This window comes from Schistocerca nitens, chromosome 2 (assembly GCF_023898315.1).
Source record: "Schistocerca nitens isolate TAMUIC-IGC-003100 chromosome 2, iqSchNite1.1, whole genome shotgun sequence".
Lineage (NCBI taxonomy): Eukaryota > Metazoa > Arthropoda > Insecta > Orthoptera > Acrididae > Schistocerca > Schistocerca nitens.
This window is the reverse complement of record NC_064615.1, coordinates 15,248,228-15,320,316: the sequence shown is the minus strand read 5'-3', so window position 1 is coordinate 15,320,316 and position 72,089 is coordinate 15,248,228.

The following is a 72,089-nucleotide window of genomic DNA, read 5'->3' as shown; positions in this document are numbered from 1 at the left end:
AGTTGCAAGTACTCCAGAGGAAGATGTAAAAGATACTTCGTCGGTAACGCACTGCCGTCGATGACTGCTACTGACAATACCCAACAAAAACGCCCATTTACTGCTTTAGTGGGCAAAGTAGTTAGTCAATGTTTCTCTCGCGTATACACTCCTGGAAATTGAAATAAGAACACCGTGAATTCATTGTCCCAGGAAGGGGAAACTTTATTGACACATGCCTGGGGTCAGATACATCACATGATCACACTGACAGAACCACAGGCACATAGACACAGGCAACAGAGCATGCACAATGTCGGCACTAGTACAGTGTATATCCACCTTTCGCAGCAATGCAGGCTGCTATTCTCCCATGGAGACGATCGTAAAGATGCTGGATGTAGTCCTGTGGAACGGCTTGCCATGCCATTTCCACCTGGCGCCTCAGTTGGACCAGCGTTCGTGCTGGACGTGCAGACCGCGTGAGACGACGCTTCATCCAGTCCCAAACATGCTCAATGGGGGACAGATCCGGAGATCTTGCTGGCCAGGGTAGTTGACTTACACCTTCTAGAGCACGTTGGGTGGCACGGGATACATGCGGACGTGCATTGTCCTGTTGGAACAGCAAGTTCCCCTGCCGGTCTAGGAATGGTAGAACGATGGGTTCGATGACGGTTTGGATGTACCGTGCACTATTCAGTGTCCCCTCGACGATCACCAGTGGTGTACGGCCAGTGTAGGAGATCGCTCCCCACACCATGATGCCGGGTGTTGGCCCTGTGTGCCTCGGTCGTATGCAGTCCTGATTGTGGCGCTCACCTGCACGGCGCCAAACACGCACACGACCATCATTGGCACCAAGGCAGAAGCGATTCTCATCGCTGAAGACGACACGTCTCCATTCGTCCCTCCATTCACGCCTGTCGCGACACCACTGGAGGCGGGCTGCACGATGTTGGGGCGTGAGCGGAAGACGGCCTAACGGTGTGCGGGACCGTAGCCCAGCTTCATGGAGACGGTTGCGAATGGTCCTCGCCGATACCCCAGGAGCAACAGTGTCCCTAATTTGCTGGGAAGTGGCGGTGCGGTCCCCTACGGCACTGCGTAGGATCCTACGGTCTTGGCGTGCATCCGTGCGTCGCTCCGGTCCGGTCCCAGGTCGACGGGCACGTGCACCTTCCGCCGACCACTGGCGACAACATCGATGTACTGTGGAGACCTCACGCCCCACGTGTTGAGCAATTCGGCGGTACGTCCACCCGGCCTCCCGCATGCCCACTATACGCCCTCGCTCAAAGTCCGTCAACTGCACATACGGTTCACGTCCACGCTGTCGCGGCATGCTACCAGTGTTAAAGACTGCGATGGAGCTCCGTATGCCACGGCAAACTGGCTGACACTGACGGCGGCGGTGCACAAATGCTGCGCAGCTAGCGCCATTCGACGGCCAACACCGCGGTTCCTGGTGTGTCCGCTGTGCCGTGCGTGTGATCATTGCTTGTACAGCCCTCTCGCAGTGTCCGGAGCAAGTATGGTGGGTCTGACACACCGGTGCCAATGTGTTCTTTTTTCCATTTCCAGGAGTGTAGATGTGAAAGAGTGCTACCATAAACTGTTCCCCGGGAAGACTACTGAAACAGCCATGCCTCTACGTAACAACACTGCAGGATACGAAACGACTCAGAGATGGAGATAACGTTTTCTTGCATAACTTCACAACAGCATCTCACTCAAACAAGGAGAAACTGCAAATGGAAAACAAAGAGCAATGCACACACACACACACACACACACACAGCCAGAGAGAGAGAAAGAGATGTTCAAATGTGTGTGAATTCCTAAGGGACCAAACTGCTTAGATCATAGGTCCCTAGACTTACACATCATGTAAATTAACTTAAACTAACTTACGCTAAGAGCAACACATACACCAATGCCCGAGGGAGGACTCGAACCCCTCCCACCTACACACACACACACACACACACACACATACACACACAGATCCAGGTTGTATCAGCGTTGATTGCATGCCAGACTGTCTTGAACGCTGCCTCTCACAAAGGAATCAAACTACCTAGTCCAAGAGTCGTGTCCTGTCGATGGGCTGAATGAGCCAGCAGTGTACCTACGTAGTGAGAGTGACTATGTACATCGCTTAATGTTGTGTGGTATTGCTAAGGCTGGTTATGGAAACGGAAAGAAAAGAAAGGATGACACTCGGCGCTGACACATGAACCACTGTGCACCAAATGAGTCACAGAGATTAATCTTCCAGGACCACTTTCACTCCACGAGAAACGGCGGAGAGACGTAACGTTGAAGGAAGATAATTGACCCGCAGTCTGTTGATCAATAGTTGTATGCTTTAATCCCCCTGCCACATATGGGTCAAGAAATTGTGCTTAAAATTTCTTTCACATCCGGCAGTTGAATAAACTTCAGTGATGTTCAAGACCACCCATATTAGTGTGCATTGGAAACACCAGTGGCCGGCCGATGTGACCGAGCGGTTCTAGGCGCTTCAGTCTGGAACCGCGCTGCTGCTACGGTCGTGGGTTCGAATCCTGCCTCGGGTATGGATGTGTGTGATGTCCTTAGGTTAGTTAGGTTTAGGTAGTTCTGAGTGAGTCTAGGAGACTGATGACCTCAGATGTTAAGTCCGCTAGTGATTATAGCCATTTCTTGGAAACACCGGGAACAAGGGTGAACGACGAAATACGTATATGTAACATTTGTAGCATGACTCTTAATTGTTTCCGAGAAATATATCACGAAGAGGTCACAGATTTTCATCAATATCAGGCAAGTAATACTTTTTTTATCACGTTTTCTAATTTCGTCTTCTCGCTCCTTATTTTTATTATGGAATTTAGCAATACGTTGCCTGGTCCATCCAGTACCTATTCGCCTGGGTACGTACCCCCCCCCCCCCTCCACACGTTTTTCTCTACATCATTTGAATTTATTCGTAATTACGTCTTCCACTTCAGTTATTACCCTCCACCATTCGTTTGTTTCTCTGCCTGTCTAAGTAATCCGTTGCTCGTAGAGTAACTATTAGTTCTTATACAATTTTCGCATTAAAAGTCCATATCCCACTGCCACGTCGGGACTAGAAATACACACTGGTACTAACAGTTAGCCTACTAAATAGTCAATCGGAGGCCTGTTTCAATATCTACTTGCGACGTTGCAGCCGCTGGTTCAGATGTATAAGTATGGAAGAAATTCAGTTTTCTGCTGATCAGGCTTTGACTGTTTACGAATTTCTGTTACCCAGGATGTAAGTCACAGCTAGATTTTTTGAAGTTTTCTGATAAGTAATTTGTTTCGAACGACGAAAGATTCTATTTTGAGGAAAAAATTTTTCAACTGTCTAGGTAATAATGTTACCTACACAGAAAATTTTCACTGTTAAAACCTATCTCTGGAGTGGGCAGCGCCAGAACCAATCTCTGGTTAAACTCGTAGAATATATATATATCTATGAAGTGGTCATAGCCTAATGCGCATGTTCTCAATGTCGAAACGAGCTATCACGTGATTATCGGACGACGCTACTTGTCTTCAATTTGTGGTAATAGCAAAACTTGACTTTTACACTATTCGTCTTGTTTTATATGTGTTTCTTCATGTTTCACTTTCAATAACAGCTATGGTACACTACTGTCGTTGCTACAGATGTAAAGAGAAGTATATGAAAGGAGGACCACTTACTTTTTATTGGTTTGTAGACCAAATGTGTTAACTGTAAATGTCATATTGATGTGAGGCAAATTGTATGTTGAAAAACACACAGTACAATAAAGTCTCGTATTGTAGATACAATTACTGGATTTTATGGCCGTGTGTTTATGAAACAAGTGTTACATAAATTTGCAAGTGTGTCCAAGTAAACTGCCAGTCAGTGTCTACATATTGATGCTACGTTCATACTCAAATAAAATTTATACATGACAGTCTGATTAACTTCTGCCAAAATAAAAGAGTTCTCAATCTCATGTGCGTATCTAAGTATTTCTGCATGAGATAGCTTCCTGCGTAATGTCACTGTATCGTAATTAACTAGAACAAATTCGACAAAGTGAATCAGTGCAGTAGAAAACTTAAAAGGTATATTGTTAGCTGCCACTGCTATTATGACTTCAAAATTCGAGCATTGATCTCGAATTTTTTTTTTTTTGTTTTTTCGTGCATAGTTTGCGGTTTTACTTTCCTGATGAGATGACAAATAAACGTTACAGAAACTATGTTTTACTTTTTTTTACTATTAAAAACAGTCTTGATCACGATTTATTTATCAAGGTGACCGGTTTCGACCACTACTGTGGTCTTCTTCAGACCATTGAGTAGGAACCTCTTTCTTCAACAGAAGAAAGAGGTTCCTACTCAATGGTCTGAAGAAGACCACAGTAGTGGTCGAAACCGGTCACCTTGATAAATAAATCGTGATCAAGACTGTTTTTAATAGTAAATATTTGTAAGACATTGATCACTCCTTTTCCCGTAATGCATTCAAAAGTATATTTTACTTGTATATGAAAATCAGAAGGGTGAATAAAGAAAAACTGAAAATAACAGCGGACAAGCAGGTTGTGTAAATTTCTTATCGTGTTTACTGCAATAATTTCATAGTTCCAATTGCGTTTTTTTTTTTTTTTTTCGTGGCACTTCGACGCCGTTTACTGTGCCATTCTAACATAATTTTAGAACATGCATTCCAAAAATATCAATAAGTGCAGTAGAAATCGTAAAGATATATTGTTGGCTGTCACTTCTTATACCGTAACGTAAATAAAGTGGAATCTGAACCTCAGTACTGTAGCGGAAAAGCTGAAAACCATTTCTCTTCACATCCTGACGCCAACTTCATTTCCTGATTTCAAATTATTAAGATGTCTGTAAAACAGGTGTACAGAATTTGACGGTACTTCTGAAGATGATTTATCTGTAAGAGTGAAGTGATGTTCAAAATACGCCAAGCACTACAGGGACTAAAATGCACCATTCCAAAATCACGTGACTTGAGCTGCACTAGATGTTGCGGACAGAGTTTTCGTTCTGTGCATCCGAATGCCCACTCCACAGTCATTAATACCCTGTGACTGAGCTGTCATATTCCCGTCAACCATAAATCTCAAGCTGTTTTCAATTCTCCTCAGTACTTTTCAGTCAACACAGAATAACTTTGTCTGATATTGCAAATAATCAATCACTGTATACTTTTTTAATGATAATTCGAACAGCAAATTTTAAATTCTTGCGTACTTTATTACAAAAAAATGAATAACAGTTCTAGGTTCAAATGGTTCAAATGGCTCTGAGCACTATGGGACTTAACATCTTAGATCATCAGTCCCCTAGAACTTAGAACTACTTAAACCTAACTAACCTAAGGACATCACACACATCCATGCCCGACGCAGGATTCGAACCTGCGACCGCAGCAGCCCCGCGGTTCCGGACTGCAGCGCTAGAACCGCACGGCCACCGCGGCCGGCAACAGTTCTAGGCAGCAAGACGTTAACAAGCTTACTGACCCATAATGTCGTTACAAAATTAATTAATTAGCAAAACGGTATTCATATTTTTTTTTTTTTTTTTTTTTTTGTTACAATATTTTTCGTAAGAATCCAGTTAAGGGCAGAGATCTTGAGAGTTGTGATAGAGGTCGACGTTTTATCTCTGGTGGCACCGACGAAGAAGATACCATTGGCACATTGCGGCACTCTTCCTCACGAAATGAAACAGACAGAAACAAACTTTTGTGCACAAAAATTATCAGAACGATACATTCAAATAAGAAAAATTTTGAACCACTTAAGTCATTAGTTACCATATACGTTACCTTCTCTTCTCACCTGCACACGAGTGAGCAGTAAGAATCCTGATGTAACTAACACTTTTTTCCGTTACACGGCATACTTCAGGACATTTTACTTGTTTTATCTCTTTTCCTGGCCATCTAGCCGTTGTCTTGAACTGCTTCAACTAGAAAACCTCGTCCTTTATATATACGAGTTCATTGTTCATTTGTATGATATACTCTTGGTGTGTTGATTATGAATTATTTCAAGCTTATTAAACTGATTTTCAGGCCGACTTTCGAGCGTTTATTAAGTTCTGAACTCGTTTAGTGAACTTTATTTGCAGTAGAGACAAACTGTAGAATGTCTTAAGCCAAAACATCCTAGTTCAAGGATGTTTCATTGACATAAATCTCTTCTTCGTTTTCGAAGTTTGCGGATGAAAAAACTTCTCCAAATTTTCGTGATAATAATGGTCCTTGCCTAACTCATGTTGCTAATTACTAACCCTCCTGGGGAAGTCTAATTGAAGCTGCTGACGTAAATGCTCTTCAGTATACTGGCCAAGGTTGACTCAGTATCCTGTTTTTAAAGTGTTATTTTATGTATTTAGTTGAGATATATATATTTATGGTACTCAAACTGTTTCTTGCTCTAACGGCACTGATACCCCAGATTCATTCAAATCGAAAATAAAATTTCTATCCTCCAGCAAATGCATTAATGAGTATTAAAGCATGTTCTGTTAAATATAATTCAGTAACAACGTCCTCCATTTTTTGCTGAAGGACTGCCTGCCGAGCCCCTGAGGCAACTGTGGGAAACTACGTGCTGTTCCGTTCATATTAAACTGCTGATCCAGCTGCAGATACATCAATAACATGCTAAATGAAATTTCAGCAAATAAATTTAAATGCTTTCCTGAAATGCGACTGGTGGGCCGTTTCGGATAAAATTTTTGTACCGTGCAGGAATTTTGCCGCACCAGTTAACTCCCCCTGGCAACTAGTTTCACGACCAGAAAAAACGTTCTGTGCGTTCTGGCAGCGCTCGCGTGATATTTTCCGTCTGCTTTCTCGCTCGTTCCATACAGCACAATTCCCACCGAACAATTTTCCGCAATGTAAACCTGGATGCCTTCTGGAATGTTGCTGGAGTTCGCCACAATAAAGTTTGCCCTAGCCACAAATGACTGGTTCTAGAACGTTGAGAAAACCAATAGTAGGTCATGAGATGTCTCTCTATCATTTCATAAGACGGAACATAAAATACATGCGTTCACAGTATTATGTACACTTGACAGCAAAAAAGTGGGTCGCCGGCCGAGGTGGTCTCGCGGTTCTAGGCGCGCAGTCGGGAACCGCGCGACTGCTACGGTCGCAGGTTCGAATCCTGCCTCGGGCATGGATGTGTGTGATGTCCTTAGGTTAGTTAGGTTTAACTAGTTCTAAGTTCTAGGGGACTGATAACCTAAGATGTTAAGTCCCATAGTGCTCAGAGCCATTTGAACCATTTTAGCCAAAAAAGTGGGTCACTGCCGAATACAACCAACATAACGTAGCTGTGTTGCAGGTCCTCTAAACACCAAAACCCCGTAGCGTACAGTCGTTTGACTACACACAGTGGGTACTCCAAGAGACTACTAGAGACCAAAGGTCTTTGTGGCAGTCAGTCTAAGCGTCAACTAATATCGTCATACAAAATATATTAGAAAACACGCTCTTAGCGATGAGACACCCCATAACACTCGTGAACTAACCTTAATTACAACAAGTGACATTCCAAAAGTTCTGAGAAAACGGATTATTTTACCTATATCGTACAGTAATCCTTAGTCAAAATTAAATACTTGAGACAATATATGGAGTTACAAAGCTGTACGGCAATTGGAAAAAAGTTTTTCGCTCTCAAAAAGGTTTTCCATCCACGTGCTGAACGTCGCTCAATGGCGAGTGGCTCTGGAAACTGGATATTAGACGAACCAGTAAAAAAATGCGATTAATGGCAACAAGCACTCTACAGAAATCTCGACATTAACAGTGCATCACCAATAATATCATTGTTCTCGTAACACGTCAACAGCTACGTGTACACAAATTTGAACTTTAAATGGCATGACCAACGTCGTCGTTTTGGACCTGGATTCAAACCCAGCACCTATAGCCATTGCTAACTAAGCTAAGCTTTGTTTGTGCCTTGTTGAGACCCGATCACTAGGCATAAGGAGACGTGAAGTATAGACGTTTGCGCATCAGTTATCAATTCAGATCCTGAAAATAAATGACGAAAATGTTTGTACTGAACTGGGAATCCTGTCATAACAGTTACCTTCCTGGGAACTATCACCAACGACGTTTAATATGGTGTCATTTACAAGGAACAAGGTATGCTCACGTTTAAAATTGAAATGCCATCATGTAAAGCTTGTGACAGGGATGTGAACCCAGTACCTAATCGGATTGTTAACGAAGTACGTAAAATCAGAAGTTAAATATCAAATGTTTTCACCATTAGCGAGATGTTGGAACCTTAAATGACGATAGAACTTTTTTTTTGCCTGACTGGAATTCGAACCCAGCATCTAGCGCCGTCGTTTTCTAGCCAGGAACAGACGATAAATAGCTATTTTTGGTTCACCAGTAGCGAGATGTGCGCATGTTTAGCTAGACATCTGGCGACGAAAAGTTCTGTGCTAAATGGAATCCAACGTGGTCATGAAGACACTTTAACTATCAAATTCTTTTCCGATAATAGCTAGGAGTAGCATGTTTGTACTTTCAATGAAGTGACGGAAAATACTCTGCTGGCTAGAAGTTGAATCCACAACATATCGTCGTTGGTGATCACAACGAACACAACGTCAAACCCAAATCCGTTTTCGCCAGTAGGATGGAGAGGAATGTTTGAACTTGAAAAGACATAAGGAAACGTTTGATCTTGTAATGTTGTGATAGAAAGCTCATCATGTGGCTGCGAGTTGAAACGAACACTTTACAGCTGACAACGCACGAAGAGACGCTGAAAATGCAATTGTTATTCACTAGTAGTTCGGAGTGCACATGCTAGGGCTTCAAATGAAATAGTGAATATTTTGTGCTGACCAGGATTCGAAACCAGATAGGTGCCTTTCGAGGAGGCCTAGAAGAGTTTGCAATCTTGGGGAACACAGTGAAATCGAATTCGAATCCCAGTCCAGCACCACAATTTTCAACGTCTGTTTCAAATAAAGGAAGAGCCTTGTAAACTTACATGGCCATTGGTTCATTAAATTAAATACGTTTTCTGGTTTACGACGGCTTGCTGGTGACAGAGTCTCTGCCTTCCGGGGTTTCTCCATCTGTCACAGCTCAAACGAATGCCGCTGTGCCCCAGTCGGCAGCGAAGGGATGTTATCTTTACTGCAGATATTGAACTACGGAGCTTACTGGCGTTCTGAACTTGGCGTTACTAGGGGTGCACGAGAATTACTTGTGTGTGTTAAAAATCTACGCCTGACGTGAGATGTGAACATACACGTTTTACACATCAATACAAGATTAATCCACCGGACAACAGAACCCCCTGCCAAGCACATAATTATGAATTGCAGAGTATTCATTTAGAGGTAGATGCAGATGTCAAGGGACGGGTAACAGGAAGGAGGGCGGGATCTGGGAATGGATAGAAGTACAGAAGTACGAAACATAAGCGTGAAATGCTTGCAAAGTATTGCTTACTTAGATGTGTGCCACAGTTCGTTTTATCTTAGGACCGAGAGATAAGGAAGGACTGTTTTCAGAACGAAGAATGGGTTATAGGGAAGGGGAGGTCAAAGAATACGGTTTCATAGGTTTTGAAAGGAATAATAGAGAGTAACGACAGCAGCAATTAAAAGAGAAAGTGTAGCATCAATGGAAACCGCTAGATTTGTTTATAAAGTTTTGGGAGTATGGAATAGAAGAGCACTTGCGGCGATAGTGTCAGAGAGAGAGAGTGTGTGTGTGAGAGAGAATAGAGGAGATATTAACAACGAGTTAACATCCACTCCTGGAAATTGAAATAAGAACACCGTGAATTCATTGTCCCAGGAAGGGGAAACTTTATTGACACATTCCTGGGGTCAGATACATCACATGATCACACTGACAGAACCACAGGCACATAGACACAGGCAACAGAGCATGCACAATGTCGGCTCTAGTACAGTGTATATCCACCTTTCGCAGCAATGCAGGCTGCTATTCTCCCATGGAGACGATCGTAGAGATGCTGGATGTAGTCCTGTGGAATGGCTTGCCATGCCATTTCCACCTGGCGCCTCAGTTGGACCAGCGTTCGTGCTGGACGTGCAGACCGCGTGAGACGACGCTTCATCCAGTCCCAAACATGCTCAATGGGGGACAGATCCGGAGATCTTGCTGGCCAGGGTAGTTGACTTACACCTTCTAGAGCACGTTGGGTGGCACGGGATACATGCGGACGTGCATTGTCCTGTTGGAACAGCAAGTTCCCTTGCCGGTCTAGGAATGGTAGAACGATGGGTTCGATGACGGTTTGGATGTACCGTGCACTATTCAGTGTCCCCTCGACGATCACCAGTGGTGTACGGCCAGTGTAGGAGATCGCTCCCCACACCATGATGCCGGGTGTTGGCCCTGTGTGCCTCGGTCGTATGCAGTCCTGATTGTGGCGCTCACCTGCACGGCGCCAAACACGCATACGACCATCATTGGCACCAAGGCAGAAGCGACTCTCATCGCTGAAGACGACACGTCTCCATTCGTCCCTCCATTCACGCCTGTCGCGACACCACTGGAGGCGGGCTGCACGATGTTGGGGCGTGAGCGGAAGACGGCCTAACGGTGTGCGGGACCGCAGCCCAGCTTCATGGAGACGGTTGCGAATGGTCCTCGCCGATACAGGAGCAACAGTGTCCCTAATTTGCTGGGAAGTGGCGGTGCGGTCCCCTACGGCACTGCGTAGGATCCTACGGTCTTGGCGTGCATCCGTGCGTTGCTCCGGTCCGGTCCCAGGTCGACGGGCACGTGCACCTTCCGCCGACCACTGGCGACAACATCGATGTACTGTGGAGACCTCACGCCCCACGTGTTGAGCAATTCGGCGGTACGTCCACCCGGCCTCCCGCATGCCCACTATACGCCCTCGCTCAAAGTCCGTCAACTGCACATACGGTTCACGTCCACGCTGTCGCGGCATGCTACCAGTGTTAAAGACTGCGATGGAGCTCCGTATGCCACGGCAAACTGGCTGACACTGACGGCGGCGGTGCACAAATGCTGCGCAGCTAGCGCCATTCGACGGCCAACACCGCGGTTCCTGGTGTGTCCGCTGTGCCGTGCGTGTGATCATTGCTTGTACAGCCCTCTCGCAGTGTCCGGAGCAAGTATGGTGGTTCTGACACACCGGTGTCAATTTGTTCTTTTTTCCATTTCCAGGAGTGTAATATGAAATCGTTTGCGTATTGTGCGGAAGACAACATAAACTACTGTGACAGAGTCCATCTACGCTGATTAATTTGTAAGTATCTAGACAGGGTATAAATGAAATCAAAATAGAGTATTGAACAAACTGTATATTCAAATGAAACCCACTTGAATTAAAAAGGCAACTCAAAGGAATACTAACACATATTGTATCTTTTCTGTTGCCTCGCGATCTTCCACTAGCTCCCAATGAGGAAAAATGACGAAAAAGAAGACATAACAAAACATTCTAAGGACTCTAATATTTTATCCCGAATCCTTCATTACTTTGTACTTCTATCATGCGTCTTGGCATAGAACGTATAAGCCGTCGGACGTAACAGCCTGAAGAAGCAACTTCCTCCCAGGTTCCAGGACGCAGTCCCAAAGAGCGTCCGCTATAGTTGGTTGGTTTCGAGGCCAGTTCTCTGTTAAACGTTCTGGCGATTTCAGCCCACATGTTTTCCATGGAGTTCATATTAGCCGACCGTGGCGGCCAGTCCATGACGTTGACGCCAATCGTGGAGAGCCGCTGCTGAACAAATGCAGACTTGTGAATGGGAGAATGGTCCTCTTCCAATGTGACGTCCCCTTCTGCGTACAGCATTCGCACTGACGGAAGCATCACATTTTCCAGTATGTGGGCATACTGCGCGCTGTCCAGAGTTCCTTCTATCCTGTGGAGAATTCCCGCCCCTCTAGCAGAAATCCAACCCCATCAGGTAACAGATAGCCGGCCACTTCTTCTCGTCGTGGTTACATATTCGCGTCGATGGCGAGTCCCTTGCGGCCAGTAACAGATTCTTGGACCGTCGTTATTGGTGGAAAACACTTTCTCATCAGTGAAAATGACGTTGTCCCACGACGCCCTCAGATGGAGCTCCGCAAATGCTAGCCGGTATAAAACGTTGTCTCGCTGAGCTCTTGTTTCACGGCGGATCGTCGTGCATGCAGTCCAGCGTACCTCAGCCTTCGGCGAATCGTGTCACTGGAACCGGGGAAGTTGGTCTCCAACCGCAATTGCTTCGCGTTCAGAAATGGATTTTCTCTGCTCCTAGACACTAGGTCACTGTCTTCCTCCTGTGAGTTCACCCTCTTCCTGCCTGAGCCAGGTGCCATGTTGGTGGTGCCTCTTTCTAGGTAGATCCTCCACCATCTCGTTGCAGTGGTATGTTGTACGCCATACCGTCTGCCAGCTTCTCTGATGGAACATCCTCCCTCTTCAATGAGAGCGACGACTCTATGTCGAATAGACCTGTCCCAGTGAGCCATCACGGCAGACAGCCTGATGTGTATGTCTGCTTGCCGCTCTAATACTGATTCCAGGAGAGGAGGTAAACATATTTAAGTCAAACGGAGCGGCAGAGGCAGAGGCATGCGGCGCAGCCGTGCTGGCTCGTCCCGGGCTGTTGGCCCACCAACGCCACCGCCAGCTCGCTCACTTGCGTCTCGCCTCGGCCAGCCTAGCTGGCCCGTAGCTCGCGAGCCGCGGCTAGTACAGACCCGGGCCCCTTGAAGGATCAAAAGTTACACATAACCTACCCAAGTCTGTAGTATAAACTAATGCAGCTACAGCTATTATGCTATAACACGTGCAGGCACACCTACAGTTGACGATTCATTCAAATATTTGACGAACAACACGTTCAAAAATACATTCATTTTAAACATAGCTACCACAAAATATTTCACCTAGTTAGCAATAGCATGACGCAGGAAACTGTCTTGTAAGCGCTCTGCATTAGATGTAGCCTTAAGAAAACGTGTATTCAACCAGGGCAACTAAGCGGAATGTAAAAGTAAACAGGTTTGGCGGCAGCTTCTCCAAGTAATAGTATATACGTAGTATATAATACACGTTTTGTGCACTTATAACATGTACTCAGTGTCTCTGAAACAATACGTGCTGCACGACGGAAATTACTTTCCGCTGAGGCACTTCATTTACATCTCAATGATACACGACTACTAGAGAACATTACTCTTTAAGGCAGTCAAAATGGCTCAAATGGCTCTGAGCACTATGGGACTCAACTGCTGAGGTCATTAGTCCCCTAGAACTTAGAACTAGTTAAACCTAACTAACCTAAGGACATCACAAACATCCATGCCCGAGGCAGGATTCGAACCTGCGACCGTAGCGGTCTTGCGGTTCCAGACTGCAGCGCCTTTAACCGCACGGCCACTTCGGCCGGCAAGGCAGTCAATCCACTTGTAAATTAATACCATGATATCGCAGATATTACGCAACACGTTACTAGGGATGAGAAAGGCCTTAAGGTTTGCAACTAAACATGCTACTCCTAGCTACTACTGAATAAGAATTTGATTATTAACGTGTCTTCATAACCATGCGTGCGGCGTTCGACTCTGTCAGCATAGACGTCTTCGTCGCCTTATTTCTGGTTAAAAGTGCGCACATCTCGCTAATGGTGGACCAACATTGGACATTTCTCGTCTGTTCCTGATAAGACAACCACGACGAAGGCGCCGGGTTCGAATCCCGCTCAGGCAATACAACTTCAGTCGTCATTTAAGGTTCCAACCTCACTACTGGCGACAAACTGTAATATCTACATTCTGATTTTACGTACTTATTGAATAATCCTATTAGGTGCAGGGTCCGCTTCCGTGTCACCAGCATTACATTATGGCATTTCAATGTTAAACATGTGTATCCTTGTTCCTTGACAATGCAACAATATACAATGTCTTTCGAGGTTAATTACCAAGAAAGTAATTGTCATGTTAGGGTTCCTGGTTTCGTACAAACATTATCGACATTTACGTCAAGTTGAGAATTGATAACAAAATGGTTCAAATGGCTCTGAGCACTATGGGACTCAACTGCTGTGGTCATCAGTCCCCTAGAACTTAGAACTACTTAAACCTAACTAACCTAAGGACATCACACACATCCATGCCCGAGGCAGGATTCGAACCTGCGACCGTAGCAGTCGCACGGTTCCAGACTGCGCGCCTAGAAACGCGAGACCACCGCGGTCGGCGAATTGATAACAGATACTGGTGCAAACGTCAATATTTGATGTCTCTTTCTGCCTAGTGATCGAGTCTCGATAAGGCACAAAGATTTGCTTGCTTAACAATGGCTTTACGTTCTGGCTTTGCATCCGGATCCAGAACGAAGACGTTGGTCATGTCATTTAAAGTACAACTTTGTGTACAAGTAACTGTTGATGAGTAATGTAAACAATGATATTACTTGTGACTCGCTGTTAATGTTGGGATTTCCGTAGAGCGCTTGCCCCTGTTAATCACGTTTTCTTTTAACTGCTTAGTATTACATACAGTTGATGCGAAACCACTCCCCTCTGAACGTTGAATGACGTTCAGCATGTGTTGGGTAAACGTTTTAGACAGCAAAGAACTAGTTTCCAATTGCCATACAACTTTATAAATCCATATACTGTCCCAAATATTTAATTGTGGCTAAGGATTACTGAACGATTTATGTGACAAAATTAGTTGTCCCATAACGTTTGAAATGTCACTTACTGTAATTAAGTTTAGTTTACAAACGTTAAGGACTGTCTGATCTCTTCTGTACTATCGTGGTGTTACTTTACATCTGGGCGGACTGTCATAAAGACCGGTGTTCTCTAGTAGTCTCTAGTGGTACCCATTGTGTATCTTACAACGACTGTACTGTGGAGGGTTGCGACGATGTGCGACACAGATATGCTATGTTGGTTGCATACATTCAGGTGCAACCTACACGTTGGAATTCATGTGTAACCCAATTTTTTTGCTGTCGAGTGTACATAAAACTGTTTTAGAACGCTGGCCGTGAAACACACGAGTCAGCATCCGAATTTTGAAGCAGTTCATGTTTTATAACTAACTTGATCAACCGAGCTCATTGTGAGGGAAATGTAGATTCTGTTTGAGTCTGATGTCATGGAACTTTGATTTGGAAGTAACCATTGTCGCGATAACAGCATGCATTTTCATCCTAGCACCAACAGTGTGCCGAATTATTTCAGATACTTTCGTTTCAAGTAGCTCAATAAGGTGATCGGACACGGTTGTAAATAACGGGTATTGTGTACCTAACCATTTTAGCGACTCAAGTTGTGATTTTTAAACTCATTTGAGCCGCGGAGAACTGTTCGGAACAAAGGTAATTACAAAACTCTTATGTATATTCGTTTGAGAGTACAAGATTTCATCAATTACAAAAAATTACTTCATCTTTATCGAAGAGTCGACGTAATTTACATTAATTAACTTCTTATTCAAATTGTTGGCGACAGGTTTTTGGGAGTGGCAAAAACTTAAAGTTTAATATGGTATCAAAAGGACGAATTAAACAAGACAATGAAAGTTGTAAAGTTGTATATAAACGAAGAAGTGTGAGAGTTAGATGAAAATACAAATCCTTCCATAAAATCTAATGTCTTACCGGAAATTGTCTACGGTGTTGTGGAAATATGACACAGGAAGCACTGGATTTTTTGTCACTTGGTTGCGTCTTTCAAATCAACAAAAATTGCTACTGGCAATATTGGCAACTCTATTTCTACCACGCGTCTACACAAAACTTGAAATGTACCTACACCAGCTTGAATTCCCCTACAAAAGCAAAAACTTTATAACAAAGAAATAAAGAAAAATGTCAGCATGCGATGGCCTAACAATTCCTTAAATATGCGATATGCTGAGGAAAAAACTTTGTAATAAATACAAAAATAATAAGTAATACGTGCACTGCCTGTCACCTGCCATAGTCTTTTGAATCCCGACGTTGTGATTAAGGGGCGTTTACACGAAGAATGATACATGGCATCCTTCCCCCACCACTCCTTCTCCTTTAATACGATTTATATTGCTCTTCTTCTTGTCATGCTGCTTTAAATTAATTTTTTCTTCTTTGTCTGTACCTTCTTTTCAGTTTTCTCTCGTTCGCTTTCTTGTCTCGGTGTTGAAGGTATAGTCAAAAAATGTTGATATTCAAAATAATACGGAAAAAAACCTGTCAACTTTATTTTGGAGCTGAGGCAACTCAGATGCATTGCACGAGCTGTTTATCCAGTTTCGTCGTTTTTGACACTCGTCGTGTTCCGATAACCTTATGTTCCACATGACTGTTATTTTTCACTACGATATATGAAATTGCTTTCAAAACTGCTTCACCGAGCCACAAACCATGGTCATAGTATCTCTGAAAGCACGTCCTCTCAATATTCGACCATAGACGTTTTTGCCCCATGTACTACGGACACACTAAATAGGCACTGTCGATTTATGTACTATTTTTCAACAAATACACCATTTATATGTAAGTCACTCGCTGTCCTGCGTCCTTCCACTTTGTACAGCAGAAGTGACGACAGTACCGTCAACAATGCAGTACTAAGCTGTGCTGGTTGGTACACGTCTCGCACAGCACGCTCCTCTCTGCTCAGATTTTAGTTATACAGTCCGTGAATGACGAAATTAATTTTGGAGCTGTAGCTCAAAACGTATTACACTATAAACATTTCATTTCTGTTTCACTGACCGATGCCTCGGGCTGGTTCAGGTCTCAAAGACGAACACACGCCAAAAAGACGTATGAGTAAGTGTGATATTTGGAAGTAGTACATTATGGACGAAAAACACTGTGGAAGAGGTTGACCACGTGTCAGACCGCAAGGACGGGGAGAGATGGTGAGGGAGGGTGGGGAGGGACGTCAGCAAGGAACGTCAAAAGCCCTGGAGCCGACGCTGCTTAGTTCATCTTTTCGAAAAGACCACTGCACTATCTTTATTTTTGGCGATTGTACATTTACTATTCTACAACTCAAGGGACGCTGCATTGTAGAGGAGTCTTTTGATTCCGGCAGTTACGAGGAACGCTATTAAACCGAAGGTAAATTACACTACTGTCCATGAAAATTGTTACACCAAGAAGAAATGCAGATGATAAAATTTTCACGCAATTTGGGTGCATAGATCCTGAGAAATCAGTACCAAGAACAACCACCTCTAGCCATAATAATGACGAATACACGCTTCCAATGTGCGTTCACCGCGATGTCGCCAGACACGGACGTGAACATTATGATGCTGTAAACAGAACCTGGATTCATCCGAAAAACGGACGTTCGTCGTTGAGCACATCACCGCAGGCGCTCCTGTCTGTGATGAGCGTCAAGGGTAACCGCAGCCATGGTCTCCGAGCTGATAGTCCATGCTGCTGCAAACTTCGTCGAACTGTTCCTGAAGATGGTTGTTGTCTTGCAAACGTACCCATCTGTTGACTTAGGGATCGAGACGTGGGTGCACGATCCGTTACAGCCATGCGGATAAGATGTCTGTCATCTGGACTGCTAGTGATACGAGGCCGTTGGGATCCAGCACGGCGTTCCGTATTACCCTTCTGAACCCACCGATTCCATATTCTGAAAAAAGTCATTGGATCTCGACCAAAGTCGGAGACGTGTTGGTACGTTTTTCTCCTCCTTACACGAGGCATCACAACGTTTCACCAGGCAACGCCGATCAACTGCTGTTTGTGTATGAGAAATCGGTTGGAAACTTTCCTCATGTCAGAACGTTTTAGGTGTCGCCACCGGCGCCAACCTTGTGTGAATGCTCTGAAAAGCTAATCATATGCATCTCACAGCATATTCTTCCTGTCGGTTAAATTTCGCGTCTGTAGCACGTCATCTTCGTGGTGTAGCAATTTTAATGGTCAGTAGTGTATATTCTTCGTCAAGGCAGTGATGATGTTTTCTACCGCTAGGTGCCTCTGCTAAGCCTTGTTTGGCATCGCTTCTCCAACCATAAGCGAAGGGAAAAGTCGAAGTTCTTGTTTTCATCAGCACTTCTTCTCGTATTCGAAGAGTTTGCAGTTACAGAAGAGAAAAAAAAGAACGTTGAAAAACCATATTCTGCGTTTATTAGGGAAATAGGTAGCGAATCCATTGAGATATGACCATGAAACTAAGCAACAAGCGATCCATTGGAGGGCTGCATCATCACGCAGGTAAGAACCAATCAGTTTTTTTTTTCTGACAAGATGAGGATAGTCCAGCATGAATTTATCCCCCAAGTTAACAGCGGACAACCGTCTGCATTCGAGTACAGCAGTCTACAGCGATCAAAGAACTGGTCGTTCCACCATCACGATTCATCCATTTACGGAGGGTTTAAGTGCGAGGCATTTTTTTGGTGGGCACAAACCCAATTATATGTGTATGTATAAAATTAAGGGGAGACAGACAATATTTCAGTGAAGATGCACGCCAGGGAATTGGCGAAATGCCACGAGTAACGAAGAAATGGCAAGGGGCAGACCCAAATCCTCAACCTCCACAATACTAAATCAGCAGTGTGCGGATAAGTTCAGGATTTGTGTCTGACTGAAGGCGTGCTAGGGTAGTCTGTGCAGTGGGAATGACCACTGTTTCCATATGGCTTAGTGGTCAGAGCATGCCTAGCAGGAGACCCCCTATTGACTTCAATCAATGCCCGCTCGCAGCCAATGTCCGTAATTCATTTGTCTCCCAGCGATATTATTTCGCGCGCAACATAGTCACTAGGCTGCACCCTCTGCGACTCTCTTCTGTTCAGTAGAAGCAAGAAACAGAGCGTTTTCTGCGCCTAGATGAGGAGAAAAAAAAAACAGTCGAGGCACTACGCTGTTTTTCGGACAGTTAACAACTTTTCTCGTCGATAGGTGAAAACTTGCGAAATTGAATTAGATCCACTACGCCCTGTTTTGAACAAAACTGAATTTTGGGAACGTTCTGCAAGCTAGAAAACATGTAATTGAATAATTACAATTGCTCTTTTATCCCGTCCATATTAAGATTCCTAATCATACCTTTCATTAAAAGAGCGTTGAACCTGTGTCCGTTGCGTCTAGTCTCCTGGTAACTCCTGGTATGTCCGAAAACAAAGGAAGTAGGTTACAGTACACTCGTTCGCCCACTGCTTGAATACTGCTCACCGGTGTGGGATCCGTATCAGATAGGGTCGATAGAAGAGATAGAGAAGATACAACGGAGAGCAGATCGCTTCGTTACAGGATCATTTAGTAATCGCGAAAGCCTTACGGAGATGATAAATAGACTCCAGTGGAAGACTCTGCAAGAGAGACGCTTAGTAGCTCGGTACGGGCATTTGTTGAAGTTTCGAGAACATATCTTCACCGAGGAGTCAAGCAATATATTGCTCCCTCCGACGTATATCTCACGAAGAGACCATGAGGATAAAATCAGAGAGATTAGAGCTCACACAGAGGTATGCCGACAACCTTTCTTCCCACGAACAATGCGAGACTGGAATAGAAGACAGAACTGATACTAGAGGTTCTCAAGGTACCCTCCGCCACACACTGTCAGGTGGCCTACGGGGTATGAATGCAGGTGTAGATCCCTCAGGGAGTACTATCTGCAAGGCTAAAGAACATTCGCAAAATCTGAACACGAGAATCAGGTTGCTCTGGTTCAACATGAACGTCAGTTTCGTATAGTACTTGAGGAGAATATTGAGACTCCAGTCACAAGTTAATCTCCAACCTTGCTCCGTCCGTAAAGAGGAAGGTGCTGTGACGTACCGGCAGCTCTCTGTCTCTTTGTACTCTTACGAAGCCCCTTAATGTTTGTCATTATTTGCAAACCTCGACATCTCATACCGGTTACATCTCCTGATTATTTAGAAGACGAATTAGAGCCTTCTAAAATCTACATCTCCAAAATGTCTTCTGTTTACAAAACTTGGTGTTACGTTAGCAGTTTTGTCACGGTATAGTCTTATTGGCTGGAAGCAATAGGCTAACAGATCAATACCAACGCCTTCTTGCTTATTCGTGTAGGCGACACACAACAAACTCATATATTACATGTATTAAGTAATTTTCAGATCTTAATTTTCGCGAAATATTTTAAAGTGAAGTTGTACAATTTTTTGTCGATTAATACTGCATATATTTTGTAAATTATAAGCTGGAAGCTTCGCTCAATAGCTACATCAATCAAACAAATACAAAAACGTATATATAATGCTCTCGAGGTATAAGATTAAGCATTTTCTTTCGTTAAGGGTTTCTTTTAATTTTTGGTCAGCGAAATTCAGTTAATGAGTGCTTGTCATATAGCAATTGTGCTGCAGTGCATAGTGAACGATGTCACACTACCCTGTATCAATAATTCCATTAACAGTTTTTACTAATTTCGTTGTTTTCAACTTGTAGCAGAGCAGATCAACACGGAAAAAATTGTGGATTGACGGATGGGGATTCGAACTACGGTGTTCAGTTTGTAACCGACCCACCCTCTCCGGTATTCTGACACGTATACGTAATGTTCTTTATATTCCACAAAAGGTGTCGATTCTGAAGAATTTGCACCGACAGAATGCAGATAAGTGTAGTAATGAATGTTATAATGCCAACGAAATATATTGCGCTAATGACGATTGAAAAAAAAAAACATTGTAATTGAGTTGATGGATTTTTTCAGTTAAAGAAAATGATTTAATTAAGAAGAACGAGATATTTAGAAAATTGTAGTTGTTTAATGAAATAATGCGGTTGCCAGACCGTTTATGGACAGTAGTTATGAAACAATGCTGGGTTAAATTTTGGGTTTACGTAACGATTACTGATTTTACGTAGGCGACAATGTTCAATGCACGTGCTACAGCTTGGTTCAAAATGAAAAAAGTTATAAAATGTTTGAAAGTTAATATGACACTGACCACTTTGCAATAGTTCAAAATCAGAAGTAATTTACTAATTTTAACACGTAAGGCGACTATGATAGTGAAACGTTACTTCACTGTAATATTCACTGTTTTCAGGATTTACTGCTCGTTTCCTTCTAAAAAATCTTAACTAGAAATGTAAAAAGTGAACACTGAATAGGTCACAGTTGTCAGTAACCCGAACAGGCAACGCCATAAGTACGAAAGCCAACATTAAAGAACCCAAAATAAATACTTACACAAAGTTACGTAATACTACTGAATTATATTATGCAGTGTTATTACAAATTAATCTCGATTCGTATTCATAAGTTTCCTTCTTAAAAGGATAATAAATGTAAATTTCCTAAACTGAAATGAAACTTTAATTTCAGTACTAAAGTTTCCCTTTTCAATGGAATGGCGAAATTTAAGATTTACTTTCTGGCATATTGAATATTTTCATACTAGACTTAATCTCTGTTCTAATAACTTGACGCTCAGTTGTTATAATGATAGGGACAGGATCTTAGTGTTGGTAGTAATGACGTAGGAAGATTATTAATGTTGGGAAAGAATTGAAGTTGACAAAAAGTGTAATATTCAGTAACTTATTCTGCTATGCTGGCATCTTTTTTACATTTCTGAACTTCTGAAATGACACAATCTTCCTTTGAAGTGGAGCTGCTGTAGGCGCGATGTAATGATTTAATATCAACAATTATTGGGCAAAAGGCTCTTCTTTCATTTACGAGCGAAGTTTAACGTAGTTGGCCACACAGTAATCTTCTGCCATTAATACTCCTGAATCTCTTCATAAATAAATGTTATACTGTGCACCACACCACAGACTGCTCATAATCTTCACCTGCTATGTGTATCATTTTATCACGAAGAACCTCACAAATATGTTCTGAGTGCACTTTCAGAATTACTCACGCCCTGCCTCTCAAAATGTTGACTTGTGTCTCTTCCTCTCTGTTAGTTCCACACAGACAGTATCTTTGCTTAGAAATTGTTATTATCAGTGATCTGTATACTATGTGGATGTCGAACTCCTCCTGTTTGAACCTGCCGCCCAAACATGTTCGTTTTTCGTTTCTTGCCTAATTACAACACGGCTACCACGAAATGTCAAGAGAACGTAAAATGAAAGTATTTTTCGATCCTGCTCCCAAATCATCCTATTACATCACATACTGATACGAGGTGCGACAATAAAGTAATGAGGCTGATTTTTTTGCTAGATGTGGCAACCCTGCAGGCTTGCGTAGGCACAATATCTTTGACCTTGGTCTATAAGCTGCTTCTAGTCCAAGCGGCACATCGATGCAACTGCTCAGTCGTGAGTTGTGCTGTAGCAAGTTAACACGTGTTTGTGTCTCTCATAATGGAAATGGAACTGCATAATATTGCGCAACGGTATGCCATTTTTTTTCACATTAAATTGGGCGGAAACGCGACAACAACTTATGGTAAGCTTCAGATGGCTTTAGGAGAGGAGGTTATGTCAAGAGCTCAAGTTTTTCATTGGCATAAAATGTTTAGTGAAGGCAGAATGAACGTTGAAGATGAAGACCGCAGTGGATGACCATCAACCTAATGGACGGATGTCAACTTGACCAGGGTGTGTGAACTCGTACGATCTGATCGAAGATTATCCGTGAAAATGATTGCAAAAGAACTGAACATTAATCGAGAAACGGTTTGTCTAATAATAATTGAAGATCTTGGTATGAGAAAGATTTGTGCAAAATGGTCCCCTAAAATTTCACACAACAACAGCAAGAAACACAGAAAAATGTAGCAGCTGATCTGTTAGAGCAAATGGAAATCAATTCAGAATTGTTGAGCCATGTTATCAGTGGTGATGAAAGTTGGTTGTTTCAGTACGATCCAGAGACAAACGCCAAAGTTTGCAATAATGCTCAAAGGGATCACCCAGACCAAAAAAAGCTCGCATGCCAAAGTCAAAAGTGAAATGCATGCTTGTGTGCTGCTTTGATTCCAAGGGAACTGTTCATAAAGAGTGCGTGCCTCCTGGACAAACAGTTAACCAATTCTACTACAAATAAATTTTAGAAAGACTTTTTAAAAGAGTTCTTCGTGTCCATGTCAACATTGCTGATAATTGGATACTGCATGACAATAATGCGCCATCCCATACTGCTCTATCAGTACAGCAATTTTTAACCTCAAAACAAATTTCAGTACTACCACAGCCACCTTATTCACCAGATATTGCTCCGTGCGACTTTTTTCTATTTCCGAGAGTCAAAACAGCGGTCAAGAGACACCATTTTCAAAGAACGCAAGATGTCCAAAAAGCTGTAACGAAGGTCTTAGAGGATACTACGGAAGATGAGTTCCATGAATGTTATCATCAATGGCAGATGCGCTGGAAAATGTGTGTGCAATCGGAAGGGAGCTACTTTGAAGGAGACAACACTAAACTTGACTAAAACAGTAAGCAACATTTTTTTCCACACCAGTCTCGTTACTTTATTGTCGCACGTCGTATAAAGTTCGAAACGAGAAACAAGTAAAGAATTCTTTATCGCGTACAAACCGGTGGGAATTTTATTGTCTGACTACAGCATGGCAGACTATGCATATGACAAGGATCTGCAGGCATACCAAAACCCTCATGCTCTGAGATCAGATACTTACAAACAGGTAGTACAGAGAACATTGGTTATGAAGCATTGCTAAGTCACTGACTTTACCAGCACGTGTGCTATGTTCCTTACATTATTTGTAGATAGTTTGCAGTAAGTTTATTTTACAATCCTTAAAGGCGTTAGTACTGACAAGAAGATAATAAAATAATTCATTTATGATCTAAAAATAACATCGAAAATGCAAAAAGAAATAATTTGATAATCATGAAGCAACTTTTTGTAGTCTTGTAAGTTATCAACTCATTGAGTTCTTCACCGGGCCGTATTTGCTGGTAGGGTCAGGAGAGTAAAGTGGCCTAATTTGTGAGAAGGCCTGTTTGAAGAGCGTGTAGAAAATTGAAATTTTTCCTCATTTTTAGTATCGCGGTCTTTTTTTCCAGAGATTTCAATTGCAACTAACTGAAGGGAGATGGACGTGAATGGATGTTCATACAAGCTATCAAGCCCTATAATCAAAGACTTTTTTTGTATTGATAATTTCGGTTTCTGTGAGCAGTGTAAAGCCTCTAAAGGCAATGCTGTTTGTTGGGGCAGACAGCAGACACCGCGGCTGGAGCTCTGTGGCTGGGCTGTGGATTTACGGATCAGTTGTGTCAGTGAGTCAACAGGGGCGCAGGCCAGAGGTTTGGCGTTCCACTTGGCTTCCACAATGCGGCCGTGGGCTACCTTTGAACTCGCTCGCGGAGAGGGCAGCCGGCGGCCGAATGGGACGACAGTCCAAGCCGATCATCCGCGCTGCCCCCCCCCCCCCTCCTCCGCCGCCATCCCCTTTTCCACAGCGCGCCGTCTCCACCGACGGGAAAGTTTCTTTCATCTGGAACGGACGGCCGGCAGAGGTACAAAGCGGAGGGGAAACTATGCGGACTGCCGAACTGAGAGCCGTAGGTCGGGGCTGCGCGCCAGACCCAACAAGGAACGCCAGCGCGGCCGGGCCCTCGCCAGTGACGTCACACAGTGTGGCTGCCGCGCGGTCATGGCAGTGCTGCTCTGTCACTCTGCAGGTATGTCGTCTCTGTACAGCTGTCTTCTCCGAAGGATTATTTCTTTCATCTCACAGCCGAACGTTTTTAGTGTTCTTCAAACTATTCTAGAATCTGGTACAAGTTCTTGGAAGGCAACACAGTGACTTACAATGGATACATACAGCATTTCAGGAGTATAAGTGCAGATGTTGTGATCGCTGGTAACTTGATATGTTCCCACTGCAGTAAGTTAGTTGTTCTTTCTCTGCAGCGAACAGTCTTCCCGAAACACCTCACATAATTTACTACCTGCTGTTTTCCGCACAGTCGTAACTGCACCTCTAGTAGACTAACTGTTTGACGTCCACGCATCCACACTTCGACACCTGACGTGCTGCCCCGGGAAAAAAAACGTTTAGTGGCTTGCTCTCGCCACTTGTACTTGGAAGTACTAACCGAACTAGTAGCTACAATTATTACTCTGGAAATGAGATAAATGCTGATGCAACGTTGTTCAATAACAATATATGCACTCATACACATAACACTCTGCATATAAAGCCATAAATCATTCTGTACTGCAGTTACAGTTGCGAAATAATATGGACGATTGCCATTTTCGGCCGTTTTAATGCTGAGGCAACTGTACACGGCGACAAAGTTGACGCATTACGCTGTAACGGAGTTGGAAAGATCTCAAGTTGGCCAATAATGGCAGAAACAATAAGTCTCTTGTACAGTGGTGTGACAAAAGTCGTGCGATACTTCCTAATATCGTGGGAGTCGTCCATTTGCCCTGCAGAATTTAACAACTCGACGTGCAATGGATTCAACAAGACGTTGGAAGCCCCCGGTAGAAATATTGAGTCATGTTGCGTCTATAGCCGTCCATAATTGCGAAAGTGTTGCCGGTGCAGGATTTTGTGCACGAACTGACTTTTCGATTATGACCCTATAAATGTTCGATGGGACTCTTGTCAGGCAATCTGGGTGGCCAATTGATTTGCTTGATGCCCAGAATGTTCTTCACTCGCAAACACTTGTGGCCCTTTGACATAACATCATTGTTTGGGAACATGAAGTCCATGAATGTTTGCAAAGTGTCTCCAAGTAACCGAACATTTAAATATTTCCAATCAATGATCGGTTTGGCTGGAACAGAGGACCCATTCCATTCCATGCGAACACAGCTCAATCTACACTCCTGGAAATTGAAATAAGAACACCGTGAATTCATTGTCCCAGGAAGGGGAAACTTTATTGACACATTCCTGGGGTCAGATACATCACATGATCACACTGACAGAACCACAGGCACATAGACACAGGCAACAGGGCATGCACAATGTCGGCACTAGTACAGTGTATATCCACCTTTCGCAGCAATGCAGGCTGCTATTCTCCCCTGGAGACGATCGTAGAGATGCTGGATGTAGTCCTGTGGAACGGCTTGCCATGCCATTTCCACCTGGCGCCTCAGTTGGACCAGCGTTCGTGCTGGACGTGCAGACCGCGTGAGACGACGCTTCATCCAGTCCCAAACATGCTCAATGGGGGACAGATCCGGAGATCTTGCTGGCCAGGGTAGTTGACTTACACCTTGTAGAGCACGTTGGGTGGCACGGGATACATGCGGACGTGCATTGTCCTGTTGGAACAGCAAGTTCCCTTGCCGGTCTAGGAATGGTAGAACGATGGGTTCGATGACGGTTTGGATGTACCGTGCACTATTCAGTGTCCCCTCGACGATCACCAGTGGTGTACGGCCAGTGTAGGAGATCGCTCCCCACACCATGATGCCGGGTGTTGGCCCTGTGTGCCTCGGTCGTATGCAGTCCTGATTGTGGCGCTCACCTGCACGGCGCCAAACACGGATACGACCATCATTGGCACCGAGGCAGAAGCGACTCTCATCGCTGAAGACGACACGTCTCCATTCGTCCCTCCATTCACGCCTGTCGCGACACCACTGGAGGCGGGCTGCACGATGTTGGGGCGTGAGCGGAAGACGGCCTAACGGTGTGCGGGACCGTAGCCCAGCTTCATGGAGACGGTTGCGAATGGTCCTCGCCGATACCCCAGGAGCAACAGTGTCCCTAATTTGCTGGGAAGTGGCGGTGCGGTCCCCTACGGCACTGCGTAGGATCCTACGGTCTTGGCGTGCATCCGTGCGTCGCTGCGGTCCGGTCCCAGGTCGACGGGCACGTGCACCTTCCGCCGACCACTGGCGACAACATCGACGTACTGTGGAGACCTCACGCCGCACGTGTTGAGCAATTCGGCGGTACGTCCACCCGGCCTCCCGCATGCCCACTATACGCCCTCACTCAAAGTCCGTCAACTGCACATACGGTTCACGTCCACGCTGTCGCGGCATGCTACCAGTGTTCAAGACTGCGATGGAGCTCCGTATGCCACGGCAAACTGGCTGACACTGACGGCGGCGGTGCACAAATGCTGCGCAGCTAGCGCCATTCGACGGCCAACACCGTGGTTCCTGGTGTGTCCGCTGTGCCGTGCGTGTGATCATTGCTTGTACAGCCCTCTCGCAGTGTCCGGAGCAAGTATGGTGGGTCTGACACACCGGTGTCAATGTGTTCTTTTTTCCCATTTCCAGGGGTGTATAACGAGATTTTCACTCTGCAGCGGAGTGTGCGCTGATGTGAAACTTCCTGGCAGATTAAAACTGTGTGCCGGACCGAGACGCGAACTCGGGACCTTTACCTTTCGCGGGCAAGTACTCACTCTATTATGGAGCCACCAACAGCTTGCACAGTGCCTTGTTGGGTCTGTGGCCTTACCATCAGCTCTTATCAACTGAAGTCGGGACTCATCTGAGCAGGTCACGGTTTTCCAGTCGTCTATGGTCCAACTGATATTGTCACGAGACCAGGAGTTGCGCTGCAGGCGATGTCACGCTCTTAGCAAAGCACTCGCGTCGGTCGTCTGCTGCCATAGCCCATATTTCACCGCACTCTCCTAATGTATACGTTCAAAGAACGTCCCAAATTGATTTTTGCAATTATTTCACGCAGTGTTGCTTGTCTGTGAGCACTGACAACTCCACGCAAATGCCGCTGCTCTCGGTTGTTAAGACAGTCAACCGCTGCGCTGTCCGTGATGAGAAGTAATGCCTAAAATCTGGTATTCCCGGCACACTCTTCACGCAGCAGATTGCGGAATACTGCGCTACCTAAATATATCCGAAATGAAATGCCGCATGCGTCTAGCTCCAACTACTATACCGCGATCAAACTCAGTTAATTAGCGTCATGCGTCCATAATCACGTCGCAAACTTTTTGACATGAACTACCTGGATACAAATTGCAGCATTTCGTGATACCAAGACCCGTAACTAATGTGCACTATTAATACGACGATAAATGTAAAATACCTGCGCAAGAGATAAATACTCTGCTACGACAAAGAGATAATTATTCCATGTTAGACATAGGAAGGGAGATGTTCTACGTCGGACTCAGAGGAGATTGCTGGAAGCCGCCATTAAGGCAGTAATCTATGTTTTATGGTACTGAAGAAAATAAATACATATAAAAGCACAAAAGGAGTATCTGGTGTGTAGAGTTAATAACCCTTAATCATTTCAAAAGAAATTTCAAAAGAAATATTCAGTGATTATAAAGACGCAAGTCGTTAGGAAGTGTTGTGTCGTCTGATGGTGCGAATCTGCAGTTTTACACGGTTTTGGGATTCGTCGAGAATATTTCTACGAAGACCTAAATAATTTCACGAACTAAAGTTGGACGCCACATTCCATACACATGACACAACACAGTACTTGGCTGTAACGATCGATTTCTGTAGAGCGATAAATTATCTTCAACGATTTCAGGTGGAGAAGTTCCAGCAAGGACACTCAACGAGATCTGCTGCGGCGAAACGCATATGGCGTCACCGCATTCTTTACCTTACGGAGAACAGCAAGCAATATAGACTTCATAACCATCAGAAACATAATTAAAAGGACTCAAATAAAAGGAGCAAACAGTAAAAAGGAATCGCTAAACCAATCCATAAATGAAAATCAGTTAATAATACGCAGTCACATTAATAAACGTTCATTAAATAATAGAGAGAATAAAAAATAAGAACTTTAAAAAATCACAGCTACCCCAATGTATTACTCTCTTATGCCTTGTGTACGCGATAGTCACGTGCTTATCACTATCCAATGGCTCACCACTTCAGTGTATTAAATAATATGTCTGACTGCAATAATCACTGATTTCAAAAGTTGTTACATATTTCTACAGACATTATGTCTGCTCGTATACATAAGTAAAAATTAAAATCCTCACCTACGCATGCGTTGGAAGGTAGATTTACAATTTAAGCAACCGCCATCAGATACAGCTGGATCCATGTGACCGGAGAGCCCGAAATTTTTACGCACAAACTTATTTATAGTACATTGATATACTGCAACGTGATGGTGTGGGAAATAATTCCTTTTTCCAAATTATTATTTCATTTGATGATCAGATCTACACTTTTATGTTAGTCCGGCTTAGCAGTATCGAGCTAACAATTCTTGAGTAATCCAATCAGCCTACAGTGATGTATTTTTCCTTATTGGTTAGTTATAATGTATTTTTGACGGGAAAGCGAATAATATTGTGTGACAACGACAACCTCGCCAGTATATGAAGTTCTGTTCCACATGGCCTTTTGTTATGCATTACGGGCAAATTTGATGCTGCACAGAATCTATCCAAAAATTTATGAAATATAATGTTGAGAATGAAGCTGAGTGTGTGTTACTGCAAAACTTCTAGGCAGATTAAAACAGTGAAGCGGACCTGGTTTGAGTCCGACTCCAGCGCACAGTTTTAATCTGCGAGAAAGTTCAAAAGTTTAAGGTTTTTATGAATGGATAAATCTTGAGAATTCGGCGTACTAGAATCTCGAACAACTGACCGTGCTGAAAGAAGCTTTGCTTTGCTGAAAATGGATCGGTGCTAGTGTTACAAAGATAAATGATAAACCATCGTCACACTTGTGAACGACAGTGGTGGACGTATTGTCTAAAGAGAGCAATATTTGTCGGATCATTCAATGTAATAGTTTACTACTCAGAATTCGACCTGAAATATTCCTCTTACGGTTATTTGAGACTGGTAAATCAGCAACAACGAAGCTCCTACTGAACAATCGACGACTAGAAAATGACTGTTCCAAGAAACCAGCGGTTTTACCTCATCTCGTTGACAGTAGTACAGTATGCCACTCATTTACAAATCAGCAGAGCAACAAAGTACTGGATTCGCATACGATCTGCTTGCAGACTTGGTGCTTCCACAGTGATGCACGATTTCCCCGAGTCGTTGAACTCTTCCACCAAGCTATCACTCTTTTCTGAGGAGCAACACTTGTGGAAGCACAGGACGGACTTAAGCCACCTAGAGTTGCCCCTAAATAACTAGATATTATTGTAAGTAGCGAAGGACTCCATCGAAGGACCAACCCAGTCATTATCATTATTTAGCTGCTGAATGCGTAACATCGTCGTTTCACATTGGCTGCGGCGACGTGGGCTAAGGAATTCTGCAACTAGGCACTCAAGTTAAGTGAATTTGGGAACATCAAGCTAGGTTAGGTTAGGTTAGGTTATGTTAGGTTAGGTTAGGTTAGGTTAGGTTAGGAACACCTATAACATGGTTTTCGAGCCAATTAAAGTCACTTTTCGTGAATCAAGAAACTCCCAATTTGTCCTTAGGTGGTAGATTACACTCCGGTTCATTCCCCTATCTTAAATACCTTAACGATTGTGACTGACCATTCAATGACGGTGACGAACACAGACTGAAGACTCAAGAACACCCAGTAAGGTTTCCAAATCACAGAAGGATGACAATGAAAATGTATTAGCATGGGCATTCTTGAGGCCAGAGAAAAGGGAGGATAGGTCTCGTGTTTCGTTGATGATTATATCATTAGAAATGGATGCGATTCGCAACTGCCGTAGCCATTTCAAAGAAAACATATGAGCAATTACCTCACATGATTTGTGGTAACGAAGGAAAACCTAAATCGTGATGTCGGCGTGGAGATGTGAACCCCAAGATTCTTGAATGAGATGTTAATTTTCCCGCTACTGAGCCACCTCGCTCGGACTCATACACAAGAGCAAAAATCAAACACATGCTCAGCGTCGGAGATAGTAAATTAGCAGCTGCAGCATTGTGTTTTCAATTTCACGTTTTCACTACTCACAGAAAATGCAACCACCTGTTTCAAGGCAGTTTGCTGTTCGTACAACCGGATGTGATGCTAATCGGAGGTGGTGTATGCATTCCACTTTAAAATGTGCGCAAGCACCTAAAACGTGAACAAGCTATTCATTCTCTCTTCGCAGGTTTTACTACATGGCTTCGGTTTGGTGACCTTGCTGACCACATAAGAACAATTTTTTTTAATTTCCGACTGAGCTTCCACAAGTACCTCTCTCTTGGCTTCCGAAGCTGTGGGGATGAGTCGTCAGGTGTGCTTGGATACATCAGTCAGTAGAGCATTTGACCTCAAATGGCAAATAAAGAAAACGAATCACCACAGCCGCATTACAAAAGAAATTTATTTCAGACAACTAGTTATGGCGCAACACTTACGCCATCTATATGTCCACTGTGAAGCAAAAGAGTACTTTCATTCCTTGACCTATGTATCGTAGGACCCATATGCATGGGTTGAATAAAAAGTAGTGGTCACAGTGTTGTGATTCATACCAAACTTTATTGACGAACTTTCCAGATATCACATGCCCTTAGTATAGTCGCCCATCTTCATCACACTCCCGAACACGATGATAGGTGTCGTATACTGTCAACGCGTCCATCTGTGTCAATGTCTCGCGAGAACTTTGAAACTTAATTGTTTTTACTTCAACTGCTGAGTGAAACTGAATGCAAGTGAACATGCTTAAACTGCTGAGTGAAACTGAACGTACTGTCACTTTGCTTGTCTTTATCGTTTCATATCTGACGTACAAAATCTGCCTTGACTAACACAACTCAAGCTTTCCCTATTCATTAATTACTCACAATATTCAAGGATCACGCGATCTGACTGCTCAGAAATGATACCCTGACTTCAAATAATTAATACAAAAGAATGGCCCTGAATAAGAAGAAATCATAACAATAACCTATACATTACATAAGTCACTTACCTCACAAAAATCTTCATTACCCGAACTACAGCAATGCCGCAAGCGCCAATACTGCCAGCTAAATAAAAGATTCTAACTACTGAAGGCTCTAACTACTGATAGGCATGTGGTTAGCAAAGGAAAGATTTTGTTGCAAAGCAAACAATGTATTTTTACCTTAATAATGTGGCATCCAGTTCAAAAAATATATAATCGTCCGTGACATCCAGTTCCAAAAATTATATAATCATCGACAAGTTACATTTCCATGAAGGACACACGTCCAGATCGTCCACTCGCGCTAACACTTCAAACCTCTGACCTCCATCACCGCTGACTACTCACTCCCAACTTCCATCACTGCTGGCTGTTCACCTCCAACTGCTGGTCCGACCAGCCACAGAGAGTCTCTTACAGAGTGCGCACAGCGCTGTCAGAGTTATTAATGCAGAGCGCTGCATAGCGCTGCCAACATACAAACACATAAACAGCCTACTTACAACTTCTCTATGCCACGGATAATGTACTCTCTCGCGTTGAGTACTGCATGCAATGGCCAATGTGCAACAGTAGCATCGTTGTGCCCTTGAAGAGGAATTCCTCAATCGCTGTGTCGGAAGGCTTCTCACTATGGACGAAGCCTGGGCTTGGTCATACGGACTCGATTAAAGCGACAATCCAATAAATGGAAACGCCCTGGTTCGCCTTTCCCACAGAACGTGCGCCTTGAATCACCTGGTACCAAGGCGATTCCTATTGTGGCTTACGATTTCCAGCGGTATCCTGTATCACGTTGCACTGCAGAGGCAAACGGTCACTCCAGCCTGAAATGTCTTGAGACATCACTTTCGTCCTGCACTGGCTTATCAGAGCAATACCATGTACAATTCAGTAGGACAATGCCTGACAAATAACAGCAGAAAATGGAATAACTTATACCTAAACATGAGAAAGTACAAGCAAAAAAAATATTACGGTATAGACAGCAATACAGGTAAGGGAAAAGTTTATTCACATCTTAATGTCTGTTACATCTTATCACTAAAGTGGTGCACCACAACAACTTATTCTACCAAAAGAATTCCTGTTACTAGTCCCTTCGCCTTTTTATGTTTCTTTCCTTTCCTAGTGCTCCTTTTTTAAGAACGTGTATCATAAAATTATTTTTTAATGGATCTGTTGACTGAAAGTGTTTACATTAGCATAAGTACTAAAAAACTTTTTATTTTATTAAAACAATCCTGCAGCACAGCTAGAAACTACATATAAAATAAAATAAGCAAATATATACAAAGCAAAGCATGAAAACATCATTCAATAGCCATATGGCATTTCATAAGTCAGTAAAAATTGTCTCACCTCCCGTAGAAAGACATTTGTCATAATCAGGTGTGTAGACGTAAGAATATTTCTCATCATTTCATAAGCATTCAGTAAGTGGTACAAAGTACAATCTCCAAAGTATAATCATATGTTTCCAAGAAGTAGTGTGTCATGTTTGAAGTGCGTTCTGCATAGAAATGTCAATAGCGAGGTCAACGGCCTCTCTTTTTCCAGCTATGAGAGCGCTTGCGGAAGTGCGGGTAGCTTCAAAGTTGCTGAAGTAGCACGAGCAAAGTTTAAAGACCACACAACAATAGGTATTTTACAAAGTGACTAGCGCGCAGCTCAGCGCAGCGTTACGTCAAGGTCACATATACTCTTTAACGAAATATTTACGACAGCAGTTAGAGCTACAAGAACAGTTTCATACCAATAAAAAATTTCACAGGTCGAAAAATTACAGTAGAAGTGTGAAGAAACGAAATCTGGTCAATAACATAGTCCAAAAATTTCCGTCAGCATTGTAGTACTCACATTCACATATATACACACTTTTCATAACTCTTAAAGTACAATTCTTGGTTTCCAAAATTTTTTTCACAAGCCAGAGTCCCTAACCACTACTCATCACCTTATTACACAAATACATATTCGTCGAGACTGCTTCAATCCTTCATCATAATAAACACATAGCATAAACATATTTCTGATATAGCATCACCTTATCGATCATAACCATATCTCAGCATCATAATACACATCGTCGCCATATTAATATCATCATAGCACATCAATCACACCTCAAAATCGTTGTAGCTTCCTTCATGATCTGAAAACCTCTAAAAATTTCTCTGATCGTTTCAGTAGTATCATCTACCTTAAACGAACTTCAAAAATCATGATCCCATACAAAATACATCATTCAAATGTCTGACAGTATCACAATGGTTCCCAAAAAATATGAACAGTTCCTGGAAGGCAGACAAAGTACAATTTCGTAAATGTGAAGTAATCCAGCTGCGTAATTAACTAGACATGTGTCAGAGACGTAGCAAAAAAAAAATGTTTATCTCTCTCAGTTAAATTATCAGATAGCTATGTAATACTGTGTTAGAGAAAAAACTTGTATAAGCAAATACCATATTAGCTAGGGCTCCTTGCGCTTGCCACATGCATCGTACATAAAGTAGGGGTACCCTCATGAGGATTAATGTAATTATACCCTCAGATGTTATAGATTAAGACTGCGGAATGAAATTTAACGCCGAATACCTTCTCTGTATCACAGTAGTTCAAAAATATTTCTCAAAAATGCTGCAATTTCAAGTCATCACTCAAATGCGTGTCATGTAGCGCTAAGCTATGCTTCTTGCTCTAAGGTAATTTCTGTCATTGGCTACCGATAAAAAATGTGCGAAGTGTCGTAGTTATTGTAGTGCTCCAAAAATCGATGTACTTACCTTTGTCATACACCAACATAAAGTGATAGGTGTATAAATGTCGTAGTTATTAAGTTCATTGCCGTGACCATGAAAGTACTATACTGTAACTCATTGTTTTGTTACGAAAACAATTGTCTCACTGTGGCTATGCCACAAAAGTGATTACCAAAACGTGTTTTACTTTTGAGAAGAATGCAGAGAAACTTTGCAGACATAAAACAGATACAGCATAAGAGCAACAATGAAAATTGTGTCACTCGTAAATAGCGTCGCAGTATAATAGTATAGCTGTCAAACAAACCAAATACTGTGTCGACTGCAACCTGTCATTAGATTAGATTAGATTAATACTAGTTCCATGGATCATGAATACGATATTTCGTAATGATGTGGAACGAGTCAAATTTTCCAAAACATGACATAATTAAGTTAATTTAACAACATGCTTAAGTTAATATAACAACTTTTTTATTTTTTGTGTTTTTTTGTTTTATTTTATTTTTTAAATATTTTTTCCTTTTTTTTACTTCAATTAAATCTAAAAATTCCTCTATGGAGTAGAAGGAGTTGTCATTCAGAAATTCTTTTAATTTCTTCTTAAATACTTGTTGGTTATCTGTCAGACTTTTGATACTATTTGGTAAGTGACCAAAGACTTTAGTGCCAGTATAATTCACCCCTTTCTGTGCCAAAGTTAGATTTAATCTTGAATAGTGAAGATCATCCTTTCTCCTAGTATTGTAGTTACGCACACTGCTATTACTTTTGAATTGGGTTTGGTTGTTAATAACAAATTTCATAAGAGAGTATATATACTGAGAAGCTACTGTGAATATCCCTAGATCCTTAAATAAATGTCTGCAGGATGATCTTGGGTGGACTCCAGCTATTATTCTGATTACACGCTTTTGTGCAATAAATACTTTATTCTTCAGTAATGAATTACCCCAAAATATGATGCCATATGAAAGCAATGAGTGAAAATAGGCGTAGTAAGCTAATTTACTAAGATGTTTATCACCAAAATTTGCAATGACCCTTATTGCATAAGTAGCTGAACTCAAACGTTTCAGCAGATCATCAATGTGTTTCTTCCAATTTAATCGCTCATCAATGGACACCCCTAAAAATTTGGAATATTCTACCTTAGCTATATGCTTCTGATTAAGGTCTATATTTATTAATGGCGTCATACCATTCACTGTAAGGAACTGTATGTACTGTGCCTTATCAAAATTCAGTAAGAGTCCGTTTACAAGGAACCACTTAGTAATTTTCTGAAAGACAGTATTGACAATTTCATCAGTTAATTCTTGTTTGTCAGGTGTGATTACTATACTTGTATCATCAGCAAAGAGAACTAACTTTGCCTCTTCATGAATATAGAATGGCAAGTCATTAATATATATTAAGAACAACAAAGGACCCAGGACTGACCCTTGTGGAACCCCATTCTTGATAGTTCCCCAGTTTGAGGAATGTGCTGATCTTTGCATATTATGAGACCTACTTATTTCAACTTTCTGCACTCTTCCAGTTAGGTACACATTAAACCATTTGTGCGCTATCCCACTCATGCCACAATACTTGAGCTTGTCTAGCAGAATTTCATGATTTACACAATCAAAAGCCATTGAGAGATCACAAAAAATCCCAATGGGTGGTGTTCGGTTATTTGGATCATTCAAAATTTGATTGGTGAAAGCATATATGGCATTTTCTGTTGAAAAACCTTTCTGGAAACCAAATTGACATTTTGTTAGTACTTCATTTTTACAGATATGTGAAGCTACTCTTGAATACATTACTTTATCAAAAATTTTGGATAAAGCTGTTAGAAGGGAGATTGGATGGTAATTGTTGACATCTGATCTATCCCCCTTTTTATGCAAAGGTATAACAATAGCATATTTCAGTCTATCAGGGAAAATGCCCTGTTCCAGAGAGCTATTACACAGGTGGCTGAGAATCTTACTTGTCTGTTGAGAACAAGCTTTTAGTATTTTGCTGGAAATGCCATCAATTCCATGTGAGTTTTTGCTTTTAAGCAGGTTTATTATTTTCCTAATTTCAGAGGGAGAAGTGGGTGAGATTTCAATTGTATCAAATTGCGCAGGTATGGCCTCTTCCATTAACAGCCTAGCATCTTCTAATGAACACCTGGATCCTACTATATCCACAACATTTAGAAAATGATTATTAAAAATATTTTCAACTTCTCACTTTTTGTTCGTAAAGTTTTCATTCGATTTGATGGTAATACTGTCTTCCTGTGCTCTTGGTTGACCTGTTTCTCTTTTAATAATATTCCAAATTGTTTTAATTTTATTATCAGAGTTGCTGATTTCAGACATGATACACATACTTCTGGATTTTTTAATAACTTTTCTTAATATAACACAGTAGTTTTTATAATGTTTGATAGTTTCTGGGTCACTACTCTTTCTTGCTGTCAGATACATTTCCCTTTTCCGGTTACAAGATATTTTTATACCCTTAGCAAGCTATGGTTTGTTACAAGGTTTCTTACGAGTATATTTAACTATTTTCTTGGGGAAGCATGTTTCAAATGCATTTACAAAAATGTAATGAAATAAATTATATTTTAAATTGGCATCAGGTTCACGGTACACCTCATCCCAGTCTAACTGCTGTAGGCTTTCCCTGAAATTTGCAATTGTTAAATCGTTGACTGAATGTACTACTTTGGAGGATTGTTTAGTATTGCTGAATGGAGCTATGTCATATATTGTAACTAGCTGTGCACCATGATCAGAAAGACCATTCTCAACAGGCTGAGCATTTATCTGGTTAAACTTATCTTCGTCTATAAAGAAGTTATCTATCAGTGAGCTGCTATCCTTTACCACCCAAGTAGGAAAATCAATAACGGGTGTCAAATTGAAAGAACCGAGTAATACTTCAACGTCATTTTTCCTATTACCCTCTTTCAGAGAAGTCCCCACAAATAATAATTTGCTCCCCTCTGTCTGACAGATAGCACAACAAGGAGTCCAAATTTTTCAGAAATAGATGAACATTTCCTGATGGGGACCTATATACAGTTACAATTATAAATGTGCCTTTATTTAATTTAAGCTCATAGGCACATGCTTCTATATGTTTCTCTACACAAAACTTTTTTGTTTCTATACTTTTTGCACAATGATAACTTTTGACATATATGGCAACTCCTCCTTTCTCCATATTTTCTCTCATTACATGTGCAGAGAGCTTATATCCACTTACATTTACCGTATCCATATCAGTAACAATGTGATGCTCAGACAGGCATAGTATATCTATTTCATCCTCAGCTTCTAAATCTTGTAAACAAACCAGAAGCTCATCTATTTTATTCTTTAAACTCCCAATATTTTGATGAAATATACTTACATTACTTTTAATTATACTTTTATGAGAACCTTTCCTTATTCTAACATTTGCAGTACTCTCCTGTCTGAGTTTCTCATTGTGCCTAGGCCTAGTTCCTATACCAGTGGTCACATGGTGTTCAGAGAGGCAGATTATGTCAACTGGGTTGGGTGACTTTAATTCATCAATGTAATTACCTAGGACTGAGATACAACTTGGTGGAGATAAAATTTCTGGTGATTGGTGAAAATTTATAATTGACAGCTGTGATTGGTGATCTAATGTGCTAGAATTGTGCTGTTAAATTTCTTTCCTAAACTGAAGATTTGTTTCAATCCTGACCTCTCGTAGAACTTGACATCTTTCTGTCTTACCTATCCTAAAAAAGGTGCTGCTCCAACACCTGTAACGACTGGTATTTTACCATTCATGGCAGTGCCTCCCCCCTTTAAATTTCCTGCTATTACCCCAGCCAGTTTCCCCTTCCCTTTCCTGTTGAGATGTACGCCGTGCCTGTCTACTCCAAATTAACTCTCCCAACAGAAGAGTTCAAATGAGGCCGGTCATGGCGTCTCAGGACAGATACAAACTCAACATTGGTGTGTCTCGATGCCGACGCAATCTTTACCAGGTCACACTCTATACTGTACCCAGGATGTCTGTCGATGCTGTTCCCTGGCCCTCCCACAATAACCACGGTATCTTCCCTGGTAAATCCTTTACAGAGTGAACCTAAATCCTCTGTCACCTGATCCAGACTAGCACTTGGTTTGAAAAAATTTGTGACCTGGTATTCTGGTCCTAATTCCTCCTGCAGAAGTTGGCCTACACCTCTGGCATGAGAACTGCCTAACAACAGAACTTTCTTCCTTTTCGATGACTTTCCTACATTCTTTTTCAATTTACTATTGAAAGTTTGTTGTGTCCTGTCTACACCTACCTCTGCTTGAGGCTCATCAGTTTCTAACTGAAGCAACAGGTCAAACTTATTTTTGACATTCACCACAAAACTGTCATACTTAGTTCTAGGCCTGTTCCTTCTGCTACCTGTTGCCACTTCCCACCTCTCTTTGCCCTTCTCCCTCCTTAACCTGTCCAGATATTCCCTAGCCTGATCTATCTCAGCCTGAAGGGCAGCAATTTTCCCCACGTGTTCCACCATCTTCCTATCTCTGCTGCAAATCCTACAAAACCACTGATGAGCCTGATACACTTTCCCGACATCCACGCCACTGCAGTCCCCCCAGTGAAAAAAACTACTGCATCCATCACACCAAACCCCAGAACTAACAATTCTACGGCAAGTCAGGCACTTCTCACTCATGGCAAAAATAATACTTTAGCCAGAATAAATCAATTAAATTACCGAAAATCAAAAAAGACGTTACAAGAATTAAGCCTATTCACAAATGTATATAAGCAAGTTTCTGATTTAAAATTGCGCTGTTTTTCTGAGATCTGTATTAAAACAATGAAGGTATACGCTATTTATTATATATTTCACTCGATGGAATGAAAAAAAGAACAATTAAACGAGATACTTTAACTTTGATTCTCCAAAAACGTTACGAGAATTAGGCCTATAAACAAATGTATATAAGCAAGTTTCTGATATAAAGTTATGCTGTTTTTCTGATATCTGTATTAAAACAATGAAGTTATACGCTATTTACGGTAGTTTACTTATTTGTTACCGAGAAACTAGTTAAATTACCGTGAAAGAAGAAACAAACACGTTTACAAAATTTAAGCCTAAGCGGGACTTCGCGAAGTTACGATCTTTTCGTGTTTTCTGAAAAAATACGCAAAGAAAAGTCAAACCTTTAACGGCAAGACTAAACGATACACTAATGCACGTATTTAATTTGTTGTCGGCGTTAAACTAAATTATATTCCTGTCTAAATCACTTAACTTTCTGGAAATGGTTTCTGGCGTCACTTAATCGGCGGCCATCTTGGAACATGATGTGTCAAGTACTTTAAATACAAAATGTCTTTTCATGTAAACCTAAGTGCTGCAGTAAAACCTCATTATCAATATATGTTCCAAGAATGTGGACTTAAGAATCGTGACGTAATCGTGCAACTAACAAGCAAAAAAGTACCCACAATAAGGCAGTATTGTCTGTTCTCAATAGAAGTGGACTCGTAAAATTACTGTATTAATTGATATTCAGAGGTACATTATCTCTATTCCACGGAAGATGTCTTCTCTCGCGTTGAGTACTCCATGCAATGGCCGAAGTGCAACAGTAGCATTGTTACGCCCTTCAAGAGCAATTCCTCAATCACTGCATTGGAAGGATTATCACTACGGACGAAGCCTGGGCTTGGTCATACGGACATAATTAAAGCGACAGTCCAATGAATGGGAACGCCCTGGTTCGCCACGCCCACAGAACGTGCGCCTTGAAGCACATGGTACCAAAGTGGTGCTTATTGTCGCTTACGATTTACAGGGGTGTATCCTGTATGACGTTTCACCGCAGGGGCAGACGGTCACTGCAGCTTGCAATGTCTTGAGACATCACTTTCGTCCTGCACTGAAAAGAAAGCGACGGCCCCTTCTGGCACTGCATCCAATCATCCTTCATGACGAAGCACGAAGCAGCACAGCGAACCCTGTGAGGAGATCCGTGTTCACGCGGTGTGAGTCCATGCAATTACGACCTGTTCCCCAAAATTAAGGAACCTTTCTGTGGCATTCTCTACAATACAAGAGAAGACATCATCCGTGTCATAGGGGGATCCTTGAGAGACATCGACAGAGGTGTACACGCTGACGCCTTCCATCTGTGTGAGTGTGTGTGTGTGGGGGGGGGGGGGGGGGGTAAATGATCGAGATCGAGGATATTATATTGAGAGCGTACATCAGGAGTGTATATTGTACAAAGTATTGCCATGACTGTTGAATATTTGTGGCAGATTAAACTGTCGCTTTGTCTGGAGACTCGAATCAGGAACAGCGCCTTTAATGGGCAACGATGAGCAATGGTGCACACTTTGCTCCACCAGCGCTCTTGGAAGAAAGGAAATCTCTGAGAAATACCTTCATGTACCGTTCTAGGCTTTCGTCGCTTATAATTATCGCGAAACGTTCCCCAGTGTTCAACGAATGGTGTTGTGTTCCTTCAAACTGACTTGTTGCCATCATCAGGCAGTGCTGATGGCTGCCTGTCTTCCGTTGAATGCTGTTTTATACAGCCCGAGCTCATTCACGCCACTCTAACTGAAGAACTGTGAGCACACTAAGTAGCAGCGCCTCCACTGCAGCAGCGACGTGAGCTCGGCGTCGACTCGGATCCCGCCGACACACTACTGCCACATCGGCATCGGGGCCACGCCCACGCGCCTAGAGTTCGTAATCTACAACAAAGGGGAGCGGAGGGGGTATACAAGACGAGCAGTCGCCAGAACGGTCTGGAGATGGCAAAAACTTAGTTTCCAGTAATATCGCAACACTTGGATGACACATCTAGCTGAATATTTGAAAGGATTTCAAGAGAAGTCATTAGCTAGCACTAGGAGGTTATCGTAGGAACGAATCTTTCACTCTGTAACGTTATTATGCTGTAGTGTATCTTTAACACTGGAGTGGAGTGTGCGCCCTTCCGGAACTTATCGACAGATTAAAATTGTGTGCCGAGTCGGTATTCAAAAGTGGGAACCTGACTTATCGACTGAGCTAATCGGGTGTGCTTTGACGAGCTGGAGAGAGATTCTAGAGGAATTAAAGCTGTGTGGGCGACTCGAGATTGCTGCATCCATAGTTTATCAGGCCAGAATATTTTCCGTAGAAGATAAAGTTGCAAGGTGGCGGCTCTTTTTGTAATTGAACTGTCTAGTGCAAGAACGAAGGGCGTTCGATAAGTAACGCAACACATTTCTTTCCCGGCCAGTTTTGCTTGAAAAAAGGCGAAATTTGCTGTGACACATCATATAGTATTCCCGCTTCTGCCCCTATAGCTTCATGAAGTTCCGATAAATGGCGGCCATAGACGAGGCCTTCAAAGTAGTGTCCGTAACGGTGGTGATTTCCGAGCAGAGAGGTGTCATTGGGTTTCTTTTTGCGGAACACTGGGGCGTCGCAGATATTCATATGCGATTGTAGAGTGTCTACGGAGACCTTGCAGTGAACAAAAGCACGGTGAGTCGTTCTCACCATCACAACAAGGTCGTGCAAACCTGTCCTACATAACGCGTGCGGGCCGGCTGCACACAGCTGTGACTGTCGTAATCTGGACTTCAGCGTGTTCGTCGCCACACAAATGCAAACGAACTTCTCCTTCTCCGTGACAACGCAGGGCCTTACACAAGTCTGCGCGCCCGAGAGGAGCTCAACATAATCGACTGGACTGTTCTTCCTCCACCCTACGGCGCGGATCTCTCACCTTACGACTTCCATCTGTTTGGTCCAATGAAGGATGCACTCCGCATGAAGCAGTAGGTGAGTGAAAAGGAGGTTATTGATGCGGTAAGACGTTGGCTCCAGCGTCGACCAGTAGACTGATATCATGCGGGTATACATACACTCCAAGTAAGGTGGGATACGGCCGTCGCATATAACGGAGATTGTGTTGAAATATAGGGTTTTGTAGCCCAACGTGTGGGGTATAATATGGTATATTGGAATCTTGGATAAAACCAACCTGGTTTCAGAAAAAAAATGTATTGATTACTTATCGAACACCTCTGATAATGCCGTCAAACACTTAATCATTGAAACTGTGCTTTGTTATAAACAAATTCGTGACCCAATAATCAATTAACTAACGCTGTCTCACTACGACAATGAAAGCAAAAATAAATGAGCAGCTTACACTTACCTAATTAACTTATAAGTCTGTTACTTCTGCAGCCTTAGGACTTTCTTTAACTGGCTCGTGACAGGGAAGTTAACTTAGGAGGACCAGAGGGTCGTAAAGTTTTTTGGTGCTGAAACCCATCACCGAGCAGGAATAGAACGGACAAATGGCTCTCCTCTGAGTCCGCACAACAGGAGTGTAGCAGAGAACTGGAAGCGTTCCATAAAAACTTTATTGTGCAACACAATGATAGGAATCCTTTTTAGCTACAAAACAACTGGTGAATGCTGCCACACCATGCAGGAATGTTTTTACAAATCCTAGTAAAGGGTTCTCTGATCAGCGCACAGCAATTGTCTTAGTAGAAGCGGCGATTTCCATCACGTACCTATGTGCAAATCTTTTGGTTTCCCGTAGTTGGAAATCTGTCGTGATTTTATGCTTTCTTTCCCACACCATACCATTTACGAAATGTAAAAGAGCAGGTAGTTGCTTAACATGTTTATAAAATTGTTAGTGATTGGAACTCACGAGTTCTGATGACAAGGGAAACTCCCATCACAGCCCCCCCCCCCCCCCCCCCCCCCGATATAGTGGTAAAATGGTCCAGTGGATATCCCGTCAAAAACCGAGCACAGATCAAGCATGAAAGCAGAAAGAAGGTGTACTCAACTGTGAGAAAAAGAGTATACAAACAGCGAACGGTCCAACCTCAAGATGTGGCACACCAAGCGGTGACTCTGTTCGACTGTGAAGCAGCAGATTCCTGTTCAAACCTCCACCATAACCCTTTCTTTCACGAAATTATGAATCGTCCGTCAAGCCACTGACGTGGGTGCTCGCTCAATTCAGATTTGTGTCTGTGTTGTGACGTAACATCCGTTTGTGTAAAACTGATGTGGCCGGCCGGTGTGGCCGTGCGGTTCTATGCGCTTCAGTCTGGAACCGCGTGACCGCTGCGGTCGCAGGTTCGAATCCTGCCTCGGGCATGGATGTGTGTGATGTCCTTAGGTTAGTTAGGTTTAAGTAGTTCTAAGTTCTAGGGGACATGACCACAAATGTTAAGTCCCATAGTGCTCAGAGCCATTTGAAGCATTTTGAACCACAGATCTTAAGTCCCATAGTGCTCAGAGCCATTTGAACCATTTTTTAGAACTGATGTGTAACGAAGGGACCCTGAGAAATACGTATCTCCTCTTCGTTTTACGCTTATACCACATATTACGGCTCTTGCGTTCCGTTTTGGAAGTTTTGACTCTTGAATTCCTTTGTTGTAACATAGTTCACATCCCTTTATTTGTTTTTTTGTTTTTTTGTTTTTTTCATTTCTCCGACTGGTGTATGCGGCATCTCGCCTGCTCCCACTATTAATCACATTTATTTGCGACGGTAATATTTTATTATAACTTGACTCATATTCTATGACCCTACATATTGTATGACAGTTGCCAAGACTACAGAAGGAGAACAGGCATGTCAGTGACTGGATGGACAGCTCATACTTTTGTGACATAATTTGGAAATTTGTGGCAAGGTCTTATGGGACCAAACTGCTGAGGTCATCGGTCCCCAAGCCTACACACTACTTAATCTAACTGAAACTAACTTACGCTGTAGATAACACACACACCCATGTCCGAGGGAGGACTCGAACCTCCGACTTGGGGAGCGGAACGGACCGTGGCGTGACGCCTAACACAGCGCGGCTACCTCGCGCCGCAATTTGTGAAAAGAAAAGAGCCTTGAGGAAGATATGAAGACAGATCTCCTACTTTGCAGTCCAATACCGTGACCACACAACCACGACACCGACGTAATTCTCTCGATGTTGCACATCTTAAACTTATACCGTTAACTGTTTCTATTTTGCTTCTTTTGTTACAGTTCCGTTCACCTTCTTCCAGTTTTCATGCTTGATCTGTGTTCAGCTTTTAACGGGCTATCCACTGGACCATTTTACCAATAAATCCACGCGACGGGGAGTTTCCCTTTTGTGTGTTCAGCCTGCGAGCTTCTGACGCCGGCAGAATCAGCTAAATTTCGTAAAGTCAGAAGACAGTTCACCTTAGGCAGCCATAGGAGATACTGACATGGTGAGATGTCTACAACGTAGACCAAAATATGCGGACCGAGCTGGTCTCATAATTCCCAGGCGCTACTGCAGCTGTCTTCCACAATCGCATCATTCAAGAGTTGCAAGCATGTGACGTCAATGCAGTCACCAAGGCGAGGGGGACGCAAAGCTGGTTAATTTGCATCAGCGTTTCACGGCTCATATTTAACATTCGCAGCAAGCTAACTGCACGCATCAGCCACTTCGGCTTGGTGTTCTTTCTTGCTTCTCCAGTTATTGCACTTTACATCGTTAATGAATTTCGCAGTCATTGGCCTCATCCATGATGTAATTTCATATTATGCCCAACTACCTGTCGCAAGGCTACAGATGGTATTTACAATCTCTTGTCCGCTTATTAAATATTTATGCCCTTGTTTCAGTGAATAAATCATGTCTTTCAAGTCTTAAGGCCATAAGCCTAATTGTTGTACTTCCTTTTGTAGTCAGATGTATCGCTTCCTTAATATAGCCATGTGAGCGATTGGTACCCATATTTTCATGCATAACAGGGCCACTCCCAGTAATTTTCACTTAATAGGACGTTATACATGTGCAAACTTGTTTCTCTTAAATTTACGAGATCTGAGAGGGAGCTTCTCTTTTCTGTACTTCATCGGGGGATTGGATTTGCAACATCTTCTGGGTATGCTGAATAGCTCAACCGACATCTCACGTAGGACTGATTATACTGACTACTGGAATCTGCTTATTACATTATAAAAATAGTTTAAATGATACTTTGGGCGTAAACTGCCATATAACAATAGGAGGTGAGGAAATGGCGAAAGTAAAGCTGTTTTGAGCGGTTGTGTGTCATGTTTGGGTAGCTCTGTCGGTAGATCACTTGCTCTCGAAAGACAAAGATCCTGTTTGCGACTCCCAATCCACCATATAGTGTTAATCTACCAGGAACTTTCGTATCAGCGTAGGACCCGCTGCAGACTGAAGTATTTATTCTTGAAACGTCGCGCAAGCTGTGGCTAAGCCATGTCTCTGAAATATCCTTTCTTCCAGGAGTGTTAGTCTGCAAGTTTCGCAGAAGCACTTCTGTGAAATTTGGAAGGTAGGAGATGAGGAAGTGGCAGAAGTAAATCTGCCAGGAGATGGTTTGAGTCGTATCTGCTTATTACATTATAAAAATAGTTTAAATGATACTTTGGGCGTAAACTGCCATATAACAATAGGAGGTGAGGAAATGGCGAAAGTAAAGCTGTTTTGAGCGGTTGTGTGTCATGTTTGGGTAGCTCTGTCGGTAGATCACTTGCTCTCGAAAGACAAAGATCCTGTTTGCGACTCCCAATCCACCATATAGTGTTAATCTACCAGGAACTTTCGTATCAGCGTAGGACCCGCTGCAGACTGAAGTATTTATTCTTGAAACGTTCCACAAGCTGTGGCTAAGCCATGTCTCTGAAATATCCTTTCTTCCAGGAGTGTTAGTCTGCAAGTTTCGCAGAAGCACTTCTGTGGAATTTGGAAGGTAGGAGATGAGGAAGTGGCAGAAGTAAATCTGCCAGGAGATGGTTTGAGTCGTGCTGAGTTAGCTCAGTCGGTAGACCTTCTGTCTGCGAACCCTGTCCGGCAAACAGTTTTAATCTGCCAGGAAGTTTCCATGTCAGTGCACACTCCGCACAGAGGGATCACTATGAACCACCCAAGTAATTTAATATAAAACCTTGTGTATCAGCGACCACTTCGAATAAGCGCATGAAGTGGAACTTTCTCACCAATACTTCAGACGTGCTGTATCCATATCCAACCTGTATCTAACTCGAGCCAAGTCATACCAAGTGACTGCAACCCCGCATTCTGGTTGTCTCGTTGCCCAGAACATTGTGGCTGAAAGCTTCAGACCAACATCTCAGACAGACAACTCAAAGACATTAACTGTGTGTTTCGACGCTAGTTACAGATACGTCGCTGCAAAGTAACAGCAAAGACCAGTTCGTTAGTTAATAGAACTGTATCACTGAAAAATAGGAAGTGTCAAGAGGTCATGTGTTCGAATTCTGGACTGTAACACATTTTAATCTGCCAGGAGGTATCACAACGCCGCACTTTCAGCAGTAATGTGTAAGATTCGTTGCGGTTTTTTTTTAGTAGTTATATAGTGACTCATTTAAGGAGTTTTTCTAACTATAACCATTGCTAAAATCTGTTAAAAATTTTAGTTAACAACCTGTAACGTAGAAAAAAGTAATAAAATCCTATCGACTGATACGTGCCCGTGTGCTAAATTTATATACATATACACATAAATATAACTAGCAATAATAATAGTGGTTACGTAAGTAAAGAGATTAATAGAAATTAATTATTTTCACTTAATGCCCAAATTTTGGATTTTTTTATATTTATGACTTTGTGTCCGTTTGTGTCCGTTTTAACGTGAACTTACTTTCATATTGTCGAGATGTACGCACTCCATGTTAGGTGCTTCTTCTTCCGACGCCGCAAAACTTTCCATTCTTCGTGACCGTGTCGGTAATGTAATTTTCATTTATCGGACTTCTTCACCATTTCAGGCAGCAGGAGATGGGTGATATGACCTTTTCGTGGTGCGCGGAAGAAAATAAAAAGACCACATATTCTTGCACTTAGAAAAATTATTATTCAGAATAGCGTGAAACCTGCTACACGCATCTCATATCTAAATACGACCTCTCTCCACGAGAACTCAAGACATAAGGTGACAAAAAACTGAACGATGTCTTTATCATTTGTTCTCGCCTTCCGACGTGTGCCACCCCACAAAAATATCGGCGATCTCTCATTGTAGGACTGATTTATATCGATAGCGTATGGATGGCGGAAGGGAACCTAGCCTATATTATCACAGTAGCTAATAATATAGTATTCACACAGACTGGTTAACGCCGCACAATGACTAAAATCTCCATAACTTCACTACCGTATCAGCACTGGATATATTGTCTGTACGCCTTTAGCAGCTTATCTACAAAGAAACACGTGACTATGTGTACTGTAACAGTGTTTGGCGTTATAAATTACAAGTGCAGAGCATTACTTCTCACGGCACGGCGCAGTGCTTCGTCCCCCTCGCCCCCCACCCCCACCCCCACCCCCCACCCCCTCGTCGGTACGAGCTTTATGCGCAGCTGCTTTATGCAATGGCGATTAAACTTGCCGTTTCTGCCGCGTATTTTTCATGCAGATGAAGGTAGCCCCATTCACACGAGAGCTGTACCGCCGCGCGATCCCTGCAGGTAATCTAAATTTATACGGCTCGCCTGAAAGAAAGAGCAATCTGACCGTGTTTCCTGAGTTTTAATTCAGCAACTTGTACGCAATCACAGTTTTATTTCATTTGCCTCGGTAGTTGGTTTTCTGACGCTGCTGCTGCGAAGTACGAACGTACGTTTGCCTCTGCTTTTGTTACGTTATAAGACCAATGTTTCACAGGGGAAAGATGAAATGTTGCTCGTGGGCTGAAAAGTTGTTGCTGGGACAAAAACTCAGAGTTTCTGCCACGATATAACAATGCAGGAGATACACTTCTTTGCACAATAGTCTAGTGGAAGCAAAGGTTCCTTTATACATTCACGCTACTATAATAAGTGCTTATCACCAGTTTGTGGATATTTCGCTCCTGTTCTTCGTGTGAAGTGCAAATAGTACGTAATGAATATGTCAGTTTTGAACATGTTCGTCTTTCAGCAAACGTCTGTTAATTTCAACGGAGAAATGACATTGACAAATGGTTGCAAATAATTGTGTAGTAAGAACACTGACTCATTTGTTCCTTGCAAGGTATACATACCAAAGCCTGGAACGTTTTTAACTTTTAATTTTTGTCTCTGAACTATGAATATTGCTTTCTCGCAATGTAGCTTTACGACTTTTAAAATTTCATCCTGATGAAGACATGCTTAGAGGAGTCGAAACGTAGGTCAGTGCAATAAACAACAATTTGCAACAAGTTGGCTGTTCCATTTCTCCATTGTAATGAGTGTGTGGTCAAAATACACGCCATACAGAACCCACCCTGGACTTCTTGCTTATCGCGAACCTTTGCCGTTAGCTTTGCCTCGTAAGGGGCCTCCCGGCCAATGACGCCAAACGCTCATTTCCATTTACCGTTTGCCTCTCTAAGGAACGCTTCCCCACCAGGCAACGCTCAGATTTTCGTTGTCCCTGTTGTTCCCACGTTTTTCACTGGTGTATCACATCATTGCATAATCACTGATTTTATCGCCATAGATCAGTTCATTTCATCGTATGAAATTAATATGAGAAATTCTTAGGATTTTATTTATATGTTTTATTTTACACGATCGGCAATTATATAGTTTTCGTTATCGTTTCAAAAATGAAATTCCGTAAGTAATACTTCCTTTTTGCAGGTACGTGCCTGCAGTCCTGGAACACACAGAAATCCCGGCACGACAGTATCATAGCACGCCGGTAGAGGAGCGAAAACAAAATAGCGTCGCCCATCTCCACATGGTCAGCTGCGACTTTTTTTTGCCTCCTGTTCTGGATTACTGCAGTACTGCGGCTCGGGGGTTTAAATGTGTACCATGAATGCAGACAAAAAAATTAATTACGTAACTTTTTAGAGGGCATTATTAAAAATTTATAATTACCCGTCGGAGCTCTTGTGGTACTGTAAGCCTAGGTCTTCTACAACCTCTCTTCATCCAGTGGTGCTAAAATCCTAAATATCCCATCGAGGGAGACAGTGGTACTAATTATATGTTATGGTAAGCGACTAAGACGCTGCTGTGGTCTATTACATTTTTGTTACAACAGCCTCACTTCAATGCGATTGTCATCTTCAGGTTATATCCCTACGATATCGCTGTCTTATTTATATATATACAGCTGCTCCAGTTAAAGTTTAACGTCTACTATAGCTCCACTAACATCAAACGAGCAAACTCTTACAGTAGTGACAGCAACTAAGAAAGCGATATCATACGAATATCAAGACCACCTGATACAAACTGAAGATGGCAATCACTCCAAAATACGCAGTGGTTAGCACACTGGACTCGCATTCGGAAGGACGACGGTTCAATCCCGCGTCCGGCCATCCTGATTTAGGTTTTCCGTGATTTCCCTAAATCGCTCCAGGCAAATGCCGGGATGGTTCCTTTGAAAGGGCACGGCCGACTTCCTTCCCCATCCTTCCCTAACCCTATGAGACCGATAACCTCGCTGTTTGGTCTCTTCCCCCAAACAACCAACCAACCACTCCAAAATAGACCTATTGTAATAAAAAATACGATCGAACACAGCATCTTCTTGGCCTCATAGCATAATATATGATGTCCTTATGTGACATACGCCGCAGCGGGCCCAGATAAGTACAAAATCTACTGCTAATGTTCGAAAATGGTACGTATAAAAAACAGTGTTAAAGTTTTAGTCACGCCAGGAGTCATATTTATGTAGCATAATGGTAAAGGCGACTGCCCGCTGTTAACAGCAAATCGAGGTTCAGTTTCCGGTCTTGATCCAAGTTTCACTATAATAAATATTCATCACATTACAAAACCAGCACGTCTGAACACTGTGCACTGTTGACATGTAATATCACGTCATGCGTCTTCACTGATTTCATCACCACCGATTTATTCATTTCTTTACGGCGTAATCATTTCGTTTCTTCCAGCTAGAATGATTGTATGTGTTCCTCTTGACACTGCAAAACTTCTTTATAAAAACTTCATGTATTGTTGTCATAGCCAATGGATTCTTTGTCAGTTGTCTTACTCATAATGTAACTGCGCTCTCGTTATATTCTGCCCCTTTTATTTTGTACTTACACTTGAAGCACTTCTCTTACTATTTAATCAAGCTATCGCTTTCGGTCTCAGCCAACTGGATTTTTCACTCGGGCCATCACTGCAACGCACATGACAGCGGTAACAAATGAACTACGAGTCCTGCCCATCGATTTATTGTAGCCAGCAATTTTCAGGGTAGTGTATGTATCACCCTTTCATTCAGTTCGTGAGTCCTTCTCCTTCTGGCCAAATGTGGAAAAAGGGGGAGGGGAGAGGAGTGTAAAGTTTAAAGCTCAGTCGACGACGGTTTCATTAAGGAAGAAACACGAGCTCGTGTTGAACGAAAATACGATATCCTACAATTTACTTTGAGAGAAGCGTAGCAAGACCAGAAAAACTAAATTTGGATGGACTGCAGGGGATACGAAGTCCAATACGCAAGAATTTGATGGCAGTGTCTTAACTACTGCGTCATCCTACGTTGTGGCATGTGGATTAGGTGTAGCACAAAGACCTTCTGTAAGATTTCAACTTCAAAGAAAATATTTATTCTCGCTATTGGCAATGGATTGTCGATCTGACAGTGTTACTGTCAGGATGAGAAAACCATTTTTATAGCTTTCAGTGAAAATTTGTGACTCTTGATTCCATACATTGTTCCAAACTTTTTGTTGTACCTAATACTTCAGCAGTTTATTTACGTATTATAGCAATTTCTAAAACGGTCTTGCTGGATTAACAACGGTATGAAGAGCCACTTTGTCCGTATAGCAGATACATTCATCGGTCACTGACGTCAGCTGATGTCACGCGCCCTGCTGGCAGTGTGTGATAAAGCGCCGCTTTCGCTACGCGGAGGCGCGCCGGCACTGGATCGAATCCACCCAGTTGACTACCAAGGATGGTCGGCGTGCAGGCCAGCCGGTATGCGGTTTTTAGGCTGTTTCCCCCATCCCACTAGCTGAATTCTGATACGTAACCCAGTCCCGTCTCCGTTACACGATTCAAAAGCTTTCTCTCAATTTCACGTGTATAACGTTGCACGCAGACAGTTGGGTGGTACACAGGATCCCGTCCCAGGAGTTAATGGGGTGGCGACAGGAACGTCATCCAGCCACCCTTTAAACTAATGCTGCCAAACCCGCCGGTTCTAGGCGCTTCAGTCTGGAACCGCACGACTGCTACGGTCGCAGGTTCGAATCCTGCCTCTGTCATGGATTTGTGTGATGTACTTAGGTTAGTTAGGTTTAAGTAGTACTAAGTTCTAGGGGACTGATGACCTCATATGTTAAGTCCCATAGTGCTCAGAGCCATTTGAACCATTTGAACCAAACCCGTTAGTAACTGCAATGACCCTGCAAGGTTACAGAACAAAGGCAAAAGAAAATGTAAGAAAGTCTGCTGTTTGCTTGTGTCAATATTGATACATCAGCCATTCGATTGACAAAATGCATCCAAAATTACATTTTTGTATTTTTAGATCATTATCGACAGGATATTTGATTCATGTACCTCTGTATATAACCAGTTGTGAGCCCATCTGTTCTCTTAACTTTTACTGATGGCCCTCGTATCTTGTTATAACTATTGTGTAACTACTAATGGCCATTTTACAGTGACTATTTGCACTGAAAAAATTAAGAAAATAAATAAATAATCTGAAGCGAAGAAGAAATTTCTCTGACGATAGTTGCTGTACTGGTATTTTCTATTTATCATTGTTTAAACTACGTTTCTTCGTTAATAGTGCACATAGCATAAATTATAGGAAAAGAAGTAAACAGAAAGCAAATGCAACGAATTCGCTGAGTTCGAATTTAGAACATTAAGAAAGCAAACTGGAGCAATTTAAAAAATTTCTGAATGTAGTATCCAATGGTTTGAACTTTTCTTTCCTCTAGTAGAGGTCGTTAAGCTACGGAGTAATTGCGATCTCTTTATTGATCAAAACTAGCTCTAGGATCATTATATATTTTTCCCCGAGTGAACTGTCGCAGTTTGAATGGCTAAAGCCTTATGAAAATGATTTCAGGTACGTAGGTTGTCCGTGTGTTCTACCAGCTACCAAGACAATTCATCTGCCAAATTGTGCATGGCTTTGCAATCCATGTTTGAAGGTTAATGACTCTTCTGAGCGCGGAAGTCAGCCGCTGAAACAGAACATTCAGCGCTTACTTGTACAAATATTTTTTCGAAATGCTCCTGTCATTTACCTTCATATTCTATTATAACAGTTATTGGTTAAAATTTTAACTCTTTCCTAATACCTTTAATTTTTATATTGTGTCTAATTTTATATGTTTTTTCACTGATCTTAGGAACATGACTTCAGACGCTCCACTCTTATTTCTCTGTCGTTTGGCAATCCTTCCGCTTGAGAAGGTTGTCTTCGCCCATACGTAGTGCTTTCCTCCTGTCTTCACGTCAAACAAGAAAGGGTGCATCTTCCGCCAAACGTTGTGAACCGAATGTTTCCTTCTCCTCCGTGCTGCCATTGACGTACTCATTGTAACCGTGGCAAAGGATCATAATAGGTGCTACAAGCCAGTTCAAGTGGATCAGATTGTGTCTATAACTCCACCTCTGTCTTGGATTGTGACAGGGAGTGCATGGTTTTCCGAAAAGGTTTCCCAGGTAGGAGAACTTACTGATTGTACGGGATGCGCGAAAACTGAGTACCGAATCGAGACACGAAATTGTGCAACTGACTTTCCTGAAGACTAGATGCTTCAGGACGAAGGAAAATTAGGCATTTACACCTTGTCGACGGCCAGGTCGTCACAAAAGGAGCGCAATTCGGAATGGACAAGGATGGAAAAGGAAATAGATCATGGCCTTTGCAAAAGAACCGTTTTGTCGTTCTCCTCACGTGATTTACCGAAACCGTGGGAAAAGTAAATGTAGAAATTCTAGATGTGGGTTTCAAACACGATCCTCTAACATCAGATCGTATCACATGCACTGCGCCTACTCTATCGGTAGGGAGGTTAAACTGTGAGGCAGTCCATGAAGTAGTACTAGTAGTAGGTTTATCCATCCGTAGACCTCTTTTTGCAAGGATATAGGAGATGTCAAAGTATTTACAAGTTTCGATGGATTTAAAATAAGCTAATTCCTATACACATATATTTACAGACTTCTAGTTAGAGACAATCATTAGATTTACTACTGGTATACAATATTTTTTTACAAATAACTTATTAAATAATGTAATGCCACACTGTTCACTCATATCTCACTATCAGTCACTGCACACACTATATACACATTGTTTCATAACATTTCACTCGCTACACACACACACACACACACACACACACACACACACAAATGTGCCCGTACTCAAAATGTCCAAATGTGTGTGAAATCTTATGGGGCTTAACTGCTAAGGTCATCAGTCCCTAAGCTTAAACACTACTTAACGTAAATTATCCTAAGGACAAACGCACACACCCATGCCCGTGGGAGGATGTAACCTACCCCTCACTTATCGACCTTAATGACAGTGAAAAATTAAACCGCGTGTACCTAATGGGAAATTTGGGAAAGCAATCGTCACCGAAGTTAATCTGTCGGTAAAGAGGGAGGAAAGGGTTACATCTAAATGAAAGGAAAAATGCAAATGAAACTGGTGGAAATTAATTTTGAAAAGGGGTAAAGTTAATAAAGAAAGTAAATGTGCGGCCGTTACGTCAACAATTAACTAGCGGTAATTAGATATTTGAGATTTGGGGGAAATCACGGTCGCCTGTCCTAAGGACCATTACTATAGTAACTGAAAAAGAAAGGTTATTACACATATAATTAGCACTAGAAGCGTGGCAACTGAAGGTTTACACGTGTAGTGTGAAAACTGAAAGTTTGTCAGAAGTAATAAATTTCGCTACACTCTGACTTAATTTAGCAAAAGAATTAATAAATCCGGAAAATCGAAAGTTAATTTAGTGACTGAAGTTAATAGTGAGCTTTCTTTCTGAAGCACTTCGAAATCCAGCAGAATACGGTTAGCCTTGGACTACCTCAACAATCATTTCAAAAGCAACTTGACTCTACGCAATTTAGAAACAAGAGATTTAACTTTGAACTTGAATTAAATGATTCTGAATAATTAACAATAATAAAATTTAGTACGTACCAAGCTGAGCTGCAGTCACAGGTAAGCTAAAATATGCTAACAAAACTCGCACTCTTAATTTGTGCTTGTGTAATCTAACTATTGTAGCCAGCTATGCTTTAACTGCACTTTGAAACTAAAGTAATGAAATGCAATGATAGTACTTTAATGCTGGCGTCTGAATTTCAACGACACTCGGTTTCATTTCGGAAAAGGAAGGGACCCTGCTTGGTAATGCAATTGGGACAATGAGCAACAAAGGTTCATGCTAAGTTGCTGTAATTTTGCGAGGCAAATGGAACAATGTGAAAAGCTGAGGTCTGCCATACAGTTCTGAAACTTTACGTGCTTTTGGTCTTCCTTGTTAGTTGATTGAAGGTTTGAAGCCGTCGATCGAGGAGGTGGCGACAGTCACTCATTGTCGGCCGTCGCTGTTGCAGAAGCTGGATGTTGGCGCGCGTTCTTCTCAACACGGTCACCAGACGAAACGGGCTCTTGATGTGCGCCAGCTAATGCTTCCCGTCCGCGACACCATGTCAGAAACTATCATCGCAAGTCGAGCGCAATTACATGCTGCTAAACCCCGAAAGCGCGGCAACTCGCGGGAGCGTCACACCACACACCTGCTCCACTCGCTACTCCAGCCAGACTCCAACTGCTCTGCCCGCGCTCCACGCGGCAGAGTTCACCCTACCAAAGATCCTACACACTTTGATTCTTCACACGACCTATCGATGTAATCGTTCGATAGCAGTTTTCCCTAGGCAAGACCCAGCGTAAAAATACAAATAATATTTACGAAACAAACCAATTATACATTGACATAAATGCATATATATATATATATATATATATATATATATATATATATATATATATATATATATAGTAAACCAATTACAATATATAAAGGCACAGAAATGTCATATATTCAGGTAACAAATTAAGGAAAAAACTTACAGTACAATAGATGGAAATAGGAGGATATGCATTTCCGGCGTTACAAGGACTCGAACGGCCGCCGGGACGAGCCGTACAGTCCATGACTGCAGCGCCTTAGAGCGTGCCCGTATTAATTATGAAGAGAAAGAAGGGCATTTCTATCTAATCCACAGTTACATACCCCAAAGAATTTCGTAACGACTGTGATTAATTCTTCACAAAAAAAGAATTTTCCTTTCTTGTCCATGCATTTATAAAATACGACGCTCATGCAACGTTACGGTTCCCCACACCGTAACACTTCGACCACCAACACGAACATGTTCCGACAATCAACTTTCTGGGAAGGGCGACCACAGCTCAGAGACATTGTGAACAACAATGGAAAGCAATCAATATTCGATGATCATTAAAATTATTAAAAAAATTTTAACAATTAAAAAAGTCGAGAATGATTAGTCGCATTGATGTACGAAGGCATTTTATTGGCAATTGCCGGTTTTACATCACTATAGAGGCATCTTCAGGTTTATAATGATTATATTCTCATAATATAGACGGACAATTTTCAGTCCCAGCATTCGGGAAGTTATCCACGTTAACAGTCGAATAACACTGGTTGGTTGTCCATCAACTTAATGGAAATGGCGTGAATTAGGTAGTTGCGAATAAGCACCTTCATACAGCTGTGCGGATTTTGGAAACGCCTCATCATTCTTGACGTTTTCTACTGTTATAATTTCACGATAATTTTAAAGGTTATCGAGTGCTGATTGTTTTTTAATGTTATTCACAATGTTCGCCCCTGTTCTTGGGTACAGTAAGCTTTCCCACCTCTCGCAATACGAAGGTAGGCTCAGCATTGTCGAACATGATCGTTTTGGTGCGCCAGGTTTTAGTGTGTGGCGAAGCACAATGTTGCATTCGCTTACAGACTTCCAGATCTTTGATCACAGAGCACTCACCGGTCACGTTGTCGTGACACTGTCCTCCTTCAACATATGCATCCTTTGAGTGATGCGTTGTACCCTGAATTCGTTGTTTCGGGTGATGGTGTGCGATGCTGTCGAACAACGCTGGGGTAGGAGCCACTGGAACGAGAGTATACTCGGCGAATGGATAGATCTGCCCATTATCCCGTCTTAAATCCCATCGAGCACGTGTGTGATGCTTTGGCGAGACGTACTGTAGAACAGCCATAGGCGCGAACGACCATCCAGCATTTGTCAACCACACTGGTGGTGGGATGGAACGCCCTACCACGACAGTTTCTTGCCAGCCTTGTGGACCGGCATGGGGGCATACTGCAAGAGCATGCGCTGCCGCCCATGGCGTTCACATACTCTGTCAATAACAATTTTGTAATATCCAGGAAACCATCACGATTCGCGATGACTTCTGTATAATTTCTTACTGTCATTAAAAGTGTCATTTCTGTTCGTTTCCTTGCGCATTTCTTTCAGTTACCTTTGCACTGTATGTAATACCCTACAGGCCATTAAAATTCATACACCAAGAAGAAATGCAGATGATAAACGGGTATTCATTGGACAAATACACTCCTGGAAATTGAAATAAGAACACCGTGAATTCATTGTCCCAGGAAGGGGAAACTTTATTGACACATTCCTGGGGTCAGATACATCACATGATCACACTGACAGAACCACAGGCACATAGACACAGGCAACAGAGCATGCACAATGTCGGCACTAGTACAGTGTATATCCACCTTTCGCAGCAATGCAGGCTGCTATTCTCCCATGGAGACGATCGTAGAGATGCTGGATGTAGTCCTGTGGAACGGCTTGCCATGCCATTTCCACCTGGCGCCTCAGTTGGACCAGCGTTCTTGCTGGACGTGCAGACCGGCTTGCCATGCCATTTCCACCTGGCGCCTCAGTTGGACCAGCGTTCGTGCTGGACGTGCAGACCGCGTGAGACGACGCTTCATCCAGTCCCAAACATGCTCAATGGGGGACAGATCCGGAGATCTTGCTGGCCAGGGTAGTTGACTTACACCTTCTAGAGCACGTTGGGTGGCACGGGATACATGCGGACGTGCATTGTCCTGTTGGAACAGCAAGTTCCCTTGCCGGTCTAGGAATGGTAGCACGATGGGTTCGATGACGGTTTGGATGTACCGTGCACTATTCAGTGTCCCCTCGACGATCACCAGTGGTGTACGGCCAGTGTAGGAGATCGCTCCCCACACCATGATGCCGGGTGTTGGCCCTGTGTGCCTCGGTCGTATGCAGTCCTGATTGTGGCGCTCACCTGCACGGCGCCAAACACGCATACGACCATCATTGGCACCAAGGCAGAAGCGACTCTCATCGCTGAAGACGACACGTCTCCATTCGTCCCTCCATTCACGCCCGTCGCGACACCACTGGAGGCGGGCTGCACGATGTTGGGGCGTGAGCGGAAGACGGCCTAACGGTGTGCGGGACCGTAGCCCAGCTTCATGGAGACGGTTGCGAATGGTCCTCGCCGATACCCCAGGAGCAACAGTGTCCCTAATTTGCTGGGAAGTGGCGGTGCGGTCCCCTACGGCACTGCGTAGGATCCTACGGTCTTGGCGTGCATCCGTGCGTCGCTGCGGTCCGGTCCCAGGTCGACGGGCACGTGCACCTTCCGCCGACCACTGGTGACAACATCGATGTACTGTGGAGACCTCACGCCCCACGTGTTGAGCAATTCGGCGGTACGTCCACCCGGCCTCCCGCATGCCCACTATACGCCCTCGCTCAAAGTCCGTCAACTGCACATACGGTTCACGTCCACGCTGTCGCGGCATGATACCAGTGTTAAAGACTGCGATGGAGCTCCGTATGCCACGGCAAACTGGCTGACACTGACGGCGGCGGTGCACAAATGCTGCGCAGCTAGCGCCATTCGACGGCCAACACCGCGGTTCCTGGTGTGTCCGCTGTGCCATGCGTGTGATCATTGCTTGTACAGCCCTCTCGCAGTGTCCGGAGCAAGTATGGTGGGTCTGACACACCGGTGTCAATGTGTTCTTTTTTCCATTTCCAGGAGTGTATATTACACTAGAACTGATATGTGATTACATTTTCACGCAATGTGGGTGCATAGATCCTGAGAAATCAGTACCCAGAACAACCACCTCTGGCCGTAATAACGGCCTTGATACGCCTGGGCATTGAGTCAAAGAGAGCTTGGACAGCGTGTACAAGTACAGATGCCCAAACAGCTTAAACACGATACTATAGTTCATCATGAGTAGTGACTGGCGTATTGTGACGAGCCAGTTGCTCGGCCACCATTGACCAGACGTTTTCAATTGGTGAGAGATCTGGAGAATGTGCTGGCCAGGGCAGCAGTCGAACATTTTCTGTATCCAGAAAGGCCCGTACAGGATCTGCAACAAGCGGTCGTGCAATATCCTGCTGAAATGTAGGGTTTCGCAGGGATCGAATGAAGGGTAGAGCCACGGGTCGTAACACATCTGAAATGTAACGTCCTCTGTTCAAAGTGCTGTCAATGCGAACAAGAAGTGACCGAGACGTGTAACCAGTGGCACCCCATACCATCACGCCGGGTGTTACGCCAGTATGGCGATGACGAATACACGCTTCCAATGTGCGTTCACCGCCATGTTGCCAAACACGGATGCGATCATCGTGATGGTGTAAAGAGAAGCTGGATTCATCCGAAAAAATGACGTTTTGCCATTCGTGCACCCAGGTTCGTCGTTGAGCACCCCATCGCAGGTGCTCCTGTCTGTGATGCACCGTCAAGGGTAACCGCAGGCATGGTGTCCGAGCTGATAGTCCATGCTGCTGCAAACGTAGTCGAACTGGTTTTTGTCTTGCAAATCTCCCCATCTGTTGACTCAGGGATCGAGACGTTGCTGCACGATCCGTTACAGCCATGCGGATAAGATGCCTGTCATCTCGACTGCTAGTGATACGAGACCGTTGGGATCCAGCACGGCGTTCCGTATTACCCTCCTGAACCCACCGATTCCATATTCTGCTAACAGTCATTGGATCTCGACCAAAGCGAGCAGCAATGTCGCGATACGATAAACCGGAATCGCGATAGGCTACAATCCGACCTTTATCAAAGTCGGAAACGTGATGGTACGCATTTCTCCTCCTTACACGAGGCATCAGAACAACGTTTCACCTGGCAACATCGGTGAACTGCTGTTATGAGAAATCGGTTGGAAACTTTCCTCATATTAGCACGTTGTAGGTGTCTCCACCGTCGCCAATCTTGTGTGAATGCTCTGAAGAGCTAATCACTTGCATATCACAGCATCTTCTTCCTGTCGGTTAAATTTCGCGTCTGTAGCACGTCATCTTCGTGGTGCAGCAGTTTTAATGGCCAGTAGTGTAATTCTTTCTATGGATGGTCCACGTTTCATCGAACTATGTCACTTGGCAGTGAAACAACGTGAGGAAGGTACTTTCTTCCTCAAGTTTTGCACGGCAGTGTATTCCTCGGGCTGGGCTGCGACGGCGCCGGACCGCTGCGGTTAGGCCCATGGCTCCGCCAAGTGCGCAGCCGTGAGGGGCGGCCGGCCGGACACGTGCGTTGCACCTGGCGCCCGCCGCCCTGGACGCCGGGATAAAGCGCGGTCAGCCAGCTGATATATAGCTAACGATCCAGCCATACGTCTTCCGCGGTGCGCGGACCACGCCGCGCTGGAGCCAATCGTTTCCAGATATCGGAACGCGTGCCGTCGCCTGCACTGCGCTATGAGCCTCGAATCTAAAAGTATCTCGTGATTGCACCTCCTGGCTCGAATAATTTGATCAGCGTCAATAAAAGAACGCATCTTTCGACCACTGCAACTGAGTGCTAAACCTTTACAATAATTCCACAGCAAACTAAGGCGAAAGATGCATGTATGTTGGTCTGTAGGACAGTTTCCCTTTCCAGGAGCCCTTGTCAAAAACTGAGACTGACTGCGCGTTTTCCCGAATCTATCGTCCGAATTGTGGGCCACCATCATCGTCATTATCACCTTAAACAGCTTCGCTCCACTGGCAGGGTCTGATGGGAATACACACTCTTCTTTCATCTACCATACCACCTCTTTGTCACTATACTGGCCCAGTCTTGTCCTCTGTTCCGAATACTTTCACTCATTTCACACGCTTGTACCTTGGCAGTCCATTTCGTCTCTTAGCCTTCGTCACGGGCATCTTCCGAGGCATTCTCTCCACAGGCTCAGACATCTATATCTACAGGGCGATCAAAAAGTCAGTATAAATTCGAAAACTTAATAAACCACGGAATAATGTAGATACAGATGTAAAAATTGACACACATGCTTGGAATGACATGAGTTTTTATAAGAAGCAAAAAAAAAAAAAAAAAAGTTCACAAAATGTCCGACAGATGGCACGTGAAAGATCTCTTGCGCTCTTCGTTTGGTGATGACCGTGTGCTCAGCTGCCACTTTCGTCATGCTTGGCCTCCCAGGTCCCCAGACCTCAGTCCGTGCGATTATTGGCTTTGGGGTTACCTGAAGTCGCTATTGTGATCGGCCGACATCTCTAGGGATGCTGAAAGACAACATCCGACGCCAATGCCTCACCATAACTCCGGAAATGCTTTACAGTGCTGTTCGCAACATTATTCCTCGACTACAGCTATTGTTGAGGAATGATGGTAGACATATGGAGCATTTCCTGTAAAGAACATCGTCTTTATCAAACCTAGACATGATTGTCTTAATGGGAATGCCGCGATCGTTCATTAAATAAAATATGGCGTTTCAGTCTTCGATCGCTATTCTTTATTTTCAAAATAAAGAATAGCGATCGAAGACTGAAACTCCATATTTTTTAACATCATCTTTACTATTAAAAACAGTCTTGATCACGGTTTATTTATCAAGGTGACCGGTTTCGACCACAGTAGTGGTTCTGATAAAACCCCATGTCATTCCAAACGTGTGTGTCAATTTGTACCTCTCTATCAACATTATTCCGTGATTTATTCAGTTTTCAAATTTATACTGACTTTTTGATCACCCAGTACATTGCGCTCAGCAAGCCAGCTAACAGTATCTGACGGATTGGATAGCTCTGATACTACTATTTGAAGCCCCCTTCTCTGTTCTACATCTACATCTACATGGTTACTCTGCAATTCACACTTAAGTGCCTGGCAGAGGGTTCATCGAACCATTTTCATACTACTTCTCTACCATTCCACTCTCGAATGGCGCGTGGGAAAAAGGAACACCTAAATCTTTCCGTTCGAGCTCTGATTTCTTTTATTTTATTATGATGACCATTTCTCGCTACGCAGGTGGGTGTCAACAAAATATTTACGCATTCAGAAGAGAAAGTTGGTGATTGAAATTTCTTAAATACATCTCGCCGCAAAGAAAACCGCCTTTGTTTCAGTGACTGCCACCCCAACTCGCGTATCATATCAGTGACACTCTCTCCCCTAATTGCGCGATAACACGAAACGAGCTGCCCTTCTTTGCACTTTTACGATGTCCTCCGTCAATCCTACCTGGTAAGGATCCCATACCGCGCAACATTATTTCAGCAGAGGACGGACGAGTGTAATGTAGGCTGTCTGTTTAGTGGGTTTGTCGCATCTTCTAAGTGTTCTGCCAACAAAGCGCAGTTTTTGTTTCGCCTTCCGCACAATATTATCAATGTCGTCTTTCCAATTTAAGTTGTTCGTAATTGTAATTCCTGGATATTTAGTCGAATTCACAGCCCTTAGATTTGTGTGATTTATCGTATACCTAAAATTTATCGGATTTCTTTTGGTGCCCATGTGGATGAACTCGCACTTTCATTTGTTTAGTGCTAATTACCACTTTTCGCACCATACAGAAATTCTCTCTCAATCATTTTGTAATTGGAATTCCATTCGCCTGAGCGCATGGGAAGAATGATTGTCGGTAATCGTCTGTGTTAGCTTTAATTTCTCGAATTTTCTGTTCTTGGTCATTCCGCGAGATGTATTTGGAACGAAGCAATGTCGTCCGCCTCTTCCCGGAAAGCGCTTACTCGAAATTTCAGTAGCAAACCTCCCAGTGATGATCAACGGCTCTATCGTAATGTATGCCACTGGAATTTCTTGAACCTCTCTCTAATGCCCTCGCACCGACCAAACGAACACTTAACGAAACCTACCGCTCTTCGCTGGATCTTCTCTATCTCTTCTGTCAGTCCCCTTGGTAAGGGTCTCAGGTTGATGAGCAGTACTAAAGAACCACTTGAATGAGTCACATTTGCTTAAGACGCTTCCTATGAATTACGGTCTGGCATCTGCTTTTCCCATACTAGTTTTATGTGGTCATTCCACTTAATGTCGCTCTGGATAGTTACTCGTAGATATTTTACGGTAGATAGTGTTTCCAGCAGAATTTTTCATCAATAGCGTAGTTATAAAGCAGTTATGAAGCATGCGCAGTTCTGGGTCAACTGCTAGTGCCTGCACCATTCTCATGTTTTTCCATTTTTGTTACCGCTGCGTAACTTGTGAAAGAAATAATTCACGTCTTCGTAGCTTTCGTTTCACCCTTTCCTTTCTTAGCAGCGTACAACAGTTTTTGTTAAACGATATGTTTATTCTGTTACCTTATCACATTTCTGAGACACGTCCTTGTTCAGTATCGTTGCCCCCACAGTTCTTCAAAGCTATAAGCTTGCCTTGCAGGTCCACTCGCTTCTTTGTCATATCTCTAGTCTCTTGTATTGTACTTCAGTACTGCCCCTAGCAGCTCAAACACTATATTTCCGTCGATACCATAAAAGTTTCCTGGGTATTGTACCGCGTCATAATGTATAAAACTACTGCTGTTGGAGAAAAAAAAAACGTTTCTACCACTGGACCCAGAAGAAGGCCGCTGCAACCGTGCCCGAAACTTTTATGATGTCGACTGACTCTGGCCGCGGAAGCCTACGCAATTATACTAAACTTCCGTGTTGCGTCGGTGATCAGTGACGATTCGGAAGGATTAAGTTATCACGACCATAACACTACCAAACAATAAGAATTCATTTGTTATATGGTTGATTTTTCTTATGTAGCTACCTGAAACAGTATTGTTGGCGTACTCAGTTAATCCTTCCAAATCGTCACTGGTGACGGACACAAAACGGGCGGGCGTTTATTGTTTATGAGTCGTTAGGAACAGTATAATACAAGATGGTCGTAAAGAACTATAAAGCGTATTGTTGCCAATGAGCGACATGAAATAATGTTATGAGCGTTGTAATAATGATTGCAAGTGTCGTGGGCGATCTTATGTCGCAAATCAAACAGATTCGTAAGCATGTTGTAGCTATGTTGACGTCTCTAAAGTATGATCCAAATATTTAGATTAAGAATTACATTCAAAAATCGTTCAAATGGCTCTGAGCACTATGGGACTTAACATCTGAGGTCATCAGTCCCCCAAAAACTACACTGATCAGCCGGTACATTGTGAGCACCGACCTGCTATCGATACAAACCTGTCCAGGCGACAGCAGCGTCACCTGACGAGGAATGACTGCCAGTCACACACAGGCACGGTGCCTGTAGTATCAGTGAGCGTGCTGTCCGTGTGTAGAACGGGGAGGGCGCTCGAGTTATCTCAGTTTGAGCAGCATTTCGGAAACCGCACAACTTGCCGGGTGTTCGAAGAGTGCTGTGTTGAGTGTTTTCAATACGTGGCGAAATCAAGGTGACACCATGTCCAGACGTCATGGGGTTGGGTGGCCACACCTCATTACATATGTCGGACATCGCAGGCCGGGCAGACTGGTAAGTCGCAGACGCAGACGCACGTGACGGAGGGTTGTACCCTCTGCTGGGGGCGAAGTCTTAGCGCTACTGAGGCGCTTCTCCTTCTTACATGGTGTGGTGGTGTGGGATTACATAGGGCTTATGGTCTTTACTTGACTTTTGTGCTGGTTTATTTTTTTAATAATAATAAATTTGAAAGGATAGTCAGAGCAATAGTAGAAGAGGTAGGAAAAACGAACGGCCCAATTGACTGGCCAGCGTGATTTTTTGAAAGATGACAGGACAGTAGAAGGGACAGTAGAAGTGTGAGGAAAACGAACGGCCCATTGGCTAGCCGGGATTTACAGCTAAATGACAGATTAAAGGAGAGGAGGAAGAACAGTAAGAGTTAAGTGAAAGCGAAAGGCCATTATCCTGGCCTCTTCTTTGGCGGCGTCATTGATGGTTGCGACAGACAATCTTGTGGTGATGGAGTGGAGGGGGGGGGGGGGGAGGAAGAGAAAGAAGTCAGAGAGTGACAGACGGAGAAGTAGAAAAAGGAAGGACCTGTCATGATTAGGCCAGCATTGGTGAGGGTGTGGGGATGATGGGGGTGGGTTGTTGGGGAGGCTGAATGGCATGACGTGGTGGGGAGATGAATCGATGATGTGAGAAAGAGTAAATGGCATGAGATGAGGTGGGTAGTGAATGTGAAGTCATGGGGGGCGGAAGAGAAGGTCAGGCCATCGAGTGGTGGCTAGCCCGCATCTCGTGGTCGTGCGGTAGCGTTCTCGCTTCCCACGCCCGGGTTCCCGGGTTCGATTTCCGGCGGGGTCAGGGATTTTCTCTGCCTCGTGATGGCTGGGTGTTGTGTGCTGTCCTTAGGTTAGTTAGGTTTAAGTAGTTCTAAGTTCTAGGGGACTGATGACCGTAGATGTTAAGTCCCATAGTGCTCAGAGCCATTTGAACCATTTTTGAGTGGTGGCTAGACAGTGGACTCGGGTGCCCAGGGAAAGTATTAAAGGATTGGGAGACAGGCGGCGAACTGTGGCGGAACTAACATTAGACTTTACCGCTGGGGAGAGTACAAGTGTGTCTGAACGACATCACGACAGCGGCAGCTATGAAATGGGCACGTGGCCATCGACACCGGACGTTGGCTCAGTAACAGAGCGTTCCATAGTCTGATGAATCCCGATAGCTTCTTGTTCATGCCGATGGGAGGGCGCGAATCTGTCGTCTTCCAGGGGAACAGCGCCTTTGACACCTGTACTGCAGGACGGAGACAAACTGGCGGCGGTTCCATTATGTGCTAGGGAACAATCACGTGGGTATCCATGGGTCCAGCTGAGCTCGTAGAGCGCACCATCAGGGTCAAGGAGTACCGTACACTGGCTGCAGACTAAGCGCGCCCCTTTATGATCATCTTTCCCGACGCCAGAGGCATTTTTCATCAAGACAATGCGCCATTTCACAAGGTCAGGAGAGTGATGGAGTGGCTTGAGGAACGGAGTGAAGAATTACCATTGATGTGGTGGACCCCCCCCTCCCCCCCCCCTCCCACCTCACCAGATCTGAACCCGATCGAAGACATCTGGGATGCGATTGAACGTGGCGTTAGGACTCATCGTTCCCCTCACCAGAATTTACGGGATAAAGGCGACTTGTGTGTTCATATGAAGTGCCAGTTTCCTCCAGCGATCTACCAAGGTCGCATTGCTTCCATGCCATGATGCGTCACCGCTTTTATCGGTGACAGAGGTGGACATACCGGCTATCGTCACAATGTTCTGTCTGAACAATGTTTAGAGACAGTAGTGTATCCTGAATCGAGTACGTTGAAATAAGAAACCGACGGTGGGAAATTAATATTTCAGGAGGCACGGAGTGTTGAGGAGCTACGCGTGAAAGGCACTTGTTGGCAGACTGCTTGTGTTTTGTAGCAGACAGCTCACTATGACATCGACGATGATGGCGCTGCCTACCTCTCAACCGAACACTGAAAATGTTTCCGAGCCAGGAGGAGAAACTGATCATGCTCTTTCATTGAGTGCAGTTGGGGGAGTTCGCATCTATCTCAATGGTAGAATAATTAGCAATTAAGCGTTTGTTTGCGCATTTTTTTATTGGATGGTGGTAATTAATTGACGATGGCCATCCATAATTAAGTAACAACATAGCAATTCAGCAGTCTGTTGGAAACATATATCAACACGGATCAACAACATTTTGAAAAATGGCTTCCACGAAAACAAACGCATACTGCATGTGTATCAACGCAGTGCTATTATGTAAATGCGCGTTCAAATAAACGACGGCACTTAGCATTAATAACAACGGAAATTATTCCATTTCGGCGGGATACAGCAAAACATTGCAGGAAAGGTTTGTGAATAGCGCAGCCTGCTACAGCAGATATTTCAAATGATTGGCAGTGGTAGTAGCCGTGTTATCCATACTAATACGAAGAGACATACTTACCATTTTACAAAGTATTTAAGTTTTTGCATCGAAAACCTATTGTATCTATATTTCTATTATTTATAAGTAATTATCGGACTAAAAATCAGACCTTCTTACATATTTTTGGTAGAAAATGTCAGGATGATTTCCTTAACGTCAGTAAGCGTATTCACGCACAGTACTACCATAAATTTTCGGGATTAATAGTGAAATAAAAGAAGAAACTCATATTATTCTTAGTTTTATGATGTTGCTTCGAAAAGACGAAATATCAGTATCATGCACTACTACTGCTTTCAATATTCGTGTTTGTGATATTGAAGCGTCGTATAAGAGGTAAATTGAAATGAAAATTTTAACATATTACGTGTGTTTAAAATACTCTATTTGGTACGCTAGAGCAGTTCTGTGATGTTGATCATATGTATTGCACCCTCGAGTTTTGGTATTGATTGTATATAAGAGGCTCTTCGCCATGGGGGACAGGTGGTTAGATTTTTCCAATTTTCTGTCAAATAATCTCTACCCGCCCATCAAAAGTGGTAACAATTTGCTTCGAGAGCTACTTCTGACTTTTCGACTCTGTGTCTCTGATGACCATTGGGTCCAAAATTCTGAATCAAATGGTGAATAGTAGGTAACAATACAATAAATAATTTGATTAGAAAGTTAGCTCCAGATTATGGATCTGTGCACATCTGAAGTGTTTTAGTATTTCAACGGAAAAAGATTCAGGTTGTATGAATTTTGGATTCAGTGGTACAAAAGCTCATGTGATTGGTGGCATGGGCTGGTCTGATACGAAGGGGTATCCATAAAATAGATTCTGTAAGCATGTGTGTGTGTGTGTGTGTGTGTGTGTGTGTGTGTGTGTGTGTGTGTGTGTGCAAGAGCCAAAAGGGAAAAAAAGAGTGGGACACCAAGAACGAAGTGCTCGGATTAAAAAGAGAATAAGGCGGGGATGTAGTCTTTCGCCCCGTCTGTTCAATCTGTACATCCAACAAACAATGGCGCAAATACAAGGAAAGTTCGAGAGTGGAGTAAAATTCATGGTGAAAGGATATTAATGATATGATTCGTTGATGACATAGCTATCCTCAGGGAAAGCGAAGAAGAATTAGAGGAATGGAATGAAGTGTGTGATGAGCACAAAAAATGAGTTCAGAGTAAATAGAAGAAAGGTGAAAGTAATGATAAGTAACAGAAATGAGAACAGAGAGATATTTAACATTAGGATTGGTAATGACGAGGTAGGTGAAGTGAAGCGATTCTGATACCTAGGCAGCAAAACAGCACATTATGAGCGGAGCAAGGAGGACATAAAAAGCAGACTAACACCGGCCAAAAGGGCATTCCTGGCCAGGAGAAATCTGCCAGTATCAAAGATAGGTCTTAATTTGAGGAAGACATTTCTGGGAATGTATGTCTATACCACAACATTATATGGTAGTGAAATACGGATTGTGGGAACACCAGAACGGAATAGAAACGTTTGAGATGTGGTGCTACAGAAGAAAGGTGAAAATTAGTTGGGCTGACGAGATAAGGAATGAGGAGATTCCTGGAGAACCAGTGAGGAAAGGAATATATGGAAAACACTGACAAGAAGAACGGACGTGATGGTAGGACATCTGTTGAGACATCAAGGAATAACACCCATGATATTAGAGGGAACCGTAGAGGGTAACAACTGTAGAGGAAAACAGAGACTGGAATACATCGAGCAAATATTTAAGTATTTATGTTGTAAGTGAAGACGTTGGCCTAGAAGAAGAATTTGTGGCGGGTCGCATCAAACGAGTCAGAAGACTGGTGGTTCAAAAACAAAATAAAATAAAAAAGTAAAGAAAATAAATATATAAAAAGACTTTAAATTTGCATTTTTTCTGTGTTGGCTTGGCAATGTTGGTGCTAGGACTTGTTTTCCTACATGTACCTTCCATTAATAATGATGTGAGTGGATGGCACCGAAAGGTATGTGGACCCCTACCGACTCCAGAGCTGTGGCCTGTTGCGCTAGGGCCGGCCGGGGTGGCCGTGCGGTTCTAGGCGCTACAGTCTGGAGCCGCGACACCGCTACGGTCGCGGGTTCGAATCCTGCCTCGGGCATGGATGTGAGTGATGTCCCTAGGTAAGTTAGGTTTAAGTAGTTCTAAGTTCTAGGGGATTGATGACCTCAGAAGTTGAGTCCCATAGTGCTCAGAGCCATTTGAACCATTTTTGCTGCGCTAGGTTCCTCGGTAGAGGATCCATGGCGCTAACACCCCGATCGAGTTGGTCCAACACAGTCTCGATTAGTTTTAAATCCGTGGAGTGTGGTGACCAGAAGAGTACGGTAATATTATCCTGGTATTACTCCAAACACGTATGCAAACTGTGAGCTGTTTGACAATTTGAATTTTCCTGCTGGTAGATGACGCCGTGCAGAGGAAGAACAAATTTCATTTAGGGGTGGACATGGTCCCCAAGGAGAGATGCATTGTTGTGTTCATCTATTGTGCCTTCCGGAATGACGAGATCACCCACGGAATGCCACCAAAATATTCCCGACACCACAACGGCCCCTTTTCCGTCTCGACCTTCCCGAACGTTGTTGTAGGCCCGCACATGCCAGCAACACATACATTTGATGACGCACAAAACATAATTCATATGAAAATGTCACCCGTCGTCGCTCAGTGGATGTCCACTCCCGGTACTGGCGTTCAAATTCCTGCCTCCACCGCTGATGAATAATGTAGTGGACTGACAAGGCAGCCAGTCCACAGTGACGGGTAACCGAAAGGCACGCGTTCACACATGCCGACTGGCGTTAAGTCTGAAACAGGATATGTGATGAAAGCTATAAAGAAAAGAACGGAGCTTCTCGTATACTTTACTTTAATTCATTGTGGTACATTTCTCTTGATAATACAAGTGAGACTCTCTCCAGATATGGTTAATGCGCCTAGCTAGGTCGTAGCCATGGACTTAGCTGAAGGCTATTCTAACTGTCTCTCGGCAATTGAGAGAAAGGCTTCGTACGTGTAGTCGCTAGCAATGTCGTCCGTACAACAGGGGCGAGTGCCAGTACGTCTCTCGAGACCTGCCGTGTGGTGGCGCTCGGTTTGCGATCACTGCCAGTGGCGACACGCGGTTCCGACATGTACTAATGGACCGCGGCCGATTTAAGCTACCACCTAGCAAGTGTGGTGTCTGGCGGTGACACCACATTCCTCCCCCGCAAATCGGCGAACGGTCGTGTGATAAGGCTTCCGCCCGCCGTGGGGAGGACCCCATGTTGACGTATGCGATGAGGTGGGGAGCCTAACAACAGGCGAGGCTGTGCCACCCGCACCCTGCCATTCGGTCCGAGGGGAGCTAGGAAACGCCTGAAAACCTAGTCCAGGGTGCACGTCAACATGCGGCGTATGCGCCCGTAATGAGACAGGAGGGGCCGAAGGGTCGACCTCCATGTGGTCGGGGCACCCGACGAGCGAAGACGACATCTGGTCCGGAGCGGGCAAGAGTTCCATGGCGGAGGACGGCTGGTCACGGGAAGCGATCGGCGGCGCGTGACCCAGGGAGGCGCCAGGCGGTTGCAGCGACGCGTCCACTGCGGGCGGCGCCGGCGGGAGAACAGGCGGCGGCGGCGGCGCGTCGCCATGAGGCAAAATGGAAGGCAGCGTCGGTAACACCTGGGGGTGAGGCGAGCCAGTAGATGGGTCCCCAGGGCGCTGACCGGACGGCAGAACCCAGGCGACGACAGAGGCGCAGCTGATTGAGATGCCGACGCACCTCACCAGAGGCCCCCAAAACCAAATACATCGCGCGGCCGAGGCAGCGAAGGATGCGCCCTGCGAGCCAACGCCGTGAACCTCGATAGTTGCGATAGGAGACAACGTCGCCAGGAGCAAAAGCGGGAGTCTGCCGCTGCACAGGAACCTGATGCGGCGGATGCAGCACAGACATCAAGGTTCGATGAGGACGACCATGGAGCAACTCAGCCGGCGAGCGACCATCGCGGGGCTGAGAGCGATACGAAGACAAAAAGAGCAACAATGCGTCCTCCCGAGAATGCGACTCTTTCAACTTCAACATCTGTGACTTGAAAATCCGGACCAATCGTTCAGCGGCACCGTTTGACTGAGGCGAAAACGGCGCGGATGTCAGATGTTGAATACCATTGGCCTTGCAGAATGACTGAAATTCTGCGGACATGAATTCTGGGCCACTGTCGGAAACAATAGTCTGTGGAAGACCTTCAATGCAAAAGATAGCAGACAACGCTTGGATGGTGGCAGATGATGTCGTGGAAGACATCCGGACAACAAAAGGAAAATTACTGAAAGAATCGACCACAACCAACCATCGAGCATTCCAGAATGGACCGGCAAAATCTATGTGCAAGCGTTGCCAAGGGGAAGTGGCTTTCGGCCATGCAAAGAATTTCCGCGGCGGCGCGGATTGTTGTTCGGCATCGCCAGGCAAGAAGAGCACATATCCGGAATCGCAGCATCGATTCCGAACCAAGTACAGTGCTGACGAGCAAGTTGTTTCGTTCGCACTATAACCCCAATGCCCTTGGTGAAGAAGCCGTAAGACAGAGGACTGCAACGAACGTGGGACCACGACTCTGGACTGGTCATTATCAGAACGCAACAGCAAAACACCACGTCGTACAAAAAGTCTCTCCTTGTGAGCAAAAAATCGGCGAACCAGCGGATCCGCGATCCGCGACTTTGACAAGGGCCATTGCGTAGCAACAAAACGCAAAACAGTAGCAAGGACAGGGTCAGCAGCTGTGGCTGTAGCCACACGACGAACATCAATCGGAAACGATTCGACCACGTCATCGGTTTCCGCATCAATGAACATGCAAGCAAGTTCGGAAGAATCGAATGCTTTATCCTCAGCAACAGGCAAACGGGACAACGCATCAGCGTTTCCGTGCTTAGCAGTGGACCGATACAAGATATCGTAGCGGTACTGCGAGAGAAAAAGAGACCAGCGAACGAATTTCTGCGCTGTACGTGGAGGTACAGGCTTGTTCGGATGAAAAAGCGATGTCAAAGGTTTGTGGTCTGTGATTATGGTAAAGTGACGACCATACAAGAAATCATGGAACTTAGTAACACCAAATACGAGAGCCAAAGCTTCTTTCTCTATCTGTGAATAATTTATTTGCGCAGATGAGAGCAATTTTGACGCAAAGGCAATAGGGCGATCATGCAATCCATCTTTGTGCGCAAGCACAGCACCGATCCCGAAATCCGATGCATCTACCATCAACAAAAGGG